At 39.2% G+C, this 60,948-nt stretch overlaps 2 protein-coding genes across 2 annotated transcripts; one reads left to right on the top strand and one right to left on the bottom strand.

Annotated features, from left to right (window-relative positions):
• Window positions 1-10,004: 10,004 nt before the first annotated feature.
• On the top strand, window positions 10,005-10,748 carry LOC130966563 (uncharacterized). Its single transcript, XM_057891379.1, has one exon. The coding sequence runs from the start codon at window positions 10,005-10,007 to the stop codon at window positions 10,746-10,748; it is 744 nt and encodes a 247-aa protein (XP_057747362.1).
• A 7,503-nt stretch (window positions 10,749-18,251) lies between these two features.
• LOC130966723 (luminal-binding protein) lies at window positions 18,252-21,726 on the bottom strand. Its single transcript, XM_057891547.1, has 8 exons — window positions 21,557-21,726; window positions 20,754-21,021; window positions 20,453-20,667; window positions 20,107-20,349; window positions 19,504-19,983; window positions 19,246-19,400; window positions 19,065-19,147; window positions 18,252-18,968 (listed from the first exon to the last, which is right to left on the bottom strand). The coding sequence occupies exons 1-8, from the start codon at window positions 21,609-21,611 to the stop codon at window positions 18,467-18,469; spliced, it is 2,001 nt and encodes a 666-aa protein (XP_057747530.1). The 5' UTR covers window positions 21,612-21,726; the 3' UTR covers window positions 18,252-18,466.
• Window positions 21,727-60,948: the final 39,222 nt, after the last annotated feature.

Raw genomic sequence — 60,948 nt, 5'->3', positions numbered from 1 at the left:
ATGACCTGCTAGTCTTTCTAGCATTTGGTCTATGAATGGTAAAGGAAAATGATCCTTTCTGGTGGCTGTATTGAGCCTTCTATAATCAATACACATATGCCACCCTGTAACTGTTCTTGTAGGAACCAGTTCATTTTTTTCATTGTGAACCACTGTCATGCCTCCCTTCTTAGGGACGACTTGGACAGGGCTTACCCAGGGGCTGTCAGAAATAGGATAAATAATCCCAGCCTCTAGTAATTTAGTGACCTCCTTTTGCACCACTTCCTTCATGGCTGGGTTCAGCCGCCTTTGTGGTTGGACCACAGGCTTGGCGTCACCCTCCAATAGGATCTTGTGCATGCATCTGGCTGGACTAATGCCCTTAAGATCACTGATGGACCACCCAAGAGCTATCTTGTGTGTCCTTAGCACTTGAATTAGTGCTTCCTCTTCCTGTGGCTCTAAGGTAGAACTTATAATTACAGGAAAGGTATCACCTTCTCCCAGAAATGCATATTTCAAGGATGGTGGTAATGGTTTGAGCTCGGGTTTAGGAGGTTTCTCCTCTTCCTGAGGGATTTTCAGAGGTTCTACTATTCTCTCTGATTCCTCCAGGTCAGGCTGAACATCTTTAAATATGTCCTCTAGCTCTGATTCGAGACTCTCAGTCATATTGACCTCTCTTACCAGAGAGTCAATAATATCAACACTCATGCAGTCATTTGGGGTGTCTGGATGTTGCATGGCTTTGACAACATTCAACTTGAACTCCTCCTCATTGACTCTCAAGGTTACTTCCCCTTTTTGGACATCAATGAGGGTTCGGCCAGTTGCTAGGAAAGGTCTTCCTAGAATGAGAGTTGCACTCTTGTGCTCCTCCATTTCCAGCACCACAAAGTCAGTAGGAAAGGCAAATGGCCCAACCTTGACAATTATGTCTTCAATCACGCCTGATGGGTATTTAATGGAGCCATCAGCAAGTTGAAGACATATCCTGGTTGGTTTGATTTCTTCAGTTAAACCAAGCTTTCTGATAGTAGATGCAGGTATTAGGTTGATACTTGCCCCAAGATCACATAAAGCTTGCTTGGTACAAGTGCCCTCTAATGTGCATGGTATCATAAAGCTCCCAGGATCTTTAAGCTCCTCAGGTAAGCTTTTCAGAATGACTACACTGCATTCTTCAGTGAGGTAAACTTTTTCAGTTTCCCTCCAATCCTTCTTATGACTTAAGATCTCTTTCATGAACTTAGCATAAGAGGGTATTTGCTCAAATGCTTCTGCAAACGGAATCTTTATTTCAAGAGTCCTGAGATAGTCTGCAAAGCGGGCAAATTGCTTATCCTGTTTCGCTTGGTGGAGTTTTTGAGGATAAGGCATTTTGGCTTTGTATTCCTCAACCTTAGTTGCTGCAGGTTTATTACCTACAGAAGTGGGTTGGGAAGCCTTTTTAGAAGGGTTGTCATCAGCACTTGTATGTGACTGATCCCCTACTGGCATTTGAATGCCAGGGGTGGAAGCTGGAGTGGCGTTAGACGCCACCTCCCCATTTGTTACTGGCGTCTGAACGCCAGAACTATGCTCCCTTTGGGCGTTCAACGCCGGATTCATGCTTGTTTCTAGCGTTGAACGCCAGGAATGAGCATGGGCTGGGCGTTCAGCACCAGCATTATTCCTCTCTGGGCTCTGATTGTCCTTAGAGGGATTTTGAGTAGCCATTTGTTCATTTCTTGGCTTCCTGCTGCTTTGAAGTGAGGTATTTAATGTTTTTCCACTTCTTAGTTGAACTGCTTGGCATTCTTCTGTTATTTGTTTTGATAGTTGTTTTTTTGTCTCCTTTAACTGTACTTCCATATTCCTGTTAGCCATTCTTGTTTCCTGTAATATTTCCTTGAATTCGGCTAGCTGCTGAGTTAGAAAGTCTAATTGCTGATTGAATTCATTAGCCTGATCCACCGGACTGAGTTCAACAGTTACTGTTTTAGCTTCTTCTTTCATGGAAGATTCACTGCTTAGGTACAGATGCTGATTTCTGGCAACTGTATCTATAAGCTCTTGAGCTTCTTCAATTGTTTTTCTCATATGTATAGATCCACCAGCTGAGTGGTCTAGAGAAATCTGAGCTTTTTCTGTAAGCCCATAGTAGAAGATGTCTAATTGCACCCATTCTGAAAACATTTCAGAGGGGCATTTTCTTAGCATCTCTCTGTATCTCTCCCAGGCATCATAAAGGGATTCATTATCTCCTTGTTTGAAGCCTTGGATGCTTAGCCTTAGCTGTGTCATCCGTTTTGGAGGGAAATAGTGATTCAGGAATTTTTCTGACAGCTGTTTCCATGTTTTTATGCTGTTTTTAGGTTGCTTATTTAACCACCTCTTAGCTTGATCTTTTACAGCAAATGGAAACAGTAATAATCTGTAGACATCCTGATCTACTTCCTTATCATGTACTGTGTCAGCAATTTGCAAATATTGTGCCAGAAACTCTGTAGGTTCTTCATGTGGAAGACCGGAATACTGGCAGCTTTGCTGCACCATGATAATGAGCTGAGGATTCAACTCAAAGCTACTAACTCCAATGGAGGGTATACAGATACTACTCCCATATGAAGTAGTAGTGGGGCTAGCATATGACCCCAAAGTCCTCTTGGACTGTTCATTTTCGCTTATGTCCATGTTGGAGTAAAGGGGTAATGTGGATTTAAATTTTTAGTTTATAAATAAAAAAGAATTCGAAATAAAATAAAAACCAAAATAAAAAAAAGATAAAATAAGAAAATTAAAATAAAAAAAAATTTAATAAGAATTTGAAAATATTTTATGAAGATTTTTGAAAAAGTGAGGAGAGAGAAAGTGGTTAGGATATTTTTGAAAAAGATAATAAATTTTTTTTTTAACTTAAAAGGATAAGAATTGAAAAATTTTAAAATTGAAATCTGAATTTTTATAAAAAAATTTCGAAAAAAAATAGTTCAAAATTAGTTAGAAAAGATAATTTTTTTGAATTTTGAATTTTATGATGAAAGAGAAAAACACACAGAAGACACAAGACTTAAAATTTTTAGATCTAATGCTCCTTATTTTCGAAAATTTTGGAGGGAAAATGCCAAGGAACACTAAACTTAAAAATTTTAAGATCAAAACACAAGAAAAAACTCAAGAACACCTTGAAGATTCACAAGAACACCAAGAACAAAAGGAAGAACACCAAACTTAAAATTTTTTAGAAAACTTTAATAAAATTTTCGAAAATTATATCAAAATTAACAAGAAAACACCAAACTTAAAGTTTGGCACAAGATTAAATCAAGAAAAATTATTTTTGAAAAAGATTTTCAAAAGAATTGGTGCCCAATCATCAAGAATATAAACCAATACTCTAGCCAATTGGGAGTAAATGTAACACTTGTTCTGAATAGGTATATTCCTTTTGGAAAATTAATGCTTTAAAAGAACACAAGTAAAACAAGAAAAGACACAAAACAAGAAAAACTCAAGATCAACAAGAAAGATAAACAAGAACAACTTGAAGATCAAAGAAAAACAAGAACATGCAATTCGGAAAAAAAAATTAAGAGACAAGGAAAAGCATGCAATTGACACCAAACTTAGAACAAGACACTAGACTCACGAAAATTTGACAATTAATTAAGAAAAATAATAAATTTTGAAAAGAAATTTTTGAAAAGAAACTATCCTATCAAGATTTAATGACTCTATAACAATAAAAATAAATTATTCCTAATCTAAGAAATAAAATAAACCTTTAGTTGTTCAAACTCGAATAATCCCCGGCAACGGCGCCAAAAACTTGGTGCACGAATTTGTGATCCGCACAACTAACCAGCAAGTGCACTGGGTCGTCCAAGTAATACCTTACGTGAGTAAGGGTCGATCCCACGGAGATTATTGGTTTGAATCAAGCTATGTTTATCTTATTATTCTTAGTCAGGATATTAATTAAAATTATCAGTTGGAATTATTAGATTGGAAAAATAAAAGAGAATAAAAGCGTTACTTGTTGTGCAGTAATGAGATATATGTTGGAGTTTTGGAGATGCTTTGTCCTCTGAACTTCAACTCTTCCTTGAAATCCTTTTCCACACGCAAAGTCCCTCCCATGGCAAGCTCTATGTAGGGTGTCACCGTTGTCAATGGCTACTTCCCATCCTCTCAGTGAAAATGTTCCTATGCTCTATCACAGTACGGCTAATCATCTGTCGGTTCTCAATCAGGTTGGAATAGAATCCATTGATTCTTTTGCGTTTGTCACTAACGCCCAGCCTTCAGGAGTTTGAAGCTCGTCACAGTCATTCAATCCTAGAATCCTACTCAGAATACCACAGACAAGGTTTAGACTTTCCGGATTCTCATGAATGCCGCCATCAATCCGGCTTATACCACGAAGATTCTGAGTAATGAATCTAAGAGATACTCATTCAATCTGATGTAGAACGGAGGTGGTTGTCAGTCACACGTTCATGGATTGAGGAAGGTGATGAGTGTCACGGATCATCACCTTCTCCATAATTAAGCGCGAATGAACATCTTAGATAAGAACAAGCGTGTTTGAATGGAAAATAAAGGAATTGTATTAATTCATCGAGACGCTGCAGAGCTCCTCACCCCCAACAATGGAGTTTAGAGACTCATGCCGTCAAAAAGTATGTAATTCAAATCTGAAAATGTCATGAGATACAAAATAATTCTCTAAAAGTTGTTTAAATAGTAAACTAGTAACCTAGGTTTACAGAATATGAGTAAACTAAGATAATTGGTGCAGAAATCCACTTCTGGGGCCCACTTGGTGTGTGCTGGGGCTGAGACTAAAGCTATCCACGAGTAGAGGCTTTTCTTGGAGTTAAACTCCAAGTTATGACGTGTTTTGGGCGTTCAACTCCGGATCATGACGTGTTTCTGGCGTTTAACTCCAGACAGCAGCATGTACTTGGCGTTCAACGCCAGGTTACGTCGTCTATCTTCGCGCAAAGTATGGACTATTATATATTGCTGGAAAGCCCTGGATGTCTACTTTTCAACGCCGTTGAGAGCGCGCCAATTGGACTCCTGTAGCTCCAGAAAATCTATTTCGAGTGCAGGGAGGTCAGGATCCAACAGCATCAGCAGTCCTCTTTCAGCCTAAGTCAGATTTTTTGCTCAGCTTCCTCAATTTCAGCTAGAAAATACCTGAAATCACAGAAAAATACACACACTCATAGTAAAGTCCAGAAATATGATTTTTGCCTAAAAACTAATAATATTTAACTAAAAACTAATTAAAACATGCTAAAATCTACATGAAATTACCCCCAAAAAGCTTATAAAGTATCCGCTCATCAGCTCACTTCGTCATCATTAATGTATTCTCTTGTCACTTTCTGGATTTCGTGCATTGTACAGACTGGTTTAGTTGTAAGGTGTTTCCTGAAGTCCTCGTTTTTTGAGCCCGTTAGTTTGGCAAAGGTTGGTTATTGAGTGTTTTAAATCGTCAATGGTTAGGCACTCATCATTGACTCTATCTAAGTACTTCCTGGTGGACTTTTTTGGGCGTTGTGTTATGCCTAGCAGGCTTATCCAGCGCTTTTCCTTGGCTATACACGTGGTGAATTACACCAGAAATTTTCAGGAGATGTCATCAAAACATGATATCGACCCATATGGAAGCGTATTGAACCACTTGATGGTCGGGCTGGCTAGGGTTATCGGAAAGGCTCGGCATCGGACGACGTGGATTGCTCCTTTTAAGTTCATCCTGGCCTCAAAGGCCTTTATGTGTTGATGAATCCATATTTGACAATATATTTTGGTTATAGTTGGATGGATTTCATCACATAAACCCACATTTATTCACCAAAATAGCATACTTTTGTGTTTGATCCCTAAATTGAATCTAAATGTGAAAACATGCATTTTTGTGCTTAAGTTGAACAAATTAATTCAACTTTTATTTCATTTGATGCCATGACATGTTCGTTGAGTGATTTCAGATCAAAGAGGTAAGAATGGATATGCAAAAGTGGAAGAAAGCATATACAAAGGGAGAAAACATGAAGAAAACAAAGGAGAAGTTATGACAAGTCATCTTATGCTATCTTTTTAAGCATTTTTCACTTGTTTCATCAGGTTTAATGCACTTACTTGCATCATAAGTAAGTGATTTAGAGTGGATTTGCATGGTTATGTAAATTCAATCAACCATTAATTAATTTCCATAAAATCATGAGGTTTAAGCTAGAATTAGTTGGTTTTTGAATGATTTAGAAATCTTGTAAATTTGGTGAAGCTTTGATTGGTTGTTTTGATTACTTGTAGGTGAAGAAATGATGGAAAAAGGAATTTTTGGCACACTTTTAAAGTTAGAGAACGCTTTGGACCTTAGGCCACGCTTTGAAAAGCATGACCCAAGGCATTAAAGCGTTGCACATCAAAAGGGGCAAGAGCATAGCGCTTTCTATTTGAGCGCAATGCTCTCTAATTGAGCGCTAAAGCACCAACACCAACCAAGAAACAATGGCACTACGTGAAGTCTCTTAACTGAGCGCTCAAGGATGCCAAATAGAACAAGGTTAGCGCTCAAATGGAGAGAGCGCTACGTTAAGTGTTATACCTTTTTCGTGGGGCTCAACAAAGAAAATCAAGGCGCGACAATAGCAAAGGGGGCAGCCAAGGTTCGAACCCATGAACCAAGAGAAGCGCGCTACAAGGCTTGGCAAGGAAATCGGCCAAAATGGCTTCACCAAGATTCAAAGAAGGGGACAAGCGCATGAAAGAAAGGGCACTACGTGAACTAAGTTCATTGAGCACTATGCTTCACAAGGAAATTGGCTCAACATGGGAGAGCCAGGGTTCGAAGAGGAAGCCTCACTCAAAGGCAAGCGGCGCTACGTTGTATTACTTAATGTAGCGCTATGAACAAGGCTTGGTTCAAAGGTTGGCACGAGCCTGGGACAAGGCAAGGAGCGCTACGTTGCCTTACATGACCGAGCACTCCCCTGGAGGTGTCCCATTGTCCAAATTCAATTAAAAACCATTTTGGATCCACCTCTTCACCAATTTGAAAAGCCCACTCCAAGTTCTAAAAATCAAAAAATTAAAAAGTGTATAAATAGGAGTTAGTTTGATTTGTAAAGGACCTCTTTTAGCATTTTTGATTTCCTTTAGCTGAATTTTTAGTTTTCACTTAGTTTTCACTTTGAATTCGGGGAATTGGGATTGAGATCTGAGTTTTCTTTTTCATTGTTCTTGCTTCTGCAACTTTTACTTTCTGTTTTGAATTTTGGATTAAGATTGAAGGAATTCTGTTTTAATAATTGATCTGAATCAGCTTTGTCCTCTTCTGCATAATTCTAATAATTGAGGAATTGGATCTGAGTTTTATTTACTGTCTTCATTTACATTTCTTCTGCAATTGAGTTTCTGTTTGATCAAGAGAAGAATTGAGATCTAGATCTGATTTTTAGTCTCATTGCTCTTCTTGGATCTTCAATTTCTATTGGAGAATCTCATAATTGAGCTAAGCTTCTCTTGTTCTACTTTTTCAAGTAATTTTCCATTTCTGTTTGATACTGAACTGAACTTTTTTACTTCACAGCTTTCTAATTTACTTTAGCTTGCATTTCTCTTGCTAAATTTTGAATCCCAGCTCCCAGATCCATTTACTCTTCAAGTTATTTAAGTTCCTCAGCACTTTAGATTCAGTGATTTAGATTTCTTGCATTTTAAAGCTTTAGCCATTTACATTTCTTGCAATTTAAGTTTCAGTCATTTACATTACTTGCACTTTAAGTTTCAGCTCTTTTACTTTCTTGCACTTTAAGTTTCATGCAATTTAATCTTCTGCACTTTAGTTTTCTATCAATTTCCCCTCTTCCTTTTATTTTCATGCAATTTAGCTTCTGTTGATCACAATTCACTCAAATCATCAACTATTTGCTTAACTAAATTTATCACCTAACTAAAATTGCTCAATCCATCAATCTCTGTGGGATCGACCTCACTCTTGTGAGTAATTACTACTTGATGCGACCCGGTACACTTGCCGGTGAGTTTGTGTTGGAATCTGATTTTTACTCATAAAGTTTTTGGCACTGTTGCCGGGGATTAATAAATATTGACAATGATTAAGTAAGGTGGTGGTCTAGATTAAGCACTTTTTCTTTGTTTTTTTTTACAAGCACACTAACTATTTGAGACTTTGTCTCTACTAACTCTCACTACACTCAAGCTACAGAGTGCTCTGTGTGTTTCTTGTTGTTTTGGTTGTATGACAGAAGCAAGGGGAAAGGTCTCTACCTTCTGTGAGATTGACAAAAGAACTCTCAGAAGATTACAAAGAGAAGCAAGAGGGAAGGGAATCATTGGAGAGGCAGATTCTGAGGAAGAAAACCAAGAAATGGAAGGGAATCATCCTAATCCACCTGATAAAGTAGCCAACAACAATGGCCAACCTCAGAGAAGAGTTTTAGCCTCTTATACTTTCCCCAACCCAAGGTACTGTGGGAGTAGCATCCTTATTCCCAATGTCAATACAAACAATTTTGAATTGAAGCCCCAGCTCATCACTTTGGTACAAAACAATTGTTCCTATGGAGGAGGCCCACTTGAAGATCCAAACCAACACTTATCCACTTTTTGAGGATTTGTGACACAGTAAAAACCAATGGTGTGCATCCTGATATTTACAAGATGTTGTTGTTTCCATTTTCCCTCAGAGACAAAGCTACTCAATGGTTGGAGACATTTCCAAGAGAAAGCATCAACAATTGGGAAGATCTAGTGAACAAGTTCTTATCCAAGTTCTATCCTCTCTAAAGAATTATCAGACTCAAAACAGAGGTCCAAATATTCACTCGGATGGATGGAGAGTCACTGTATGATGCATGGGAAAGATACAAAGCTTTACTCAGGAAGTGCACACCAGATATGTTCAATGAATGGGATAAAGTTCAAAACTTCTATGAAGGACTAACATTGAGAGCTCAAGAGGCACTTGACTACTCAGCAAGAGGGTCACTACAACTCATGAAAATAGCTGAGGAGGCTCAAAATCTCATTGACAGTGTAACAAACAATCAATACTTCTATGGTCATCAGAGGCAACGTCAACCTGCCCAAAGAAAAGGTGTATTGGAGCTTGAAGGAGTGAACACTATTTTAGCTCAAAACAAGGTGATGCACCAACAAATCTAACAGCAAATGGAGATGATGGCCAAGAAGATTGATGGCCTCCAAGTTGCAGTAGTGAATACAAGTCAACCATCACCCACATGGGGATAAAATGAAGAAAACCAAGAGGATCAGCAGTAGGAACAAGTTCAATATGTGCACAACCATGGTTCTGGATCAAATGACTTTCATGGAGATACTTACAACTCTTCCTGGAGAAACCATCTGAACCTGAGACGGGGAGACAACCAGAATCAAAACCAGCAGCCATGGCAAAGAAATTCAAACCACAACAACTCAAGAAACACAAACAACAACAACCAGTAGAACACTAACCCCAATCCATACAGACCAAAATAATCATCCCAATTCCAACTATTATCCGTCTAATAATCTAGCCAATAACCAAAACCATTATCATCCACCCTCAACATCTCACAATCAGCCACAGATACCACAAGATACTCAAAGGATCTCCAACTTGGAGATATTGATGGAAAAGATGATGAAGCAGCAAGAACTAACAAGCAAGAATCATGCAGCTTCAATGAGAAACTTAGAGAGGCAGATTGGACAATTGTCCAAGTAAGCTGTGATTGAAAGGCCAACAAGCTCACTCCCAAGTGATACCATTCTGAATCCCAAAGAAGAATGCAAAGCTATTCAATTAAGGAGTGGAAAGACCTTGGTGAATAACAAAGAAGCCAACAAGAAGCCTATGGAGAATGACAAGAGGCCAACTAAGAAAGAGGAAGCCAGCAATGAAGAAGAGGTGACAGCAAGCAAGCAAGCAAGCTCAAGAGAAGCTTAAAGAGAAGGATGACCAGCCACAAGATTCAAGGAAAGGGATGCAAGTGATGGAAGAACCATCTCAAGGACAGAAGCAGTTGGAGATGACTTTCACACCTCCCTTGCCATACCCTCAAAGGTTCAACAAGGAGATCAAGGATCAGCACTTCCCCAAATACCTTGAAGTCTTCAAGAAGTTGGAGATTAATATCCCCCTGGCTGAAGCATTAGAGCAGATGCCTCTATATGCGAAGTTCTTGAAAGAGCTTATCAACAAAAAGAGAAGTTGGCATGAGAAGGAAACCATTATGCTCATTGAAAAATGCAGTGCTGTGATTCAAAGGGGCCTCCCACCAAAACTTAAGGATCTTGGGAGCTTCTTCCTACCTTGTACCATTGGTAATCTAACCATTGATAAGGCACTACGTGACTTAGGAGCAAGCATCAGTCTAATTCCCTGTTCAAATATGAGAAGGCTATGCATAGAGGAGGTAAAGCCCACACAAATGTCACTAGAGCTCGTGGACAAATCATTGGTATTTTCCAGAGGAGGGATTGAAAATCTCCTGGTCCAAGTAGGGATATTCATATTCCCAGCAGATTTTGTGATCCTGGATCTAGGAGAAGAAGGGAGTGACTCTATTATCTTGGGAAGACCCTTCTTGGCCACAACAAGGGCCATCATAGATGTTGAACAAGGAGAGCTGACCCTAAGGGTGCATGATGAAAGCATTACTCTAAATGTCTTTCCAGAAGCACAGCATAATGATGAAAAGGAAAAATGCATGGAGGTTGACAAAGAAGACTTGTAGTGGAAGGAAGAAACCAACAAGACACTCATTAATTCTCTTCCAGAGCAAGAGACAAGCAGCAAAGCAGGACAAAAGGAGAATGAAACTCTAAAGAATGATGAGAGAAAGCAAGAAGGAAGTGAGGTGTTAGCCACTAAGAAGACATATTCCAAAATACAGCACACTGTCAAAGGAGAAGAATCACCAAAAAAGGGGGAAGAAAAGCAAGAAAAAGGGTCCAAAAGGGTGGAAAAATAAAAAGATCCCAACTAAATGATTTTCAAAGGGAGATAAAGTGCAGCTAATTTACCAGTAGTTGGGGACAAATTAACAATCTGATGATTACTACACTATCAACAGGATACTCTCACTGGAGCATGCAAAGATTGAACATCAAGGCACTGGAAGGAAGCTTACTGTGAGAGGAGACAAACTGAGACATCACAATCATCAACCACCCTAATGAGGGCCCAATGTCAAGCTAGCGACATTAAAAGAGTACTTGTTGGGAGGCAACCCAACCAGAGGTAGTTTTCTTTTCCTAACTATTTCAATAAAAAGGTTGAGTAGCTTTATCTGTATTGCAAGGAGCTAAGTTTGGTGTTGCACACCAAAAACAATTTAAGAGAGAATGAAGGATGCTATGTTTGGTGTTCCACCAAAAATCTCATTTAAAAACACACTTGCACCTTCTGCATAAATAGTTGCTAGCTCCAAGCAATAAGAGAAATTACTTAGCCATTGTCTGTTTTCTAGTTTTTAGTTTGGTGACTTTTAGCAAAGGCATAAGGTTTCATATAAATAGTTGACTTGTTGCATAAGAAACATTGGCAAGGGACTAAGTTTGGTATTCACACACCAAAAAAAGTTCAAAAGGCCACAAACAATTCATGCGTGCTAACCATTTGCCTAAGGGCTTGAGAAACAAGCAACTTCTAAGGATTATATAGGAAAACATTCAACCTGTGTAGGGGATCTACATCATTGTCCAAAGGAAGTACAACAAAGAGAAATAATGATGACAGAAGAAAAAGCTGAGAGACAGTCCCAACAGGTTGTATTGACACTTAATCCTTTTGTTGTGTTTTAACTTGAAGATTCCTATTTGTCTTGCTGAGGTGTTCAATTAGGTGTAAGTGGAGATGTTTGCCAAAAATGCTAGCCTGCATTATACTGTCATTCCTCATTAGCTTGAATTTTGTTTTGTTTCCCTGCTGCATGAATAAAAGAAAAATGTTTGAAATAGAAAGTGAATGTTCAATGTTGTAGAAGTTAGAATGAAATTCAGTGGTGGTATTTGTTTGATTTAATGGTTAGCTCAAATAACAAAAACTGCATAATAACATGTTCTTTGAAGCGTGAATTAGTTTGCTGCTATAAAGTCTGTTATCAATGAATATCCTTTGAGAATGAAGCCAAATAAGAAAGAAAAAGAAAAAGAAAAGCCAAGAATGGGCAAAGAAACAAACAATAAGCCTAGACACCAATAGCTTGGACCCTAGGACATATGCCTATGGTGCTTTTGTACTAGGATATTTTTGGACAATTAGGTTCTGAGGAGTATTTTAAAACTTGGCCACTTGGATTAACTAATCTGGGATTGCCAACCGAAAGTCCACTATCAAGAGCATCCTAGTTACAAAGCATTTAGTAATCCGAAGAGATGCTGGGCATCAATGTTCCTAGGAAGAAATTGTGAGCCATGTGTCTATGGTGAGAAAGTGTTGAGCAAAATTAAGCCAAAAGGCAGCTACAACACTTGCCACCAAGCTTTCATTAATAAATAAGCTCTCTAAAACAAAAGAAAGAAAGAAAAAGCCAGCAAGGGATCAATCAAAAAGTAAGGCAGTATAACAGCAACTCTAGTGAACCTTTAAAGAAGCATTTCTTATCTATCAGCAAAGAATAAGTGAGCTACATTTGTCTGCATAAAACCCCATGAACCAAGTTCAATTATCTGCTAAATAAGGACATGTATGCTTCTCTGTTTCATTTCATTTCTTCATATGTTTAAGTGCTTGCTTAGGGACAAGCAAGATTTAAGTTTGGTGTTGTGATGACAAGTCATCTTATGCTAGCTTTTCAAGCATTTTTCACTTGTTTCATCAGGTTTTATGCACTTTCTTGCATCATAAGTAAGTGATTTGGAGTGGATTTGCATGGTTATGTCAATTCAATTAACCATCGATTAATTGCCACAAAATCATGAGGTTAAAGCTAGAATTAGTTAGTTTTTGAATGATTTAGAAATCTTGTGAATTTGGTGAAGCTTTGATTAGTTGTTTTGATTACTTGTAGGTGAAGAAATGATGGAAAAATGAATTTTTGGAACACTTTTGAAGTTAGAGCACGCTTTGAACCTTAGGCCATGCTTGGAAAAGCGTGACCCAAGGCATTAAAGCGTTGTGCATCAAAAGGGGCAAGAGCATAGCACTTTCTAATTGAGCACAGTGCTCTCTAATTGAGCGCTAAAGCACCAGCACCAACTAAGAAACAATGGCGCTACGTGAAGTCTCTTAAATGAGCCCTCAAGGATGCCAAATAGAACAAGGGTAGTGCTCAAATGGAGAGAGTGCTACGTTAAGTGTTTTACCTTTTTCGTGGGGCTCAACAAAGAAAATCAAGGCGCAACAATAGCAAAGGGGGCAGCCAAGGTTCGAACCCATGAACCAAGAGAAGCGCGCTACAAGGCTTGGCAAGGAAATTAGCCAAAATGGCTTCACCAAGATTCGAAGAAGGGGACAAGCGCATGAAAGAAAGGGCACTACGTGAACTTAGTTCACTGAACGCTATGCTTCACAAGGAAATTGGCTTAACATGGGAGAGCCAGGGTTCGAAGAGGAAGCCTCACTCAAAGGCAAGGGGCGCTACGTTGTATTACTTAACGTAGCGCTATGAACAAGGCTTGATTCGAATGTTGGCACGAGCCTGGGACAAGGCAAGGAGCGCTACGTTGCCTTACATGACCGAGCGTTCCCCTGGAGGTGTCCCATGGTCCAAATTCAATTAAAAACCATTTTGAATCCACCTCTTCACCAATTTGAAAAGCCCACTCCAAGTTCTGAAAATCAAAAAAATAGAAAGTGTATAAATAGGAGTTAGTTTGATTTGTAAAGGACCTCTTTTTGCATTTTTGATTTCCTTTAGCTGAATTTTTAGTTTTCACTTAGTTTTCACTTTGAATTCAGGGAATTGGGATTGAGATCTGAGTTTTCTTTTTCATTGTTCTTGCTTCTCCAACTTTTACTTTCTGTTTTGAATTTTGGATTAAGATTGAAGAAATTCTGTTTCAATACTTGATCTAAAATTCATCTTTGTCCTCTTCTGTATAATTCTGATAATTGAGGAATTGGATCTGAATTTTATTCACTGTCTTCATTTACATTTCTTCTGCAATTGAGTTTCTGTTTGATCAAGAGAAGAATTGAGATCTAGATATGCTTTCTAGTCTCATTGCTCTTCTTGGATCTTCAATTTCTACTGGAGAATCTCATAATTGAGCTAAGCTTCTCTTGTTTTGCTTTTTCAAGTAATTTTCCATTTCTGTTTGATACTGAACTAAACTTCTTTACTTCACAGCTTTCTAATTTACTTTAGCTTGCATTTCTCTTGCTAAATTTTGAATCCTAGCTCCCAGATCCCTTTACTCTTCAAGTTATTTAAGTTCCTCAGCACTTTAGATTCCGTGATTTAGATTTCTTGCATTTTAAACTTCAGCCATTTACATTTCTTGCAATTTAAGTTTCAGTCATTTACATTACTTGCACTTTAAGTTTCAGCTCCTTTACTTTTTTACACTTTAAGTTTCATGCAATTTACTCTTCTGCACTTTAGTTTTCTGTCAATTTCCCCTCTCCCTTTTATTTTCATGCAATTTAGCTTCTGTTGATCACAATTCACTCAAATCATCAACTCTTTGCTTAACTAAATTCACCACCTAACTAAAATTGCTCAATCCATCAATCTTTGTGGGATCGACCTCACTCTTGTGAGTAATTACTACTTGATGCGACTCGGTACACTTGCCGGTGAGTTTGTGTTGGAATCTGATTTCCACTCATCAAGAAGCACACAGCCATGCGTGCGTGCGCACAACCCTATGTGCGTACGCACAAGAAGGAAATCAGCATGCATGCCTGCGCACAACCCTCTGTGCATACGCACAAGTGAAAATTAAGCAAAGTGTGGGTACGTACACCTGTGCGTACGCACAGGTACCAGCGTGTGCCTCCATTAAAAAGTCACATGGACTTGCGTTTTGAGGCTCTTTTGGCCCATTTTTGAAGGCTCGGATGCTGAAATCAAAGGCTATATGAAGGGAGCAACATCTCATATAAAGGCATTAGATTTTCATTAGGTTTTAAGAGCCATTTTAGAGTAGGAAAAACACATAGTAGGAGTAGGAATAGTGTAGATTAGGAAATTCTCTCTTAGGGTTTTAATTAGGGTTTGTAGAATTTTATACTTCAAGTTTTGATTTTGGATTCTAGCAATTTTCATTATAAGTATTTCTTTAATTCTCTCTTTTATTACACCACTTGTTCTACACTTGCTTTTATTTTCATCTCCTTTGTCCATATTTACATAGTCTTGCAATTTTGGATTCCTAGTTGTTTAATTTGATGTTTGATGGATTTTATATGTTTGTTTGAGTTGCCTTTATTGATTTTGAGCATTTGTGGTTCATAGCTTTCCTTAATTTACCAATTTTGCCATGTTTTATGCTTATGCCCTCTATGTGTTTGATGAAATGTCAATCTTAGTTATGGGGTAGATTTCCAATCCTTGGCTTGGAGTAAATGAGTTTATCGCTTACTAGAGCTATAATTTCTAACATTTAGTGATAATTCTTGGGTTGTTAGTTGTTATTGTTTCTACTAACGCTAGCTTTTTACCAATTAATTTGGTAAGTTAACTAGGATTTGTGGATTAATAACAATTATACTCACTTGACTTATCCTTCGATGTTAAGGGTTGACTTAGTGAGATTAATCCATCACAATTATCATAGTTGTGGTTATGGCAAGGAAGAAATTCCATAACTCATCCCAAGTCAAGGTTTCATTTATGTTTTAAACCTCTTTTCACTCACTTTATAGTTTTACTTTTACATACTTAGTTCTTTTGCTCTTTTATTACTTCATTAATTGCAATTTTGTCTTGTTCTTTTATTTCTTTATTGCTTCCTTATCATTGAAAACCCCTTTTGCTTTCTCACAACTAAAATTGTGTGCACTTGTTGTCACTAGTTCCTAGGAAAGACGACCTGGGAGTCTAAATACTCTCGATTAATTTTGCATTGATTGTGACATCTTTGAATTTAAATTTGATTGATGGTCAATTGTTGGGTTTGGAACTATACTAACAACGAGAATCTATTTTGTGAAAATTTCTAACCCGCTCTAGGCCATTATCATGTGTTCTTGGGGATCTTTGGTTCCATCATACTACATGTTTTGGTAATTTCACTCTTAAAGACTTTCTCAGTGAATGAGGTTGCTCCCATTACCATGCATTCGTGTCTCCTGCGCTTGGAATCTCGTTAGTATCCTTCTCTATGGTCATCTCAGTCAGAATTTCAAGATCGACTGCGATTCTTACATCTTTCGTGGTGTCACTCTGGGCTTCTCGCTCTGTGATCCCTTCTGCGGGCGGCTCTAGAGACCACTTCGTCCGTGTGCTCTGGTTGGTAGTTTTCATTTGTGGTGATCCTACCTTCTAGTGTTTGAACCCGGTGTCGAAGCTCCTGTATTATAAAGTTTGTATTTTCACCTAGGCTGCCGAATGTCCTACTACTATTAGACTAGTGATCTTCTTCTCGTGACCGCTGTCTAGGATGATTACGTGTTGCATGGTTGTGGACCACGCTGGTTACCCTCCCGTGGTTTGGGGGGTGACTGTGGTTCTGAGATTCAGGCTAATCAGACTTTTGATGGGGTTAAGTTATGGGTTTTGGTTGGACGGTTTCTCATGGACGTCTGCCATGCTGTCAGGATCTCAAGTTTACCATAAATGGCGTCAATGTACAGGATGGCCTTGGACGTGTTGAAGAGATGGATTAGAAACTTGTCTGTCTCAACGAATGGCGTGATCTGGCCTCAAGAATAGTGAGAGTTGGTTCTGCAAAAATATTCCGATATTCAAATCAGAGAGTTATTGAAGTAGGATTTGAATGTTAGGGTAAAATTGGATCGTACCTGAGAGAGCAACTAAACTCTCTTTTATATATGGCGTAAGTTATCCTTCCTAAGGATAAAGTGGGTCCCATTGCGCCATTTTCTAGGTGAGTTAGTTGGAATCTCGGATGGCTTCGAATAGGCCGGTTCACGAGGGACGCAAGGGAACTCCGGAGTCAAAATCCATAACAATATGCTTAATATGTAACATGGACATTTTTATAGATGAACTTTATTTAATTCGTTAACCAAATACACTCTTTATACCATTATATACTAAAACTTATAGATGGTGTTAATTGAACCGCAATAATATTTAGCAAAATAAAAAAAAAGATAGAGAGTCTGAAAACGATGCAGTTATGCCACATTTTATATATTTAAATTTAGTATCGATTCTCTTTTTATGTAACAAGAATTGTATTTTTCTTTTCCATAAGGAATAAAATGATGTAAAATCAGGAGAGGTGAGCTACATTTTAATTCAAAAATTTACTCGTGTAATTTGATTTACTCAGATTTTATATTTAAAATTTATTTGAAAACTATTTAACATGAGAAAAAAATTTTCTTTAAGAAAAGAATTTATTTTTATTTAAAATCTAATTTTATGATTTGAAATGACTATAATATATTAATAGAATTTAAATTTAAAGAGTGTATGAGTAAATTTAAAAATTATATCTCTTTTGGTCTGATTACAAATGAAAAAAAAATGAATTCAACTTTTGAGTAATTTTATTTTTATTTATTATAAAAAAATTAATTTTAAATAAATTTTAATTCCTAGTATTCTAAACAAGTTCTTAGACACAATCAAACTATGGGAGATGAAAAAAAAGAAGTCACGACGATGAACCAATCAAGAACACGGTGACAGGAAGGAACGAGAAGGAGGTATGGTGGGACAGAGATAGAGTCAAGCCGGCTATGGGCAGATCAAGGCGAGACTGAGTGAGATGGCTGATTGGATGATTCTGATTTTTGAGAGTGAGAATAGAGCAAAAGAAACCTTCTCAACACAAACTTAAAAAGGCGGCAACTTGATAAAAGGTACATTTTATGATACGTACAAATTACACATATTCTAACTTCATAAAAGAATAGATTCTAGAGAAATTCCCTCTAATAAATTGTAATAGGTTAAAATTAGGGTTTTTTATATTTTAGATAAAAGAGCTGAAAAGGGATATGCAAGGAATTAAAAATAAAAAAGGGGTTAAAACTTAAAATGAGGGGTTTATTGAGTTTCTTTCTTAAGACACCGAGGAAAGTCCAAACATTGAAGCGAAGAACGAACGTGGAGAAATAGAAGTCAGTGCAAAACAAGAAACAAGGCACGCAAAGGTTAACAAGAAGTTGTTATATGAAGAGAAAAAGGGAAGAAAGAAATACAAGTAATTCTATGAAGTATCTACGCCACCAAAAATACAAGAGCAGGGACATTCTTCTGAATTCCCCTCCCATCAGAAATTAACATACTCAACCTAAACTGCTACTTTCTCATAAATTCCAGCCTCGGCTTATGTAGAACAGTCCAAAAATAAGTTTGAGGAAAGATGTCTAGAGTTCATCGTGAGAATCATCCTCGTCCTCTCCAGAAGCACCACCACCAGGAGCCCCACCTGACCTTTGATAGACCGCGGTGATAATTGGATTGCAAACAGCTTCAACCTCTTTCAGCTTCTCTTCATAATCTTCTTTCTCCACTGTCTGGTTGTCATCAAGCCATTCCAACGCTTCCTTCACTGCAGCCTCGATTTTCTCCTTTTCATTGGATTCCAACTTGTCGGCCAGCTTGTCTTTGTCACTGATCTGGTTCTTCATGTTGTAAACATAAGTTTCAAGAGCATTACGGGCATCAATTCTCTCCTTGACCTTCTTGTCTTCCTCGGCAAACTCCTCTGCCTCGCGAACCATTCGCTCAATTTCCTCCTGGCTCAGGCGTCCTTTCTCATTTGTAATGGTGATCTTTTCTGATTTACCAGTGCCCTTGTCTTCTGCTTTGACGTTTAAGATGCCATTTGCATCAACTTCAAAGGTCACTTCAATTTGAGGGGTACCCCTGTTCAGTTGACAACCAAGATACAGATGAAGTCCTCACATCAACGCGATAGAAAACTTATTAGAGAGGCCTGAATGAGAGCAGGAAAAAACAAACCTTGGAGCTGGTGGAATTCCAGACAGATCGAATTTCCCAAGCAGTCGACAATCCTTTGTAAGACTCCTCTCACCTTCAAATACCTGATCATTTATTAAGGCATCAAAGTTAGAATCAAACCCCTTCAGCAATTCAAGTTCATTGTCCAGTTAGACATTACTAATTTATAAGAGAACAGTACCTGAATGGAGACAGTAGTCTGCTGATCCTGGTAGGTAGTAAACACCTGAGATTTCTTGGTAGGGATAACAGTGTTTCTGGGAATCAACTTTGTCATCACCCCACCAACAGTCTCAATTCCAAGAGTGAGTGGAGCAACATCCAGGAGAAGGATATCTGAAACAGATTGCCACATAATAACAAGATAGATTAATAACTGGCATTCTACCTGCATCATTAAACTTATGATCTGTGACCAAGTACATAAACTATAGTATACCTTTGGTTTCATCACCACCCTCTCCGCTCAAAATGCTTCCTTGGACTGCAGCACCATAGGCAACTGCCTCGTCAGGGTTGACACCCTTGTTGGGCTCCTTTCCATCAAAGTAGTCCTTCAAAAGCTGTTGCACCTTTGGAATCCTTGTGCTTCCACCAACAAGAACAATCTCATCGATCTGGCTCTTTTGTAATCCAGCATCTTCCATTGCTTTCTTCACAGGCCCCATTGTCTTACGGAATAAATCATTGTTCAACTCCTCAAACCGCGCTCGGGTAAGTGGTTCGGAGAAATCAACACCATCAAAAAGTGATTCAATTTCCACTCGGACCTGGTGCTGGCTGCTGAGAGCTCTCTTGGCACGCTCAGCCTCTCTCCTGAGCTTGCCAAGTGCTCTGTTGTCCTTGCTAATGTCCTTTCCATGCTTTTTCTTGATCAATTTAATGAAGTATTCCATTATTCTCTGATCAAAGTCCTCACCTGGTGTTAAGGTGAGAAGAAATAACAGGCATTAATTGCAGAAAGAAAATTTGAATCGAAACTATCTTTTCCTGCTTAATTTCAAATTATTCTATTTTGTAGTGAAAACTGAAAAGTACTCACCTCCAAGATGAGTATCTCCGTTTGTAGCAAGGACCTCGAAAACACCATTATCGATAGTCAAAATACTGACATCAAAAGTCCCACCACCAAGATCAAAGACAAGGATGTTCTTCTCGCCACCTTTCTTGTCCAATCCATACGCAATTGCAGCGGCAGTGGGCTCATTAATAATCCTAGCCACATTCAGACCGGCAATAACACCAGCATCCTTGGTGGCCTGCCTCTGAGCATCATTGAAGTAAGCTGTACATTTGAAAAGAAAATGACAAAATTAGAATAAAGTAAAAAAGCAGGAATCGAACAATCGAGATGGCATGAGAAATCAATCATAATTTGGTGGACTTACCAGGGACAGTGACAACAGCATCATGGATTTTCTTTCCAAGGAATGCTTCAGCTGTTTCCTTCATCTTAGTCAAAATCATGGCACTGATTTCCTCAGGGCTGAACACCTTGGTCTCACCATCTTTAATCTTTACCTGTATGTATGGTTTCCCATCCTTGTTCACAATCTTATATGGCACAAGCTTCATGTCTCTTTGGACTTCCTTATCTTCAAACCTGTAAATACATACACGTGAGTTATATGTCCATGAAGTCTGATTAATTAACATAAATTAACATCATGAATATTCCTCAGTCCTCACTTTCTTCCAATAAGCCTCTTGACATCAAAGATGGTCCTTTCGGGGTTGACAGCTGCCTGATTCTTGGCAGCCTCCCCGATCAGTCTCTCGCTGTCGGTGAAAGCAACCCATGATGGGGTGATACGGTTACCCTGGTCATTGGCTATGATCTCAACATGGCCATTCTTATAAACACCAACACAAGAATAAGTTGTTCCAAGATCTATCCCAATGACTGTACCCAACTTGGTTGCTTCCTCTTTTGCAATGGAAATTGCAAACATACATCCTGTGAAATGGAACATTCTCAACGTTAATTGCAGCACAAACTCTGATTGCCAAATGTAATGTATAATCAAATCATGTAACGGCATTATACAAAGACATTTTTCTTCTCTTAGAGAATTGAAATCAATGATCTGAAGATATGAGTAACAAACAGATACGTATTATCAATAAGTAATCGAGGAAGAGGAATATTACATAGCTGTTTCTATTTTAATTCATGAAAAATAACAACCTACAGTACAGGATCAATTTAAGTTTATGCTTGCAAATCTAAACCCTGACTAAAAAAAAGAGTTTGAACAATATTTAAGACATTTGTGCTTCGCTTAATAGTGATTTGTATTTCGAGGTGTTCTGTCAGTCACATCAGAATAAGAAGCTACCGCACTAAGATCCAAACACTATCTTCTGAGTTAAAAAAAAAATGATCCATGAATATCGGAGATCGAAACAATGCAGGGGAAAGTATGGAAACGAAGAGAGAGAGAGAGAGAGAGAGAGAGAGAGAGAGAGAGAGAGATCTAATTAGTAATTACCGAAGGAAACGATGGCGAGAACAATGAGAGACCCGCGAGCCCACGAGCCAGTCATGGCGTCACCGTGTTGTAGTTGCGCTCTGTAAAGGGTGGAGTGGTTGTTAACGGTGGTGTTGGGTTTTCAGGTGGCAAAGTTGATGGTTGGTTGGTTAGATTGGTTTTCGTTTATTGAATGAAAAATGGTGCGCCCTGTTCGCCCTTCGCATTTTATAGTGGTCACTCCCGACTACAGCGAGACTTGGAGCATGTCATTAATGCTGACGTGGACCAATCGAAGTTCCTCAATGAATCGTTTCGCCCAATAGTATTCGTCCTTGCGTTTGGGAGTACCTCCAAACACGTCATACCTTGTTAACTCGCTCCTACAAAATCTCAAATTATTTTTATTTATAAAAAATCTTTGGGAATTATTTCGTGACTCATTTTTTATTATATGGAAAAAATATTTGTGTTTTTGTTGAAAATGAACCTTTTTAGTGTATGGGTCGTTTGGAAAACTCTAAAATTAATATTTTTTAGTTTTTGTCTTATAAAAAGTAGTAGTATTAATGTTTAATGCAACTTTTAAAACGAAATTGTAGTTTTTTAAGACGTTATTTAGGAGTTTATAGAGAAGTTAAAAAAATGACTTTTCTCATAATACTACTACTTTTCAAAAACAAAATAACTTATTTATAAACTATTTTTAATTTTTAATATAGTCATTTATTGTTTAAACTATTTTTTCAAAAGTAGCTTAATTAAACTATTTACCCAAACTATGCCTATATACAAGTGGATAGACGTTGCACGTATGGCAGGTCTAACACGCAGTTAGGACTGGAAAGTGAGTCAAGCTAGCTCATGAGTCAGTTCGAGTTTGACTCGTTAATAGCTCGATAAGCTGAACTCGTGAGATGCTGAATCGAGTTTGAGCTCATAAATTAAATGAGTCGAGTTTGAGTTTGGATAATCTCAGCTCATTAGTTCGTAAACTGGTTCGGCATCCTAATACAGTTTGAGATTATGTCGATTGTTGACCAGCGTATGTTTTATATTCACCAGCAAACTCAGGTGCAACACCCAAATATTGAGTTGTATGTTGAGTTTGAACATATAGTTGCAGATGAGATTCAACCGGACCCAAACGTGCAAGATGACAGAGCTAAAGTGTATGAAGAAATGAATAGAGATAGCGAAGAGGACTTCGAAACTACCTATGAAACTAGTGACGAGGACGAGGATGGCGATGGGGAAGGTGAGGCAGTCATGAAAGATGTAGTGGTTCCACCAGCAGCTAGTCAACCCATGGACGTTTTACCTTTTAAGCGTATCTTGGATCTTGACGCCATGCATGCACTGAAATTTCTAGAATATACAAACATAGGTACATGAGGTATGAGTAATACGTTTTCCTTAATGTGTTGTTTGGACAGATTGATTAGCGACAATTTTTTTCTATAGGTGTTGTTGATCTTGAGGACGGGGAATTCAGGATCGAAATGAAATACAATTCTATAAAATTGGTCATTGCAGCAATTCAGAGCTACGCTATCACCAGAGGAGTCAATTACGTTGTTCATGAGTGCGAGCCACAGACATTCTATGCAAAATGTAAGACGTATGGTCGTAGGTGCGATTGGCTTATCCGGGCTAGTTTAATATGGAAGAAAGGTTGTTAGGAGATACAGAGATATAATGGGAGACACATGTATTCCATGGGAACAATTTCACAGGATCACAACAAGTTGGTCTCTGACACTGTTGTTAAGGCTTTGAGACCATTGGTTGAATCCGACCCGTCCATAAAGGTGAAATCTATAATTGCGGAAGTCCAGTCAAGGTTCAACTAAACTATTAGTTACCTAAAGGCTTAGTTGGCAAAGCAGAAGTCGACAGCCAAAGTTTTCGGTGGATGGGAAGAATCTTACCAGATTTGATATTGTGGTTCTCGGCAATGGTTCAGAAGACGCCTAGTTCACAAGTCCGAATAGAAACACGACTCCTATATAACGGGAGTGAAGAGGTGGACGTGTCAGGATACTTCACCGGGTATTCTGGAGTTTCAATCCATGCATTAGAGCTTTCCAACAATGCAAGTCGTTGATTGAGGTTGATGGCATCCACCTTTATGGAAAATACAAATGTTGCTTTTTTATTGCAGTTGCACAAGATGGGAACCAAAACATTGTGCCGATTGTTTTTGCCATCATAAAGGGGGAGACCGCTAATGCGTGGCACTTTTTTTTCAATAATTTACAAAGGCATGTTGTTAAAAGAGACGTCGTGTGTATAATCTTTGATCGTCATGAGTCAATCCAAGCAATAATAAATCGTACCAGAGGTGATTGGAAACCTCCAAGTGTATGGTGGATTTTTATGTTCGACATATCGATAACAACTTCTTAAGGAAATTCAAAGTCCCATATTTCCAAAAGCTTGTTGTCAACATAGGGTATTCATAGATAATGGAGGAGTACAACATCAACTACAAGAGATTGCAAGAGCGAGGCGAGGCATATGCCCGGTGGTGTGACAACATCGAACTTTTCCAGTGGGTATTGGCTTTTGACAAGGGACATCGATGGGGTCACATGACCACAAACCTTGTCAAGGACATCAATTCAGTGTTCAAAGGTGCCCAAAATCTTCCTGTGTTAGTGCTCGTCCGAGCAACATATTATCGATTGAACGAGCTATTTTTGTGGAAGAGTACTGAGGTTCACCAATGCAAGCGTGCTGGATTTACTTAATCTAAATATGCCACTCAGCAGATAGAAGCAAATATGTAGCGTGCATGAACATAGTTGTGCATCGGTTTAATAGAAGAAATGAGGTGTTTGAGGTGCACGAAATGCCTACTGGAAGAGTGTTAGTAGTTGATCTTGCGAGGCGAATGTGCGATTGTGGGCATTTTCAGGTGGAGCGACTACCAAGTTGCCATGTTATTGCTTGTTGTGCTAACCAGCACCTCAATTGGCAGGTGTATGTCAGCGATGTATACAAGATGTCAAAGATTAGCAAGGTCTACAGAGTGCTTACCTGGGAACGACGATGATCACTAATCCTGTCTTGAGACAAACGTCAAAAGGTCGTCCCAAATCAACCTTCTATCTGAATGAAATGGATTCACGAGGAGAATGCGTGGTCCTCGGAGATGCAGTCTTTGCAGGAGACAAGATCATAGTAAAAGTAGATGTACTCAGCGTGCTGGACTGAATGGGGTTGGTGGCAGTGGTGGCTCGTAGGTCTTTTTTCGTCATTGTAGTTTTAAGTTAATGTTATCATTTACATTATTTGAATTCTGGAGTCAATGTTATTCTTTTTAACGTGGTTCTATTTTTAAGTTAATGTATTTGAATTCTAAATTTTTAAGTTATTGTTATGAATTATTGTATTTGAATTTATCAGATAACTTCATGAATTAATGTATTTGAAAGATTACAACTAAATACAACTAAATTATTTGACTAAACAGGAACTAGTAATGATCGTACAACAAAGTTCTTTTAATATTAATACAATTGTACGGTACAATGAACTTAAACAAAGAAAAAAATACAGAACAGTAGCTTATTTCTTCTTGGACATCCAACTCATCGCCTTGTTTGCTAATTTATTAATACTTGATGGAGTAAACCTATCTGGTGCACGGAATTCTATCAGTAGGTTATACGGATGACCCCGACCTCCTGCCTCTCTTTCTGTGGACCTTACCCACCTGCCTCTACAGAGCAGACGGACCAAAAATGTACTCGTCAACAACCTCCTGCATCAGTAAACTCAAGTCAAGACTGCTCAGAACATCTGTTGGCACGTTGAGACGATTGATGCGTGAGCATCTTTTCAATATTTTCCTAGTGAATTTGCATCTAATTTGTTGAGTTTAATAAAGAATTAATTATCTTTTAGTCAATATGGATGCTACTTTGAGTCTTTTGCAATTTTGTTTATTTTAGGTAGCATTCGGCTAGATTTGATGGAGTTTCTGCAGCACAAGAACAAAAGGAGATGGCAGTGAGGAGCAACGCGTACGCGTGACTGACGCGTGCGCGTCATTTGGAGCTTTCCATGGCGGCGCGTGCGCGTGACTGACGCGTACGCGTGCTTTGAAGAATTGCACAACGACGCGTGCGTGTGACCGACGCGTCCGCGTGACTTGCGAAAAAGACCATCGACGCGTACGCGTGACTGACGCGTACGCGTGACATGTGCCGCGTGCAGAAAATGCAGAAAAAATGCCGAGGGCGATTTCTGTGCTGTTTTGACTCAGTTTTCAGCCCAAAAAATATAGATTAGAAGCTGCAAAATGTACAAAATATGTGGTCCCCACCCATCAACTGAAGACCTGCTGATTATTCTGATTTAAATTCAAATCTTATTTTTAGGAAAAGATATTGTTCCGAGGGTTTGCCTGAAACGTGTAGCTCGGTCGTCTGGAGAGGCCCGAGGTGGGGGGTTCAGTGACCCGAGCTTGATATGCAAAATGGTTGGTGGTGGTACCTGCAATGACACTCCGATGCTTAAGTTAGCATGGGTCCAAGCAGATATATGTAGATTTGGAATGAATGCCATACCTGGGTGCTCCAGTGTATTTATAGTAGTTGGCGGTGATCTCCCCTGGATAAGATATTCTTATCTTATCTTATCTTTGGGAGTTTTATCTCTATCTTTGTGGAACCGCCTTTCCTAGGCCTTTTCGGCCTTTAGGTTTTGGGCTTCGTTCCTTTTTGATGGGCCTTCCTTGTTTATTGTCCGAGGTCCGACCTTTAGGTGTGAGCTTTAGGATAAGGTCGGACCTCTTATGGATTTGCCGGGTTGGAGGACCTCGGTCAGGGTATGAACAGTGCCCCTGCCCGAGTTCGTCCTTTTTTTGGGAGGTCGTGCTCGGGCATAGTAGTTTTTCAAAATTCAAAAATGGCCGTTTCTGCATTTATTGCTTTTTACCGTTTTTCCTCGATTTCCGTTCGGGCTCTGTGAAGGCTTTATTTATTTGCTCCCTTTCCTCTTTTCTGCGTTTTGTCTTTCTTATGTTTTTGCGAGCACTGCTTCTTCTTTCTCTTTGCTCTGCTTTCCCGAATCTTTCTGTGTGTCTTTCCGGGGTTTCCTCTGTGCCGTCGTTTCGTTCTCCTTGCTTCGGAGCTCTTCGTCTTCGTTTCTTCTTCCAGGTTTGTTCCCATGTTTCTCTTTTCTTGTGATCATATACTTCTGTTCTTTGTGTGGCTCTTGTTTGTTTCTTTTTCTTTATGCCTGGGTTGCCCCAAAAAGAGGCGCCGCCATTGCTGTTGTTTTGATATGGGGGGGGGGGCTCTTTTTTGTTCTCTGGTGTTTTTGTTCCTTGCTTTGCTGAATGGGTTTTCGCTGTCTTCTTTATGTGATTTTTGCTTGCTGTTGTATTCTTCTTTGTAGGTAAGAATTTTATGTCTCGAAAGGTTCTTCAAGCGATGTCGACTAAAATTCCATGTGGTCTTGATTGGGTAGACCCTCTTCCTCTAAGAGTCCCTTCTGTGGTAGATTCTGAGTATTTAGCTAGGTTCCGTAGGCATTGTAGCATATGTGAAAATAGAGAGTCTGAGAGGGATTATGAACTAGTAGCCCCAGATTCCGAGGAGAGAGTGTGCTTCCCGCCCCTAGATAGTTCCGAGAAGCTCTTCTTTTATGCTTATGATTGTTTTTTCTCTAAGCTGAGTGTCCGACTTCCCTTTACCGATCTGGAGTCCGAGGTGTTATGGTCTTGTAATCTTGCTCCTACGCAGCTCCATCCAAATTCTTGGGCGTTTTTAAAGCTGTTTCAACTTTTGTGTCAATTTTTGGGCGTTGCTCCCTCTATTTCTCTTTTTTCCTATTTGTTTGTGTTGACGAAGCCGGGGTCGGGTGGAGGAAAGGTGTCTTGGGTCTCTTTTAGGGCTAACCAGGGGAGGAAGTTTTGTACCCTGTATGATGAGTCTTTTCATGATTTTAAGAACTTTTATTTCAAGGTCCGGGCTACTGGAGACGTCCGACCTTTCTTTCTAGATGAGAGTGGGGAGCCTTCTTTTCCTCTTTGTTGGCAGGAGAATGTAGTATCTACTAAGTATACTTTTGAGAGTCTAGATGAGGTGGAGCAGGCTTTTGTGGGTGTGGTAAGCAGTTTATGGGGTCGGGCACCTCACTTGGACACGAAGAAAATGTTGGGAGATCCAAGCCTTCTCCGTTCCGAGTTAGGTAGTTCCCGACCTCTCCGAGATTCATCTTTTTTAGTATTTTGGCTTTGCTTGTTTTGGTGGAATTTCTGTTGTGGTAATCCTCTTCTTTTATTTCTGCAGAGATGTCTTCTCAGGCGGATTCCATGAAGTACCTTCGTCGGACGAAGAAGTCCGTGGCTGCTCGAAATATCGAGGGTGGGGAGGCTTCTGCCCGATCTTCTCCAAAGAAGACTACTGTGGGTGTCACTACTCGGTCGAAGACTATTCCGACTCCCCAGTTTCGTCCTATAAATCAGGATCCTCCGACCTCTGGACCCGGTAACTCTTCCCCTCCTTCGTCCTCGGGTCCTCCTCCCAAGAAGCAGAAGACCTCTCAAGAGCTTGCGGGTTTTAATGATAAGGATTTTGATGCTCTTGGTTGGGTTGAATAGCATATTCTCCCTCAGACTTTTATTTCTACTGATGATGTGTCTATGGAGCACCATTTTCAGTATATGGCGCGGAGCTGTGTCCGGATGGCTAGTCTTCATGCCGCTATTGCCCGGGAGTTCAAGAAATCCCCCATTGGTGCGACCAGTTCCCGACTTGAGAAGGCTCAGTCTGAGTTCAAGAGGATTAGTGAACTGAAGGCTGCTAGGATTTCTGAGCTGGAAGCATCTTTGGAGAAGGAGAAAGCTAAAGCTACCGCGGCTGTGGCGGCAGCGAATGCTTCTGAGGAGATGGCGAAGGCGGCGAAGGAGAGTTATACTCGAACATATGCCGAGCTTGTGGAGACAAAGGAGAGGTTGCAATCCGCTCAGGATGATTTTTACGAGTTAGAAGGACACGTGGCTAAGGGTATGGATGCTATGTTTGAGAATTTGAAGGCTCAGGTCCGGGTTCTTGCTCCTGACCTGGATCTGAGTTTATTCAGTACGGATAATGTTGTTGTGGAGGGAAAGATTGTTCCTGCTCCCAACGAGGATGAGGTTCCGGTGTCTGACCCCAAAGTTCCGGTTGCGAACCCGACTTTACCTTTGGCCGAGGAGGAATCTGGTGTGGAGGTTTTGAACCGAGATGACGGTGCTGTTAAGGCTGTCCCGATTTCTATGGTTCTTCCTCCGCAACCTTCTACCGACGTGGAGTCCGGAAAGGATCTTGATTCCCTGTAATCCTTTTGTCTTTGGTTTTTTGCCCGGCCTGTGGGCTCTTTTTTGGATGGTTCCTGTTGAATGCTTTGAACACCTTTTTGCTATTAGCTACTTGTAGTAACTTTTTAGCTTATTATGCGGTGTTTGTTCGCGTTTTGACTTTTAGCTCCGCTTTATGCTTTTTAGTTGTTTTTGGATAACAACCTTTTAGCTAGCGCTTTTTCTTTGAAACTTTGTTTTTTCCTTTTGATTTCGTTTTTTCGCTTGTACTTTTTAGTTGTTTTTGTATAGCAACTTTTTAGTAAGCGTTTTCGAAATCTTTGTTTTCGCCGTTTTAAGGCTTCTTCTCGGATCCGAGCTCTTTCTCGGACCTCGGGTGAAGTGGTCGAGTACTTCCCTTTGTTGGGTCCGACCTTGTCGTTGGTCGGCCTTTTAAGTTATTTTTGTAATCTCTTTTTATTTGGCTCTTTGAGCCTTTTCAGAGTTGCTTTATAACTTCTCACATTAATTTGAACCTCGTCGCTTTATCTTTGCCGACCTTGTGTGGTCTTTTGGCAATGATTTTTTGCGTTTTGCCGAGCATAAATTAATGCGCCTTGGCAGGGTACTTTTCAGGATTTGTTTCATCACGAGGAAAAAGAAAATAGAAAAATTTGATTAGTATTTAAAAAAGAAAGAATATTTACAGAGTTTTTACCCTCGACTAGGTCGGGTGCCTTACTTGACCGGGTGTCTCATTAAAAAACCCTTGTAGGGAAAAAGAGTACACCTCGGGTTATCTTTTTCTAGCTGTAGTATCGTCTTAGATTACAGGCGTGCCAGGCCCTGGGCAACTCATTGCCTTCTAGGTCAGATATTTTGTAATAGCCTGTTCCTAAGACTTCTGTTACCTTGTAGGGCCCTTTCCAATTTGCAGCTAGCTTTCCTTCTCCCGACTTTTGTGTTCCGATGTCATTTCGGATTAGAATCAGGTCGTGAATGGAGAAGCTTCGTTTTATTACTTTCTGATTGTATCTGAGGGCCGTTCGCCGTTTTAAGGCTTCTTCTCGGATCCGAGCTCTTTCTCGGACCTCGGGGAGGAGGTCGAGTTCTTCCCTTTGTGCCTGCGGGTTACCTTTTTCGTTGTAGAAGATGGTTCTAGGCGACCCTTCATCTACTTCGATAGGAATCATTGCCTCCATCCCATAAGCTAGTCGGAATGGCGATTCTTCCGTTGTAGAGTGTGGAGTTGTCCGATATGCCCATAGCACCTGGGGGAGCTCCTCGGCCCATGCCCCTTTGGCCTCTTGGAGTCTTCGTTTTAACCCGGCCAAGATGACTTTATTTGCAGCCTCTGCTTGTCCATTGGCTTGTGGGTGCTCGACTGAGGTGAATTGCTGTTTGATTTTTAGTTCGGCCACCAAGTTCTGAAAACTTGTGTCCGTGAACTGTGTTCCATTGTCTGTTGTGATGGAGTAGGGGACTCCGAACCTTGTGACGATGTTTTTGTATAGGAATTTGCGGCTTTTCTGAGCCGTGATGGTGGCTAAGGGTTCAGCCTCGATCCACTTTGTGAAGTAGTCGACCCCTACTATGAGGTATTTGACTTGCCCCGGTCCTTGGGGGAACGGGCCGAGTAGGTCAAGTCCCCATTTTGCGAAGGCCATGGTGTGGTGATGCTGATAAGGTCTTCGGGTGGTGCCTTGTGAAAATTGGCGTGTTTTTGGCAGGGGGGCATATTTTCACAAATTCTGTTGCGTCTCTTTGCAAGGTCGGCCAGTAGAACCCGGCTCGGACTACTTTCTTGGATAATGCCCGAGCTCCGAGGTGGTTCCCACACATGCCTCCGTGGACTTCTTCGAGGACGCTTTTTGTTTCTGAGGTCGGGACGCACCTAAGGAGGGGGTTTGAGAATCCTCTTCTGTATAATACGTCGTGAATTAGTGTATAATTCTGGGCGTCTTTCGTGAGTCTTTTAGCTTCCTTTCTTTCGGCGGGGAGAGTTCCCGACTTCAGGTAGTTGAGTATGGGGGTCATCCATCCTTGCTGTTGGTTGGATATATTTAGCGTTTCTTCCTCTCTTAGCACGGAGGGAGATTGTAAGGTTTCCTGGAGGAGACTTCTGTTGTTGCCTCCGGGCTTGGTGCTGGCAAGCTTTGAGAGGGCGTCTGCCCGGGCATTTTGTTCCCGAGGTATGTGCTGGATCTGTATCTCTGAAAAGTGGCGTAATTGTGCCTGTGTTTGGTCCAGGTATTTTTTCATAGTTGGGTCTTTGGCCTGGTAGCTTCCATTTACTTGTGATGTGACGACCTGGGAGTCGCTGAAGATCGTGATTTTCTGAGCTCCGACCTCTTCGGCTAGCTTTAGACCTGCTAGTAGGGCCTCGTATTCGGCTTGTTTGTTCGAAGCCTGGAACTCGAATTTTAGGGATAGTTCTATCCGCGTTCCTTGGTCGCTTTCGAGTATAACCCCGGCTCCGCTTCCAGTTTTGTTTGAGGACCCATCGACATACAGGTTCCATGAGAGTGGGGTTCTAGGGGTCTTAGTGTATTCTGCGATGAAGTCGGCTAGATACTGAGATTTTATGGCAGTCCGGGTTTCATAGTGGAGGTCGAACTCGGACAGCTCCACCGCCCATTGCAGTATTCGTCCTGCCAGGTCTGTTTTTTGGAGGATGTGTCTCATGGGTTGGTTCGTCGGGACTTTGATGGTGTGGGCTTGAAAGTAGGGGCGGAGCCTCCGAGCTGTGAACACTAGGGCGTAGGCGAATTTTTCTATCTTCTGATAGTTTAGTTCGGCCCCTTGTAGTGCCTTGCTTACAAAGTATATGGGGTGTTGTCCTCGGTCATTTTCTCGTATTAACGCTGAAGCGACTGCTCGCTTTCCAACCGAGAGGTATAGTACGAGTTCTTCTCCTTTTAAAGGTCGGGTTAGGATTGGTGGCTGCCCGAGGAATTCCTTGAATTCTTGAAAGGCTTTTTCGCACTCCGGGGTCCATGAGAAGGGTTTCCCTTTCCTTAGGAGTGCGTAGAGAGGTAGTGACTTTATTGCTGATCCTGCCAAGAATCTTGATAGGGCGGCTAGCCTTCCATTCAGTTGTTGTACTTCTTTGACACACGTCGGGCTCTTCATATTGAGTATCGCTTGGCATTTGTCCGGGTTTGCTTCGATGCCCCTTTGAGTCAGCATGAAGCCTAAGAACTTTCCGGCTTCTGCGGCGAAGGTGCACTTTGTCGGGTTAAGTCTCATGTTGTGTTTTCTGAGGGTGCCGAAGATACTGGTGAGGTCGGTCAGCAAGTTTCTGTTTTCTTGTGTCTTTACCAGTATGTCGTCGACGTACACCTCCAGCTGTAGTCCGATGTGCTCTGAGAATACTTTGTTCATTAGCCTCTGGTAGGTTGCCCCTGCGTTCTTCAGCCCGAAGGGCATTACTACGTAGCAGTAGTTTGCCCTTGGGGTTATGAACGAGGTCTTTTCTTGGTCGGGTCCGTACATCGGGATTTGATTGTATCCCGAGTATGCGTCCATGAAGGAGAGATATCTATAGCCTGAGGCTGCGTCTACCAAGGCGTCGATGTTTGGTAGTGGATATGGGTCTTTGGGGCAGGCTTTGTTGAGATCCGTGTAATCGACGCACATCCTCCATTTTCCGTTGGTCTTTTTTACCAGGACCACGTTTGCGAGCCATAGGGGGTATTTTACTTCCCTAATGAACCCTGCATCTAGCAGTGCTTGTACTTGTTCTTCTATTGCTTGCATGCGCTCGGGTCCGAGCTTCCGGCGTCTTTGTTGGACAGGTCGGGATCCCGGGTAAACTGATAGCTTATGGCACATTAGGTCGGGGCTTATGCCTGGCATGTCGGAGGCTTTCCAGGCGAAGAGGTCAGAATTCTCCCTTAAGAGGGTTATGAGTTCCTCTTTTAGGCCCGTTTCGAGGTTTGCTCCTACGTTTGTTATTTTTTCGGGTGTGTTCCCAATCTGGACTTTTTCGGTCTCTCCCTCTGGTTGTGGCCGAAGATCTTCTCGGGATTGAACTCGTCCGAGTTCTATCGTGTTGATCTCCTTCCCTTTTAGGCTCAGGCTTTCGTTGTAGCATCGCCGCGCTAGTTTTTGGTCGCCTTTTAGGGTAGCGATTCCTTTTACGGTAGGGAACTTCATACAGAGGTGTGGGGTCGAGACTATAGCTGCCAGTCTGTTTAGGGTTGGTCGCCCAATGAGGGCATTGTATGCTGAAGTGACGTCGACTATAATGTAGTCGACGCTTAATGTTTTAGATTGCTCGCCTCTTCCAAAGGTAGTGTGTAGCGAGATGTATCCTAAGGGATGGATCGGAGTATCCCCTAGTCCAAATAGGTCGGTGGGATAGGCCTTTAGTTCTTTTTCTTCAAGTCCGAGCTTGTCGAAGGCCATTTTGAACAGGATATCTGCTGAGCTTCCCTGGTCAATCAGGGTTCGATGTAAGTTGGCGTTTGCTAGGATAATGGTGATTACCATTGGATCGTCGTGTCCGGGAGTTATCCCTTGAGCATCTTCTCGGGTAAATGAGATAGTGGGTAATTCGGGCAGGGGACTGTCTTCTCGGACGTGATAGATTTCTTTGAGGTGTCTTTTTCGCGAGGATTTGGATGTTCCTCCGCCTGCAAAACCTCCATTTATCATGTGAACATGTCTTTCAGGGGTTCGCGGGGTTTGTTCGGCCCGATCTTCGTTGTCTCCCCGCCTTCTCTTCCTGGTCTCTTCTCCTTTCTCTGCTATGTATCTGTCGAGTTTTCCTTCTCTGGCTAGCTTTTCTATAACATTTTTTAGGTCGTAGCAGTCGTTAGTAGAATGACCGTAGAGCTTGTGATATTCACAGTATTCGGACCGATCTCTCCCCGCTTTCTTGTGTTTTAGCGGTCGGGGCGGCGGGATCCTTTCGGTGTGGCATACTTCTCGGTAGACGTCTACCAGCGAGACTCGGAGGGGGGTGTAGTTGTGGTACTTCCGTGGCTTGTCCGAGTTGGGTTCTTCTTTCTTCTTCTGTTCCCGATCTCGATCTCGGAGTGGGTAGGTTGATTCCTTCCTAGAAGAGTCTCTTAGCTGGGAGGTTTCCTCCATGTTGATATATTTTTCTACCCGCTCCTGCACCTCGTATAGGGAGGTCGGGTATCGTTTGGATAGGGATTGGCTAAACGGTCCCTCTTTTAGGCCGTTTGCTAGTCCCATGATGGCCGCTTCAGTGGGCAAGTGTTGTATGTCCAGGCAGGCTTTGTTGAATCGCTCCATGTATTCTCGGAGAGTTTCTTGGTTACCTTGTTTGATCCCGAGTAGACTGGGGGCATGTTTTGTCTTGTCCTTTTGAATAGAGAATCTTGTTAGGAATTTTTTGGTTAAGTCTTCGAAGCTAGTGATTGATCTTGGTGGCAGGTTGTCGAACCACTTCATGGCTGACTTGGTGAGAGTGGTGGGGAAGGCTTTGCACCGAATCGCGTCGGAGGCGTCGACTAGGTACATTCTGCTTCTGAAGTTGCTGAGGTGATGACTTGGATCGGTGGTGCCGTCGTAGAGGTCCATATCGGGTGGTTTGAAGTTTCGCGGTACCTTCTCCTTCATGATCTCTTGCGTAAAGGGATCGTGGTTGCCCTCGGTGGTGGTGCCGCGTTCTGTCCGGTCTTTCAGGTTGGCCTCTATTTTCCGCAGTTTTTCTTCTAATTCTCTGCGCTTTCGAGCTTCCCTTTTCAGATCTTGTTCAGTTTCTTCCTGCTTTTTTATGTCCTCCTCGAGTTGTTTTAGTCGGTTTTGTTGTGCTCGGACTGCTTCTAGAATTTCCGAGTTCTTCTCTTTTTCAGAAATTTGTGGATTTTTGTTTGGGAGTGATGTTTTTGGGTGATTCTGTTTGTTTCCCCCTGGAGTGCGTGGTGATAGAGGGCTGTCCGGTCGTTCTCCGGTGTCAATTTCGTCCTCTTGTTCAGATGCAGCGTGGTCATTGTTGAGAGGGTCGTCTGCCATGGTAGAGAGATGACTTCCAGGTTCCCCGGCAACGGCGCCAATGTTCCGAGGGTTTGCCTGAAACGTGTAGCTCGGTCGTCTGGAGAGGCCCGAGGTGGGGGGTTCAGTGACCCGAGCTTGATATGCAGAATGGTTGGTGGTGGTACCTGCAATGACACTCTGATGCTTAAGTTAGCATGGGTCCAAGCAGATATATGTAGATTTGGAATGAATGCCATACCTGGGTGCTCCAGTGTATTTATAGTAGTTGGTGGTGATCTCCCCTGGATAAGATATTCTTATCTTATCTTATCTTTGGGAGTTTTATCTCTATCTTTGTGGAACCGCCTTTCCTAGGCCTTTTCGGCCTTTAGGTTTTGGGCTTCGTTCCTTTTTGATGGGCCTTCCTTGTTTATTGTCCGAGGTCCGACCTTTAGGTGTGAGCTTTAGGATAAGGTCGGACCTCTTATGGATTTGCCGGGTTGGAGGACCTCGGTCAGGGTATGAACAGATATTATTTTTAATTTTAGATAATTAGATTTTAAATTTATTCGAATTAGTTATAAAAAGGGATTCCATTAGTTAACTTGAAGAGGCCATCAGATTGGAACTCTGTACATTTTATCAGAATCCTTATTTTCTTCTCTGAACCATGAGCAACTAATCCTCCATTGTTAAGGTTATGAGCTCTGTCTATTTGTATGGATTGATTTTATTGCTTTTTCTATTTTAATTCATGTATGGATTTATAATTTAAGAATTGTTTTCGCTCTTTATCTTATGAATTTGGGTGGAACGGAAGTATGACCCTCTTTTTATTTGAGTTCTTGTAAAACTTGGAAAAGCTCTTTACTTGAACAACAGCTTGAAAACATATTCTCCTAAATTTTAATTATCTAGATTTAGCGGGATACATGACATATAATCCTTTTATTTTTGGGTAATTAGAGTTTTTGTGGCATATAAACTGGAATTTGATCATGCAGCTTCTAATTGGAATTAATTGACCAAGGAATTGGCAGTTAATGAATTTTAGAGGAGACTAGAAAGGTCTAAGGAATTAGGATCTAGTCACATATAGTTTGCCATAAATTAGATCCTACATGATTAAAATAGTTAGTAAGAAAAGATAAACCGGAAGAATAGACAACTCTGAAACCTTAACTAATTTCTCTAATATTTTATTCCCACTTATTCATCTGTTGTCTTCAAAGTCTTAATTTACTGTTTAATGATCTTTCAACACTCAAACACTATTTTTTGCTTGCCTAACTAAGTAAATCATTTAACCATTATTGCTTTATCCGTCAATCCTCGTGGGATCGACCCTCACTCACCTGAGGTATTACTTGGTACGACCCGATGCACTTGCCAGTTAGTCTGTAGTTGTAAATTACCGCACCAAGTTTTTGGCGCCGTTGCCGGGGATTGATAGTGATTAACAACTATTAGTTGTTTGATTGCTTAAATTAGGCATTTTATTTTTATTTTTCATTTTTTATTTAAAATTTGTTTTAAATATTTTTGAAAAAAAAAGAAAAAAATATATTTAAAAATTTTAATAGCACTAATAATTTTAGTAATTTCTGAAATTAAGTTTGGTGTTTCCTAGTTCAGGTTACCTCGTTGGGAATTCTCTGCACTCTGACGTAGAGAGTTCCATATTTTCTTGTCTTCTATTTGTTTATGCGCAGGAACAGAGACAAATAACATCTCTTAGACTTTGATCCTGAACCTGAAAGGACTCTCAGGCGACGTTTACAACAAGCAAGACTTTACAAGGCTGCAGAATCTATTATGGATCCTAATGATGCTGCTAATGCCAATATGGCAAATCCGAATGGGAATGAGCAACAAAGAAGAGTACTTGGCTCTTACTCTGCTCCTACTGCAGATCTGTATGGAAAAAGTATTGTGGTGCCTCCTATAGCTGCGAACAACTTTGAGTTGAAGCCACAACTGGTCACCTTGGTGCAACAAAACTGCCAGTATCATGGTCTTCCCCATGAAGACCCAAATCAGTTTATTTCTAGTTTCTTGCAGATCTGTGATACTGTGAAGACAAATGGAGTAAACCCAGAGGTGTACAAACTTATGCTCTTCCCATTTGCTTTGAAGGATGGAGCAAAGCTATGGCTAGATTCCCAAGCCATGGAGAGCCTGGATACTTAGAACAAGGTTGTTACTAAGTTTCTCACTAAATTTTTCCCACCAAAGAAGCTGACTAAGCTTAGGGTGGAGGTTCAAACCTTCACACAGAAGGATGGTGAAACTCTGTATGAAGCTTGGGAGAGATACAAGCTACTCTTTAGGTAATGCCCTCCGGACATGTTCTCCAAATGGGCTCAACTAGATATCTTTTATGAAGGCTTGGGTGAAATGTCAAAGATGTGCTTAGACAATTCTGCAGGAGGTTCATTGCACAAGAAGAAGACACCGAAGGAGACTATTAAGCTTATTGAATTGGTTGCTAGCAACCAATATTTATACTCATCTAACAGGAATCCTGTGAACTTTGAGACTCCTCAGAAGAAGGGTGTCATGGAAGTAGAAGCTCTTAATGCTATTCTTGCTCAGAACAAGCTTATGTCTCAACAAATAAGTCTACTTACTCAACACATGGGTGGCATGCAAGTCTCAGCTATCAACACCCAAAATCCACCTCAAGAGGTCTCTTATGACATGGCAAGAAATTTAGTGTAAAATGATAACTTCAGAGATATATCTTTAGCCGGTTTGGTATCCCAATGACACGCATTAGTGATGGTGGAAGCCATTTCTGTAACAGACAGCTGGACTCTCTTCTACAGAGATATGGAGTCCGTCATAAAGTGGCAACCCCCTATCACCCTCAGACAAGTGGACAGGTTGAAGTTTCCAATAGGGAACTCAAGAGGATTCAAGAGAAGACCGTCAGTATTTCAAGGAAGGACTGGTCTAGGAAGCTTGATGATGCTCTCTGGGCATACCGGACAGCATACAAGACTCCCATTGGTATGTCTCCTTATCAGTTAGTCTATGGCAAAGCCTATCACTTGCCAGTTGTGTTAGAGCATAAAGCTTACTAGGCAATCCGATATCTGAATCTTGATTCAGAAGCTGCAGGAATCAAGCGAATGCTTTAGTTGAATGAGCTTGATGAATTCAGATATTCAGCCTATGAGAATGCCAAACTCTATAAGGAGAGAACCAAGCTACTGCATGACAAGAAGATTGCCATCAGAGTCTTTGAGCCAGGACAAAGAGCGCTTCTATATAATTCAAGGCTCAAATTCTTTCCCGGGAAGCTGAAATCTCGATGGTCAGGACTGTTTGTGGTTACCAGAGCTTCACCATATGGTCATGTGAAAATATAGGAAGAGAATTCTGACAGAAAATTTACAGTGAATGGCCAGAGGTTGAAGCACTATCTTGGAGGCGAGATTGATTGCCAGAGGTCCACTCATCTGCTGAACTAGCAGAACTGACCATCAAGCCAGTGACGTTAAAGAAGCGCTTGTCGGGAGGCAACCGAATAATTTCGTATCCTTAGTTATTTTTCGTAGTAGTAGTTTTCTTACTTATTTGATTTTTATTGAGTTTTTACTAATTTTTTGATCATGCAGCTATGTTAGAATAGGAACCGGATAATTAAAAAAAAAACGAGCACACGACGCGCAAGTGTCGCTGACGCGTACGCGTCATATGCATGTGCGTGAAAAATAAAATTTGATAGAGAGTTGAGCGGGAGTAGCACTGGAAGCATGCTGGAAGCACAAGCCGCATCACGCGTACGCGTAACCCACGTGTGCGCGTCGTTTGCCCTTTTTGCCTTCCACGCGTGCACGTGAGTGCCTAGTACGTGTGACTTTAAAATTCGACGTAAATATGTGTTTGGGCAGAGAGTTGTGCTGGTTTGAGGCTGGAAGTGTGCTAGACGCACAAAATTGACCACGCAAAGGCGTCCCTGACGCGTGCGCGTTATTTGCACAAATGTCCATCCATGCGTACGCGTGCATGACCCGCACGCATCGTATCAAAATATTGGTGCCTAAGTCACGCGAACAGAGAGTTGTGCGTGCGCGTGGATAGCTTCGCGTGAATCGCGCAAAACCCAGGGCATGCGGACGCGTGTCTGACGCTGTCGTGTCATTAAGAAAATTTGCGACCTACGTGTACGCGTGCCGTACACGTACGCGTTGCCTGCGCCGTACAACTACATTAGTTCGCCGCCCAGTTTTAATTTTCTTTCCCCCTCTCCCAATCCTAATTCTCTCTTGTTCTTTTATCCTTTTCTTTTTCTTTCATCATAATATTTGTCTCTTTCTATTTTTAGTTCTTCTTTGCTTGAGGACAAGCAACCCTTTAAGTTTGGTGTTAACGCTTCGCTTAAGGGTTTTCTGTTTATTCCTATGGCACCAAAAGGGAGGCGAATCATCTTTACTGAGGAGCACAACCTGAAGAATAAAGCGACCGCTAGGATACCTAAGGTGGTTGAGTTCCTTTCATTTTTTATTCATCCCCTCTTTCTCTATGTTATGTTCCGATTTTTTGCTATTTTGCTTTGTTTGTTGCATGATCCTTTATTAGTTAGAATTCTAGGACTAGTTTAGTTTTTTCTTACTTGCTTTAATTCTGAAAAGATGTCTCATGTATTACTCACTGAGCTTGAATTCAAATAAAAAATTACAGAAGTGATGTATTGCATGAGAAATTGAGTTAATTTTAAAAGTAGTCTTATCTACTTAAATGTGGTGGTATTAATTGTAATTTTTAATGCATGACATGAACAGTGCATATTTAAATTTGAATAAAAGAATGTTGATATACAAGGAACAGGAATTTAGAGAATTATTATGATTTCTCTGAAATTAATGAAAGTTTAAATCCTTGAAGCAAAAGAAACAGCAAAAGAAAAATAAAAGCAAGGTCTAAGACTCTGAGCATCAATGACTAGGGAGGTCAGACAGGATTAAAAGCTCAAAGAGTTGTTTCCCTAATCATATGCTTGTGGTGTTCTTGTGTCAAGTAATCCTTGGGACAAAACATTTAGAGTCGAGATCAATTGCAGAGTACACTAAAGGCTTTGAGCACCACTGTCTTGGGATAATCAGAAAAAATTTTTTAATAAAATAAAATAAAATAAAATATTTAGAACTTAAAGAGAGTTCCCCAGTTAAGTGTTTGTGGTGTTTCTGTGTCAAGTAAAGCTTGAGACAAAACATTTAAAGTCACGGCTAAGCTCAAGGTGCAAAGCACTAAAGAAAAATTGCTGTATTCAAGGACTAAATTGAGTTACAAAAGATCAGAGAATTCATAATATTATTCGGATTCTAATTCCAGATGATAGTAACATTCTTCTGATTCAAAGGAGAGTGAGATGCCAAAACTATTTAGGATTCCAGTTGTAAACCCCACTATAAAAAGAGACATGGACTTAATCAAACTCTCATTCTCATGCAAATTCACATCCTAAGCCTTTATTAATTTTGGTTGCTTGAGGACAAGCAACAATTCAGGTTTGGTGTTGTGATGCATGAGCATCTTTCCTATCTTTTCCTAGTGAATTTGCATCTAATTTGTTCAGTTCAATAAAGAACTAATTATCTTTTAGCTAATATGGATGCTACTTTATTTATTTTAGGCAGCATTCGGCTGGATTTGATGGAGTTTCTGCAGCACAAGAACAAAAGGAGATGGCAGCGAGGAGCGACGCGTACGCGTGACTGACGCGTGCGCGTGATTTGGAGCTTTCCATGGCGACGCGTGCGCGTGACTGACGCGTACGCGTAATTTGAAGAATTGCACAGCGACGCGTGTGCGTGACCGACGCGAACGCGTGACTTCCGAAAAAGACCATTGACGCGTACGCGTGACTGACGCGTACGCGTGACATGCGCCACGTGCAGAAAACACAAAAAAATGCTGGGGGCAATTTCTGGGCTGTTTTGACTCAGTTTTAAGCCCAAAAAACACATATTAGAAGCTGCAGAATGGACAAAATATGTGGTCCCCACCCATCAACTGAAGACCTGCTGATTATTCTGATTTAAATTCAAATCTTATTTTTAGGAAAAGATATTATTTTTAATCATAGATAATTAGATTTTAAATTTATTTGGATTAGTTATAAAAAGGGATTCCATTAGTTAACTTGAAGAGGCCATCAGATTGGAACTCTGTACATTTTATCAGAATCTTTATTTTCTTCTCTGAACCATGAGCAACTAATCCTCCATTGTTAAGGTTAAGAGTTCTGTCTATTTGTATGGATTAATTTTATTGCTTTTTCTATTTTAATTCATGTATGGATTTATAATTTAAGAATTATTTTCGCTCTTTATCTTATGAATTTGGGTGGAATGGAAGTATGAACCTCTTTCTATTTGAGTTCTTGTAAAAATTGAAAAAGATCTTTACTTGAACAACAGCTTGAAAACATATTCTCCTAAATTTTAATTATCTGGATTTAACGGGATACGTGACATATAATCCTTTTATTTTTGGTGAATTAGAGTTTTTATGGCATATAAACTGGAATTTGATCATGCAGCTTCTAATTGGAATTAATTGACCAAGGAATTGGCAGTTAATGAATTTTAGAGGAGACTAGAAAGGTCTAAGGAATTAGGGTCTAATCACATATAGTTTGCCATAAATTAAATCCTACATGATTAAAATAGTTAGCAAGAAAAGTTAAACCAGAAGAATAGACAACTCTGAAACCTTAACTAATTTTTCCAATATTTTATTCCCACTTATTCATCTACTGTCTTCAAACTCTTAATTTACTGTTTAATGATCTTTCAACACTCAAACACTATTTTTTTCTTTCCTAACTAAGTAAATCATTTAACCATTGTTGCTTGATCCGTCAATCCTCGTGGGATCGACCTTCACTCACCTGAGGTATTGCTTGGTATGACTCGGTACACTTGCCGGTTAGTCTGTGATTGTAAATACCGCACCAACGATCTTGTTCGATATCAAGGTGCAAACCCATGCTACCACTCCCTCGACTATTAGTGGTGGCGCAAGTTGACGTGTGGTCTGAAGCAGCATGCCTTCGATGAGATGAACCATTGATTGTTGCCTGATATAGATGAGAAGGTCGTTGTTGTTGCTCAGATGTGTCAAAGTCTGAAGAAGAAAGGCACTACCAGCAACCTATCAGCGGATTTGATCATCCTCTATTATATCAATCTGTGGTGAGAATAGGGGAAAGTCTGCATACAAAGGTTAGCGGTGGCTCTGCTGGCTGTGATGTGTGCTTTGGTGGCTCTGCTGGTTGTGATGTGCACTGCGGTGGCTCTACTGGCTGTGATAACTATACTGGTTGTGGTGTGATTACTGTGATAACTGTAGTGGCTATTCTGGCTATGGCTGGTAATAAGAAAATGGCTAAAACACTGCATGATGCTATGGTGGCTACTGTGGTGGTTGATATGGTTGCTGCTAAGGAATGAGTTCCGACAACCTGAGCTACATTCCGAATAAACCTAGTACTAACTCTGGTAATCAACAAACGGTTTGAAGTCGGTGATTGGAAGTAGATGCCTCTCTTGCAATCGATTGTCGCGGCGATTCGCCCATAATTGTATTCATCCAACATATATCCTGCTCCAGTTATGGCATTGTATTCCATGAAGAGTGACGCAATGCTGATCAACTGCGATGACTTATGCAGGCTCAAGGGGTTGTGCATTCCCATACTGGCGCAAGACTTGGTCCGTATGGTGCCATTTCACACACTCAAATGACAGCAACAACCTCACTGTGTCATACACCTCAAGGTGTGGAATTACATCGTTGGGTATGATCATCCCTTCATATGGCCGCCAAACAAACTGCAATATATTAAGTGGGCCAATAGATTATTAGTATCATAATTAGTATCGTAAATTAATATCGTACATTAATAGACGTATTGACATCATCCATGTTTCTTGCCTAATAGATGTTACGCGCTTCGACATCCTGCTCTGGTTCATGGATGATGACTCTACCTATGACACATAACATTAATATTGGTAGTAAACTGTAAACAGATTACGAGTCTAATTCGATTAACTTATTAATACTGTTATCTCTTTGCAGCCAGTATTTTAGATGGTGTAAGCTGCTATCTTGGAATATGTGCAAACCACAGCATTCTCTCCCACGCTCAAACAAACCACAGATTAAACGAACCAACAATCTCCTTGCAATCGTGCTGTAATGCACGACACAATGACCTGTAAAGATGCGCGAGAGTTGCTGAGTGCGAATTCGCTTAAAATTTTGGCAAAATAGTAGATACTTCGCTTGTGCATATGCTGTTGACTTACTCGCGAAGAGGGTGGTACTCAACAGACAAGAAGATGTGATACCTAACGTATTGCTAAACAAACTTTCAAGTGTCTAAAGGCTGTGTGTCACTGATAAAGCGAACCCAGGACAACTTTATGTAACTTTTGGAAGAACTACTCACAATGGGTTCACTTTCGAAAATCACTAGGCTCTGGTTGACCAAGAAGTCATGACTGCTATTGGTCCAACCGGTCACAACCTCTCCATCAATTGGTATGCCATATATATGTGCCACATCTTCTAGTGTCACCATAATCTCACTGACCAGCAATGCGAATGTGTGAGTCTCCGGCCTCTACCTTTCCACAAAAGCAGCTAACAATGCGTAATTCCTTCTGATCTCCCCAATTCTTGATATATGGTAGAATCTTGTTATTTGTAAGGTCTGATTAATTGTTGGATGCCACGTTTCTGGTGGATCAAGTTTACGGGGCAAAAGGTTCACAAAAAAATAATTAATATTAAATTTATATTATTTATTCATTTTGATAATTATAAAATAAAATAAAAAATACTAAAACAAAAACTAAATATATAAAATAAAAAAATTAATTTTTCATATTTATATTATTTATTAATTTTAATAAATACAAATTAGAATAAAATAATAATATTATAACACAAAATAAAATAAAAATAAATATAGAAAATTCAAATTTATATTTATATCATTTATTAATTTTAATAAATACCAATTATAATAAAATAATAATATTGTAATATAAAATAAAATAAAAAACTCTAGAAAATTCGAGTTTTTTATTAATATTTATAAAAATATTAGTTTTAATAATTACAAATTAAAATAAAATAAAAAATATTAAAACTGAAAATAAAATATAATTATAATAAATTCAATAAAAATAATTTTTATATTTATATTATTTATTACTTTTAGTAAATACAAATATAAATTAGAATAAAATAATAATATTATAACAGAGAATAAAATAAACAAATAATTACAAAAAATTATAATATTTATATTATTTATTAATTTTGATAATTAAAAATTAAAATAACATAATAATATTATAATAGAAAATAAATAAATTACTACACGGAATTCTAAAAATGTTCTTTTTTATGTATATTATTTATTAATTTTCATAATTAAAATAAATATAAAAAATTATATTATAACAAAAAATGAAAAAAGAATTATAACATATACGGAAAAATATCTTTATTAACAATTAATTAAATAATAACAGGAAATAAAAAATAATAACAAGAACTGAAAAAATAATAACAATATTATCATTGCGAAAAATCTAAAAAAAATAATCACATAAGTAACTATATGCTAATATTACTAATAATAATATTAATCAAAATAATTGCATTCAAGATATTAACCAAATAATAAACTCTAAATTAGCGAAAATAATAAACTTACGTAATTATGTTAAGCTAAATAGTTGATAATATCTTCTGCCATCAACTTAGAATCATGTACTATTTTTACTAAACATGCGTTTATAATTTTTTATGTATAAGCCTCACACTAAATACATTAAATACTCTCAATAAAACACTAAACTCTTTACTCTCTAAACCCTACACTTTTTGAATTAAAAAGTTTCTTAACTCTCTTCATGGGGGATTCAATGAGTAAGGAGCGAGCTCGGATGGGAGATTTTTAAAACCATATTTTCTGTTGTGACGCATGTTCCCGAAGTAGTCATATTTCCTGCATGCCAACACTGTGAATACACAACAACCGTAGTGATAAAAAATAACAGAAATCTCTACACTGTTGCTGCAATACACTAGCTCTGTGTTAAGTTTGGACACGTGTCCCACTTCACTGAAAATCTGCTGCTACTGCATAAAACACGCTACATATGTGTTGGTTTCACGTTATATGCGTGTTGGATTTACGCTACATGCAATGTTAGTTCAGATATTTTTTTGTAGCTCCATATTGTAGTTAACATACCATGATAGAATATAGCTGCATAACACACAAACATCATCCATATCAAAAATAATTTCTACTATTTTGTAGGACAAATAACTTTTTTATTTTTAATTAAATTTTTAATATATATTTAAAAAAATAAAATTTTTAACAAATTTTATTATAAAATGATTCGTCAGAATAATTCTGAAAATTTTTTAAAGATAAAGTTTTAATAGACCAACGTCCAATTTAAAATTAATACGGTTTTGCTAGGTAGACAATGACTTTTGTAAAGAATGTGAATAATGGGATTCAGAATTGGCCCAATAGAGAAGAAACACACTCCACCTCCAATTTACCCCCTAAACCCTAATTTTTACTTTCTAGATTTTAACCATCCTCTTCCCCACCCCCTTTTGACAATAGATCAGCCACACCCCAAAAAACCCTACTGTCAGCACTGCAACATAAAATCCTGCGGTGGTCCTCTGCAAACTGAACATCCAGCGCTACTCACATGCTCCACCCGCAAGCATCAAGGTCATCCCTTCACGGTGTTCGCGTTGCTCCCCTATTCCCGCGCGCCTTCCTCACTCCATCGTCGAACGTTGACATCACCAAGGAGCTCTCGGTCGTCGTCGTCATGCTGCCAACCGTCCGCACCCGGGGTCGCATTCTATCGCATCAGACCCAACGCTGACCGTCGGATCTTTTTTGTGATGCCTTTGGTTTGACATGAACGCCCCCAACGCCAATATTTCCTCAGCCTGATCACTGCTGCCAAAGGTTAGTTGATGGCTAGTTATTTACTTAATGAATAACTGTTCATCAATGGATTTAGGTGATGGTTCATTCAAATGGGTGTGCTGTCTCTGCGCAAAGGTGTACATGTTTGATTTCTTGGACTCATGTGGAAGAAAAAAACCTATTTATGCTGCTGATTTCCTGGTTTTTTTACCACTTTTGTTTATATAACAATCCCAACCAGTCGGAGGAGTGTCGACCTGTGGATAACGGAGCTTCACATTCAAACTCTTTGACGTCAAGAAACAACCTTCACAATTGAAGGAGTTGAGCACCCTATCAACATTCAAAGACTTTAGTTTAGCATTATATACCCTGAAATTGACATGCAACTGTTCAACATATAAACTTGAATAAGCCTTGACCACTTCAAGTTTCCCTTCATCTGTCCATAAAAGGACACTCTAATGTACAGTCGATGGTACAGCTCCAACACCATGTATTCAATCACACCCTAGCAATGCATTATAACTGGCCTTCGATGATACAACCACAAAAACAGTGTTTCAATCAGAAGATCCAACTTGCACCCCAAGGGTTACCAACCCTTTTGCAGGAGTAGATACCCCACTATAGTCAATTATAGAAATATTAGTAGGGATTAAATCATCTGGATGCTTCCCTACTTTAATCAACATTCTCTCCGACAATAAACTTATTGCTGCTCCTCCATCAATTAAAATCTTACTCACCTTGATTCCACCATGGAAGCTGTGATATGCAAGGGACGAAGATGAGACTTTTATTTTTTAGTAGGCCTTTGAAAATAGCCTGGTTCATCCTCATATCGAATGAATGAGAAATCCTCCTCATCTTCAACATCATAGTCTTCACAAGGATTCCCCTTATATTTGCCCAAATACTCATTTAGAATTATCAAAATGGTACTCACTATTTCATCATCACCCTCTTCGAAATACTTCTCATCCAGATCAGCCTCTTTCTCTTTAATAACCTCTGGGGCTACTAGTACAGCCTTGCCTTTATCCAGTTTAACAGGGTATGGAATTTCTTTCAAATAAGTTTCCCCATTAGTTGGAAATACCACTCTCGAATGAACAGAAGGAGTTTCCCCCTTTAACCCTTTCACTCTAAGATGCCCTTGGAACCTGACGTCTACCCCTTCCTCTTTGATATCCTATTGCCTGACCTCGAAAATAAAGATAACGACCACGAGGAGGACCTTGAGGCCCCATTGTGAATTACGCCTGTATTGGGCATCTCTATTACAAAATTCTTGGCAATTTCGTATCCACTGGACACCTAAAGCCTGTGAAAGGCTCAAAGGTGCAGCAGGACTTCTACGAGGGCCACCAGTACCTTGCCCCTCTATTCTTCGATTTGGTTGCCTTTATCTAACCTGTTCTTCTTTATGAGCCAATTCTTTTTTCATTCTTTCCTTCTCAAAGATTGCTACAACCTCAGCATCGAATATTGCATTACACCGAGGAGACAGAGACACATCTCGATCTTTTAACTTTTGTTGCATCATGAATTCCAACAGCCCATCTCCTCATCCAGCATAAACCGCTCGAACATTAGACTCGAAGTCTCCCAAAGAAGCATCGAAATCATAAGAGAAATCAACCATATCTACACCAAAATATGGTTCAGCAAAACTTGCCCCAGGATCAAAGGGATCAGAATCAACCTTCATTTCTTTCATTCCAACATCGAATTTCAACCATCCCTCCAAGATTGTTTCTTGTATCAAGTCCCTGAAATGGACACAATTATTAGTTGAATAGCTAGTTGCTTGGTGAAACTTACAACAGGGTTTTCCCTTTAAATCTTTTATTGAAAGCAAAGTTCTACCTTCAGGCAAGATTAATTGTTTATCTTTAAGTAATACATCGAATATTTGATCCAATTTTGAAATATCAAAACTATATTTTTCCCATATCTTTTGAATCACTCGATTTATCACCATTCGAGAACTTTTTAAGTAAAGAATAAGCATAAGGTGGTCCTTTCTTTAATTCATCCAGATCTACTTCTGCCTCAAAATCAGATTCCTCACTCGAGGATTCCATTGCCACATACGACATTTTCTCCTTTCGAAAGAAAGTTTTACTTTTCAGTTTTTTCTCACTTTTATACTACTCATCTTCTTTTTTAATCATTTCAATCTGGCGTACTCTTTTAGCCAAATGAGCTAGATCAGGAATATGAACATTAAGCAACTGCCGGTGCATATAGATTCCTAACCTCATAGTTGCTATTTTTACTACTTTACTCTCAGGAAGAGATACATAACATCGACTCTGGGCGTTTTTGAAATGAATCATATAATCGTTAATTGACTCTCCATCATCATGTTTCAACGGCACCAGAATGATAACCGCTACATTTAACTCACCTCTATAAAACTGAGCATGGAAAGCACTCTCTAACTGTGCCCAAGTCATCATCGAATTAGGCCTAAGATTTAAAAACCAAGTAAATGCATTCTTTGTTAGTGAAGAAGGAAAGAACTTCATTTTCAAATTCTCATCATTAGCCAGATTTCAGATTTCGACTAAATATCTGGCAACGTACTCAGTAGTTGATTCGCCAATTTCTCCAGTGAATTTTGTAATTATCTTAGGATTCTTCACTCCTCTAGGAACTTCTGTAATTTGAACAGCAGCAGGGAAAGCAAATACAAAATAGGGTCGATTCATAAAATCCACATTGAATCTGACCCTATTGAGCACATCGTCAACAATTCTTATGACTTGATAGTGCTCATCAATTTGATTGGCACGCAATCGAGCCAACACATCATCAGCATTTTGGCCCCGATGAATCATTTGAGGATTTTTCCTGCCCATGAGTACATTGTCATTCTCATGCTTAAGTAAATTTTTAATGCACTCGTGATTTTCTTCTATACGTTGACTATCTTCCACATCATAATCGACAATTCAAGCAATCCGCTCAACTTGCTGAGCAAGACACTCAAATTTTTTCTCATGATCTGCCATTATAGGATTCAAGATTATAGTCATTATTTGTTGGGTTAACAAGTTAACTAGATCATGATGACTTTTTTCTACATGTTGTCAAAATGCTGCTATTGAATTAGAAGCATTTGATGTATAAACCACATTATAATCTCAAGAATACTCGGGATTTTGTTAGCGCAGTGGAATATTATTCACCCCAACCGTACCTCCAAATTGAATTGGAGGAGCAAAACCACCTGTTGGTGGTGTATACCCTAGAGGAAGGCCATAAGGGGGCCAACCAGTAGTTACCGGGGGTTGAGTTTGTAATGTGTTACCACGTGGGCAAGTATTACGTCTGTTATTCCCTGTTTGAGAACTAGTCACCACCACACTTTCACTCACCACATTTCCTTCTAGACGTGAAGTAACGTCCAAAGATTGTTCAACTACTAGTGCACTATCAATTGTGGATGAACCACTATTAACATTCGAAACCTTGTCTCCCATGTGTACAATTCTTTCACTTCTCAATTGCATACACTATGACAATATATAATCATTTGACACACTTGAATTTTCAAACTATCCCAAAGAGCGTGTGATAAACCACTATTTTATGGTTTATCTTGTACTCAATTGAGTAGTTTTTATCAACTCTTTACCCACTTATTCATACTATTTGCATGGTTTTACATTTGCCTTCCTAATTATGTGCTTTGATTGAAAACATGCTTCTTTGGCCTTAAGTTCCCTATGTTTAATCCTCTCTTATTACCATTAGATGCCTTGATATGTGTGTTAAGTGATTTCAGAGATTACAGGACAGGAATGGCTCAGAGGATGGAAAGGAAGCATGCAAAAGTGGAAGGAATACAAGAAGTTGGAGAAATTGCTAAGCTGTCCAGCCTGACCTCTTCGCACTCAAACGACTATAACTTTAGCTACAGAGGTCCAAATGACGCGGTTCCAGTTGCATTGGAAAGCTAACGTCCGGGGCTTTGATTTGATATATAATTTGCTATAGCTGCCCCAAAGTTAGGCAACGCAAACGCGTGAATGACGCGCCTGCGTTGCATCTGCGAACTTCAATCCGTGCGGACGCGTGGACGACGCCTCCGCATCACTTTGCCGCGACCTGTACGGACCAGATTTTACAATCAGTGACTTCTGGACTGTTTTTGACCCAGTTTTCGGCCTAGAGAACACAGATTAGAGGCTATAAAGTGGGGGAATGCATCCATTTATAAGGATGCTTTCATAATTCATAATTTTTAGCTTTCATAATGGGGAATGCATCCATTCATAAGGATTTTAGGATTAGGATTTTTAGAAATTAGGAATATTACTTCTTCATCACAGGTTCAAGGTTCTTTAATTTATGTTTCTCTTCTACTTTTAGATACTCTAATACTTTTATCTGTTAATTACTTATGTTGCCCATTTGATTCATAAATCTTTCCATGTTGGATTTAATTTTATATTTAATTACATTTGAGGTATTTTCAGATCTATGATTTTCATTTAGCTTTTTATATTATTGGCTTTAATTGATTAACTGGAAGCTCTTGAGTTATCAACTATTCATGATTGATTGTTATGTCGGCTAATTAACTGGAATTCCACTAACTCTAGTCTTTCCTTAGGATTTGGCTAGGACTTGGGAAATCTAACCAATTGGTTCACTTGACTTTCCCTTGCTTACGCAAAGGTTAACTAAGTGGGATTAACTTCCATTCTCATAGGAGTAACTAGGATAGGACTTCCGAATTTTCATATCTTGCCAAGAGTTTATTTTATAGTCATTTATTTATCTTATTTGTCATTTATCATACTTGGTTCCTCATTCTTGATGTGCTATAAACTTGATAGCTACGATTTTAGGAAATTGCACGATCGGCAAAAATTCCTTCCGGCAAGTGCACCGGTTATCGTCAAGTAAAAACTCACAATAGAGTGAGGTCGAATCCCACAAGGATTGGTTGAGTGAGCAATTCGGATTAGAAGTGTGTTCTAGTTGAGCGGAATGAAGATTTAGATGAGAATTGCGGAATGTAAAATTGGCGGGAAACGTAAATGGCAAGAAATTGAAAGTGCGGAATCTTAAATTACATGAATTAAAGAGCGAGAAGCTAAATTGCTGAAATTAAAAAGGGATCGGGGTGATTGCATGAATTTAATTGCAGAATGTAAAGAGAAAGTGGTAGATCAGAAATGGGGAATTCATTGGGTTTCAGGAGATATTGAGATCTCCGAATCAAAACATCTTTATCCCTTCCTCAACCAATGCATTCATTGAATTTTGCTTGGCAATCTTATATGATTGGATCCCAATCCCTTGGCTCACCAATTCTCTCTAAAAACAAACAAATTCCCAATCCCTTGGTTTAAATGTTCATAAGAAGAGATGATGCTCGATCACCGATTATACCACACAGTTTCATGAACCACAATTTGGTAGGATTACATGTCACAATATCCATCCAAACCCCAATCCAATTCACTGTGAGGAAGCTTCTCTAGCATGAATCCTCCATTCCTTTCCCAAGGTTCCGAAGGATTCCAATTATGGATAGTTTCTTTCCCAAGACAACTATCCAATGGAATTAGATCGAGAAGCTTTCTAACAAAATTCAAGAGAAAAGATTGAAGAAGAAGATAAAAACTATTATTGATTCATTGAATTACAATAGAGCTCCCTAACCCAATGAAAGGGGTTTAGTGAGTCATAGCTCTGAATTCAATTCCAAAAGATGAAAACTAGAAAATTGATCCAAAAGTTCCCAGTGTGTAAAAGTGTTACTAACTTAAATTCTATCCTATTTATACACTTTCTAAATTGAGCTTCTGTTGTGTTTCTTGGGCTTTGAGGCCTTTCCCTGATTTCCTTTTGCTTTGGGTTTATGATCCATAATCTTGATGAGGCTGCTGATCCAATTCTGCAACATTCATTGAGCCAACTTAGTGATAATCAAGTAATGACACATGACTCAACAAATTGAAATTCCAGACTCATCAATTCTTCAGGCCCGATCCCATAAACCATGATATTCAATTGGGTTTCATACCAGAGTACGTTTAAGTTAATGTTTGTGCTCAAATGCTAACTTAAACTGCAATATCTTGGCCCATAAACCTTTTAAAATTGTGGCGTTTAAGTTGCAGTTTAAGCTTAAACTGCAACTTAAACGTTGGACACTCCTGGAGGTGGTATAATTCGAGCACGTTTAAGCTTCAGTTTAAGGTTAAACTGAAGCTTAAACGTGGAAATGGAAGAAGGCAACCCTGGAGTGTGGAATTGTCGAACACGTTTAAGCTTCAGTTTATGGTTAAACTGAAGCTTAAACGTGGAAATGGAGGAAAGCATCCTGGAGGGTAAAGGTCGAACACGTTTAAGCTCCAGTTTAAGCTTAAACTGGAGCTTAAACGTGGAAATGCAAAACGCAACCCTGGAGGAGAATGTCGAACACGTTTAAGCTCCAGTTTAAGGTTAAACTGGAGCTTAAACGTGGAAATGGCTCCCTGATGCATTTCATTTCTGGCGTTTAACTTCCAGTTTAAGGTTAAACTGGAGGTTAAACGCCACTTTCAGCTTTCATGATTTTGGCGTTTAATGCTCCAGTTTAAGCTTAAACTGGAGCTTAAACTGGAGCTTAAACTCCACATGTGATATTCAAGCTTCTTTTATTGATTTTGTTGCTTCCTTGCCTAGCCTCTTCTTCCCTGAAATCATCCAAACAACTGCATCAAAGTCTTGCAACATTTCATGAGAAATCTTTCATTCATAGCATTCAAGTAATATAACTAAAAACTCATGAAATTTGTATCAAAATCATACTGTTTGGATGGTTCATTGCTTTGTTAATCATTTAACCATTCTTGGTTACTTTAAGCTCAAGAAAATGCATAAAACAACTAAAACTAACAGAAAAATGCTAGTGAAACTAGCCTAAGATGCCTTGGCATCAATTCTCAAAACCCCCAATTTACAAAACTGATAACCAATAATAAGAACACACCTCCCTGCAATTCCTTGAGAAGACGACCCGAGGTTTAAATACTTCGGTTATCAATTTATTTAGGGGTTTGTTACTTGTGACAACCAAAACGTTTGTACGAAGGGATTTCTGTTGGTGCAGAATCTATACTTACAACGCGGCTTTATGAAATTCTTTACTAGAAAAAATCCCAACGTCAGCGTGCCAATTTGTTTTGTCAATTTTTAGCAAATCAGGATTGGTTCAATATCTAGTGGTCTGGGAGCGAAATCTACTCTTCTGTAAGTACCAGTTCTTTAAAGTGCATCAAAAGAACTTTTTCAATTGAACAAAAATAAAGGAAATCTGAAAAGATAAATGAAAGACTTTGAAAAATAAATTAACTGAATTTGAAAGGAATTTCATTGAATTTAAATAAAGTAGTAAATTGCCTTCGATAAGATCAAAGGACTTTGAATTCGAAAACAAAGTACTGAAATGTAAAATTAAACAAGAGAATTAAATGTTGCTTGAAAAGTAAATTTGCAAGGAAAGTAAAGTTACGGAAAAAGTAAATGAAAATGTAAAAATAGATGGAAGGAACCCTACAGAAAAATGACTTGAAGCAGACTCAGTAAGTCGCTGGGATGTGAGTGAGCGTGAGTATTTGCTGAAGCAAAGTTCCAACCTTGATTACGTCGACCTTCTGCTTATTTATAGAAGTCTTCGACCAATTATATTAAAGTATAACTCCCACGTGCATTAATTCCCTAGATAACTGTTCCCGCTCCTTTTGCTTAACATATGTAACTGTTAGAAGTGATCTTCGCAATTCGAATTCTTCGATTAAATATATCGACCAGCTCATTGACTAAACACGTCAACTAACTCTAACTCTGTATTTCTTGCCATAAACCCTCTTGATACAGACCTTTATCCTTTAAGATGCACACTCATTAAATCTTGAATACAACACCTCTTTGAAATTTAATATTTTGGACTAACAGAAGGTAACAAAGAAAAAACAATTATGGAGGACCCCATTAAAGACAAAGGCAACCTTAATCAAAAGAAGGACAGTGAAGGCATTAACATGGTAGCAAATACTAGCAATCCTAAAGCAAATGATATGCCTAAGAAATCTTATCGAGCTATATATGGTGGTGGAAAATGGATTTGGAAAACTCAATCCATATGAAATAGTGAATATGGTGTCAAAAAATGCGTTCCTAATGATTTGATTATGGATCTGGTCATTGCTGATTGATGAGCGGATAATTTATACGCTTTTTGGCATTGTTTTTATATAGTTTTTAGTAAGTTTAAGCTACTTTTAGGGATGTTTTCCTTAGTTTTTATGTTAAATTCATATTTCTGGACTTTACTATGAGTTTGTGTGTTTTTCTGTGATTTCAGGTAAATTCTGACTGAAATTAAGGGATTTGAGCAAAACTCTGAAAAAGGCTGACAAAAGGACTGCTGATGCTGTTGGATTCTGACCTCCCTGCACTCGAAATGGATCTTCTGGAGCTACAGAACTCTAAATGGCGCGCTCTCAACGGCGTTGGAAAGTAGACATCCAGGGCTTTCCAGCAATATATAATAGTCCATACTTTATTCGAAGAATGACGACGCAAACTGGCGTTGAACGCCAAGTACACGCTCCTTTCTGGAGTTAAACGCCAGAAAAACGTCATAATCCGGAGTTGAACGCCCAAAGCACATCATAACTCGAAATTCAACTCCAAGAGGAGCCTCTGCTCGTGGATAAATCAAGCTCAGCCCAAGCACACACCAAGTGGGCCCCGGAAGTGGATTTATGCATCAATTACTTACTCATGTAAACCCTAGGAGCTAATTTATTATAAATAGGATGATTTACTAATGTATCAATCATCTTTTGATCTCAGTTTTATTTTATTCTTCATCTTAGGAGATCATTGATCACGTTTAGGGGGCTGGCCATTCGGCCATGCCTGAACCTTCTTTTACTTATGTATTTTCAACGGTGGAGTTTCTGCACACCATAGATTAAGGGTGTGGAGCTCTGCTGTACCTCAAAGATTAATGAAGTTCTATTTTCTTTTATTCAATTCTCTATCTTATTCTTATTCCAAGATATTCATTCGTACTCAAGAACATGATGAATGTGATGAGCTAATAACTCTCATCATCATTCTCACTTATGAACGCGCGTGATTGACAACCACTTCCGTTCTGCGTGTAACAAGGCTTGAATGTATATCTCTTAGATTCTCCAACAGAATCTTCGTGGTATAAGCTAGATAGATGGCGGCATTCATCTGGATCCGGAAAGTCCAACCTTGTCTGTGGTGTTCCGAGTAGGATCCTGGGAATCCGGAAAGTCTCACCTTGTCTGTGGTATTCCGAGTAGGATTCCGTTCATGAATGACTGTGACGTGCTTCAAACTTTAACCTGCTGGGCGTTAGTGACAAACGCAAAAGAGGGATTCTATTCCAGTAGGAGCGGGAACCAACCGGTGATTGGCCGTACTGTGACAGAGTGCGTGCATAGCTTTCACTGCGAGGATGGGATGTAGCTATCAACCATGGGTGATGCCTCCAGACTGGTTAGCTGCGCGAGTGACAGCCGTGCAGGTTATTTCCCCGAGAGGAATGAAAGTAGCCACAGCTGATAGTGAACCCCTATACAAAGCTTGCCATGGAGAGGAGTAAGAAGGATTGGGTAGAAGGAATAGGAGAGCAGGCGTCCTAGAGCTCTACAGCACCTCCATTCCGCTTATCTGAAATTCCTACCAATGAATCTACATAAGTACTTCTATCCCTTTTATTATTCCTTTCTATTTAATGATAATCACAATTACTCTTTAATCTCCCTAACTGAGATTTGCAAGGTGACCATAGCTTGCTTCATACCAGCAATCTCTGTGGATTCGACCCTTACTCACGTAAGGTATTACTTGGACGACCCAGTACACTTGCTGGTTAGTTGAACGGAGTTGTGATTTCACTCGTGCCAATTTCAATTTCTATATAAGTACTACTCAAAGAATACATTGATCACAATTTCGTCCACCAAGTTTTTGGCGCCGTTGCCGGGGATTGTTCGAGTATGGACAACTGACGGTTCATCTTGTTGCTCAGATTAGGTAATTTTCTTTTCAAAAATCTTTTTCAAAATTTTTCTTTTAAATTTTTCGTGTTTTTAAACATTATTTTCGAAAATAATTAATAAAAATCCAAAAAAATTAGAAAATCATAAAAATCAAAAAAATATTTTGTGTTTCTTGTTTGAGTCTTGTGTTAAATTTTAAGTTTGGTGTCAATTGCATGCTTTTAAAAAAATTTTTTCTTGCATTTTTCGAAAATCCCATGCATTCATAGTGTTCTTCATGATCTTCAAGTTGTTCTTGACAAGTCTTCTTGTTTGATCTTGATGATTTCTTGTTTTGAGTCTTTTCTTGTTTTTCATGTGCATTTTTGCATTCATATTTTTCATACATTAAAAATTTCTAAGTTTGGTGTCTTGCATGTTTTCTTTGCATCAAAATTTTTCAAAAATATGTTCTTGATGTTCATCATGATCTTCAAAGTGTTCTTGGTGTTCATCTTGACATTCATAGCATTCTTGCATGCATCTTGTGTCTTGATCCAAAATTTTCATGTTTTGGGTCATTTTTGTGTTTTTCTTTAAAAATTTAAAAATCAAAAAAATATCTTTTCCTTATTTCCCTCCAAAATTTCGAAATTTTGGGTTGACTTGGTCAAAAAATTTTCAAAATTAGTTGTTTCTTACAAGTCAAATCAAAATTTCAATTTTAAAAATCTTATCTTTTCAAAATCTTTTTCAAAAATCATATCTTTTTCATTTTTTTCTATTTTTCGAAAATTTCAAAAATATTTTTCAAAATATTTTCAAAATCTTTTTCTTATCTTTATATGTAATTTTCGAAAATTAGCTAACAATTAATGTGATTGGTTCAAAAATTTGAAGTTTGTTACTTTCTTGTTAAGAAAGGTTCAATCTTTAAGTTCTAGAATCTTATCTTGTAGTTTTTTGTTAGTTAAGTTTTTTTTAAAAACTAAATCTTTTTCAAAATATCTTTTTCTTAAAACTTTTATCTTATCTCTTTATCTTATTCTTTTTAAAATTTTATCTTTTTCAAAATTTGATTTTAAAATATCTTATCTAACTTACTATCTTCTTATCTTTTTCAATTTTGATTTCAAATTTTTTTCAATCAACTAACTAACTTGTTGTTTGTTTCTTATCTTTTTCAAAACTACCTAACTACTTTTTCCTCCTCTATTTTCGAAAATATTTCTTCCCTTTTTCAAAAATTCTTTTTAATTAATTAATTGTTTTAAATTTTAATTTTAATTTTATTTTATCTTTAATTCTCGAAAATCACTAACTCCTTTTCAAAAAAAAAAAATTATTTTCGAAATTTCTCTTCTCTCTTCCTCTTCTATTTAATTATTTAATTACTAACACTTCTCTTCACCCCTCTTCATCAAAAATCCGAATCCATTCCTCTTCTTCTACCCCTCTCTTTTTCTACTAACATAAAGGAATCTCTATACTGTGACATAGAGGATTCCTTCTTTCTTTTTTTGTGTTCCCTTTTCTTTCATATGAGCAGGAACAGGGACAAAGGCACTCTTGTTGAAGTTGATCCAGAACCTGAAAGGACTCTGAAGAGAAAATTAAAAGAAGCTAAATTACAACAATCCAGAAGCAACCTTTTAGAAAATTTCGAACAAGAGGAAGAGATGGCCGAAAATAATAATGATAATGCAAGGAGAATGCTTGGTGACTTCACAAAGCCAACATCCAAGTTTGATGGAAGAAGCATCTCCATTCCTGCCATTGGAGCCAATAACTTTGAGCTTAAGCCTCAACTAGTTGCATTAATGCAACAAAACTGCAAGTTTTATAGACTTCCATCTGAAGATCCTTACCAGTTTTTAACTGAGTTCTTGCAGATCTGTGACACTGTAAAGACAAATGGAGTTAATCCAGAAGTCTACAGACTCTTGCTTTTCCCTTTTGCTGTAAGAGACAGAGCTAGAGTATGGTTGGATTCTCAACCCAAGGATAGCCTGGACTCATGGGATAAGCTTGTCACTGCATTCTTAGATAAGTTCTTTCCTCCTCAAAAGCTGAGCAAGCTGAGAGTGGATGTTCAAACCTTCAAACAAAAAGATGGTGAATCCCTCTATGAAGCTTGGGAAAGATACAAGCAGCTGACCAAGAGATGTCCATCTGACATGTTTTCTGAATGGACCATATTAGATATATTCTATTATGGTCTCTCTGAATTTTCGAAAATGTCATTGGACCACTCTGCAGGTGGATCTATTCACCTGAAGAAAACGCCTGAAGAGGCTCAAGAACTCATTGACATGGTTGCAAACAACCAGTTCATGTATACTTCTGAGAGGAATTCCGTGAACAATGGGGTACCTCAGAAGAAAGGAGTTCTTGAAATTGATGCTCTGAATGCCATATTGGCTCAGAACAAAGTGTTGACTCAACAGGTCAACATGATCTCTCAGAATCTGAATGGATTGCAATATGCATCCAACAGTAATAGAGAGGCAGCTTCTGAAGAAGCTTATGATCCTGAAAACCCTGCCATGGCAGAGGTTAATTACTTAGGTGAACCTTATGGAAACACCTATAACCCAACATGGAGAAATCATCCAAATTTCTCATGGAAGGATCAACAAAAACCTCAACAAGGTTTTAACAATGGTGGACGTGCAAGGCTGAATAATAGTAAGCCATATCCATCATCTTCTCAGCAACAGACAGAGAACTCTGAACAAAATAATTCTAATTTAGCCAACATAGTCTCTGATCTGTCAAAGGCCACTTTCAGTTTCATGAATGAAACCAGATCTTTCATTAGAAATCTGGAAGCACAAGTGGGCCAGCTGAGTAAGAAAGTTATTGAAACTCCTCCCAGTATTCTCCCAAGCAATACAGAAGAGAATCCAAAAGGAGAGTGCAAGGCCATTGATTTAATCAAAGTGACCGAATGCACTAGGGAGGAGGAGGACGAAAATCCTAAGGAGAAAGACCTCCTGAGACGTCCTTCAAGCATGAAGGAGTTTCCTATTAAGGATCCAGAGGAATCTGAGGCTCATCTAGAGACCATAGAGATCCCATTAAATCTCCTTCTGCCATTCATGAGCTCTGAAGAATATTCATCCTCTGAAGAGGATGAAGATGTGATTGGAGAGCAAGCTGCTCTATATTTAGGAGCTATCATGAAGCTGAATGCCAAACTATTTGGTAATGAGACTTGGGAAAGTAAACCTCCCTTACTCATTAGTGAACTAGACACTTGGATTCAGCAAACTCTACCTCAAAAGAAACAAGATCCTGGCAAGTTCTTAATACCTTGTACCATTGGCACCATGAGCTTTGAAAAGGCTCTATGTGATCTGGGGTCAGGAATAAATCTTATGCCACTCTCTGTGATGGAGAAGCTGGGAATCATTGAGGTACAGCCTGCCTTGTTCTCATTACAATTGGCAGAAAAGTCCATAAGACAAGCTTATGGATTAGTAGAGGACGTGCTAGTAAAGGTTGAAGGCCTTTACATCCCTACTGATTTCATAATCCTAGATACTAGGAAGGAAGATGATGAATGCATCATCCTAGGAAGACCTTTCCTAGCTACAGCAGGAGCTGTGATAGATGTCAACAGAGGTGAGTTAGTCCTTCAATTGAATGGGGACTACCTTGTGTTTCAAGCACATGGCCATCCCTCTGTGACAGAAGAGAGTAAGCATGAAGAGCTTCTCTCAGTTCAGAGTCAAGAAGAGGCCACAACCAAACTCTAAGTTTGGTGTTCAAACCCCATATCCAAACTCTAAGTTTGGTGTTGGGAACACTACACACTAAATTGACCTGATCACCATGTGGCTCCATGAGAGCCACTGTCAAGCTATTGACATTAAAGAAGCGCTTGTTGGGAGGCAACCCAATTTTATTTATCTAATTCTATTTTATTTTGTTTCTTTGTTATTTTTGTGTTTTATTAGGTACATGATCATGAGGAGTCACGAAAAAATCAAAAAAATTAAAAACAGAGTCAAAAACAGAAGAAAAAAATTTTTCACCCTGGAGGCGCACGGGCTGGCGTTCAACGCCCAGAAGGAGCATCTTTCTGGCGTTCAACGCCAGAACAGAGCATCTTTCTGGCGTTGAACGCCCAAACAAGCAACAACCTGGCGTTTAACGCCAGGATGCGCACACAGAGGACAATCTGGCGCTGAACGCCAGAAACAAGCATGAAACTGGCGTTCAACGCCAGAAACGTGCATAACATGGGCGTTTAACGCCCAGAACTAGCATCAATGGGCGTTTGAACGCCAGAATGATGCATCAAGGCATGTTACATGCCTATATGGTGAAAGAATGGTATTTGTTTTCACCTCAGGATCTGTGGACCCCACAGGATCCTCACCTCAGGATCTGTGGACCCCACAGGATCCCCACCTACCACATTCCTTTTAATCCTAATCACACTCTTCTAATCCAAATCTCATTCTCAATGTCACACTTCCCAAAAACCTTCACCTATCACCTCAATTCCTCTTCCCAATTACCCCATTCACCATTCACATCAACCCCTCTTCCCCATACACCCCACCTACCCCCACTACTTTCAAATTCAATTTCCCACCCTTTCCACCCAACATGGCCGAACCTATACCCTCCCCCCTCCCTATAAATACCCTTCTTTTCTTTTACATTTTCACACAACACAAACCCACATTCTCCCACATAACCGAACCCTCTCTTCTCCCTCTCTCCATATTTTCTTCTTCTTCTTCTACTCTTCTTTTCTTTTTGCTTGGGGACAAGCAAATTTTAAGTTTGGTGTGGTAAAAAGCCTAAGCTTTTTATTTTTCATTCACCATCAATGGCACCCAAGGCCGGAGTTTCCTCAAGAAAAGGAAAAGGGAAGGCAAAAGCTTCCACTTCCGAGTCATGGGAGAAGGAGAGATTCATCTCCAAGAGCCACCAAGACCACTTCTATGATGTTGTGGCAAAGAAGAAAGTGATCCATGAGGTCCCTTTCAAACTCAAGAAGAATGAGTATCCGGAAATCCGACTTGAAATTCAAAGAAGAGGTTGGGAAGTCATAGCCAACCCCATACAACAAGTTGGAATTTTAATGGTTCAAGAGTTCTATGCCAATGCATGGATC

This window comes from Arachis stenosperma, chromosome 3, assembly GCF_014773155.1.
Source record: "Arachis stenosperma cultivar V10309 chromosome 3, arast.V10309.gnm1.PFL2, whole genome shotgun sequence".
Lineage (NCBI taxonomy): Eukaryota > Viridiplantae > Streptophyta > Magnoliopsida > Fabales > Fabaceae > Arachis > Arachis stenosperma.
Note: the sequence above shows the minus strand (reverse complement) of the source record. Positions and strands in the feature narration are given on the sequence as shown.

Excerpts from the sequence above, each read along its gene's own strand:
- LOC130966563 (XM_057891379.1), top strand. The coding sequence starts at position 10,005 with ATGGAAGAACCATCTCAAGGACAGAAGCAGTTGGAGATGACTTTCACA.
- LOC130966723 (XM_057891547.1), bottom strand. The coding sequence starts at position 21,611 with ATGACTGGCTCGTGGGCTCGCGGGTCTCTCATTGTTCTCGCCATCGTT. Across the intron at positions 19,984-20,106 it reads CGGAGATACTCATCTTGGAG|GTGAGGACTTTGATCAGAGA; the intron begins GTGAGTACTTTT and ends CCTTAACACCAG. Across the intron at positions 18,969-19,064 it reads GGAATTCCACCAGCTCCAAG|GGGTACCCCTCAAATTGAAG; the intron begins GTTTGTTTTTTC and ends TCAACTGAACAG.